This window comes from Schistocerca gregaria, unplaced genomic scaffold, assembly GCF_023897955.1.
Source record: "Schistocerca gregaria isolate iqSchGreg1 unplaced genomic scaffold, iqSchGreg1.2 ptg000008l, whole genome shotgun sequence".
In the NCBI taxonomy this organism is placed as follows: Eukaryota; Metazoa; Arthropoda; class Insecta; order Orthoptera; family Acrididae; genus Schistocerca; species Schistocerca gregaria.
In genome coordinates, this window is record NW_026061700.1 from 1233756 (window position 1) to 1305844 (window position 72089).

At 43.1% G+C, this 72089-nt stretch overlaps 1 long non-coding RNA gene across 1 annotated transcript; it reads right to left on the minus strand.

Annotated features, from left to right (window-relative positions):
* Positions 1-35005: 35005 nt before the first annotated feature.
* LOC126301109 (uncharacterized) lies at positions 35006-56669 on the minus strand. The gene is made up of 3 exons (XR_007552922.1): positions 56496-56669; positions 41616-41978; positions 35006-35442 (listed from the first exon to the last, which is right to left on the minus strand). It is a non-coding gene; the product is annotated as an uncharacterized LOC126301109 (long non-coding RNA).
* Between the last annotated feature and the right edge of the window lie 15420 nt (positions 56670-72089).

The window sequence follows — 72089 nt, forward strand, 5'->3', positions numbered from 1 at the left end:
TTATCCAGCGAAGAATTTCAGAAGTTCTGAAAATTTTATTTACTCATGCCTCAGATTCCTCACGAGTTCGGAGACAACTTTTGCCATGCTGAAAAGCAGATAGTCGTAATGCATCTATTCCGCTTCTGTTTCCGTAACCTTCTCGTTGTGTTTGAAAGTTCCAGTCGTGCTGCTAGTGAAAGGGCATGGTCAATTCTCACTGTGCTTAGCTGATTGTATTTAACAGTTGCTGTAACATATGAAATTGAACCTTGTTGCATTTTAGCATTCGAAATAAAATGTTGATGCCTCTTCGCCTAGTCCCCACTCACGCCATTAACCGTCAACCATTCCAAATAGCACACAGTAAGAACAGAGGTTGTTCCTTACAACGCTGCCACTTAACCACCGTTTTGAATTTTACTATTGTGTTTGAAAGCTTCTTACAAACTTTCCCTAAAATTCAATAGACAAACTGCGTCAGCTTTCTTTCTTACACTCTTGCAGAGAGACGAGTAAAGGACGCAGTGTTTTCACTTAGAAACATTTTGAGGGTCTTGTGATGCAATAAATGCCTCCATGGGAGTTTGACGTAGACGTCAATATCATGCTTTGCAACAATAATTTAAATACTAGACATCTTACAATTCCCTTTCGACAACGGTGTCAAGACATTGTCGATGACACCTGACAGAACACACCGAAACATACTTCACTAGTCAGATTTATCACTACCACTACTTACTACATTTTTGCTACTTAATTCATGTTACAGCTTTCACCATAAACATGCCAATGTTGATTTGTGAACCTACGAACACTCTGCATTACTACGAACGTGTGAATTAAGTAAGGCTACTAAATTTTAATCTGAGGAACAATGAAAACAAAAGCTATTCCCTGTCATATTGAAATGACATCCAATGATGGTTTCACATTTATTTAGAAAGAATTATGAATGTCTTCTTGTTCCATGTGTCTTAGCACAGTCTTGCGCGCCAGCAGCAAGCAGAGAAGAATAAGGCCCGTATTAGACTGTCATATTTCTTTGACAAAGAAATATCAAATCTTCGTCAAATTATTTTGACAAAGATCGTGGCGCTAAAAAGGGCATTACTCTGTCATTTTTCATCAAAATTTCAAGACGGCGGACGGAAACTTATTATGCGCTGCAGTTGCTAACACCACAATTGCATTGTGTGTGTATTTGGAAGAAAAGCGGTAGAGAAACGATAAACACTTGAATGAAGCACTGGGTATTACGTCTAGATAGTAAAAGAATTCAGCAAAATTTGTTACGAGAGCTGCAAGAGGAGGAATTCAAGTCTTAACATATAAATTACTTACGAATGGATGAGAGTATTTCAGTATTTGCTCAGTAAAGAGGTTCTCATGTTACAAAACAGAATATTCTTAGATATGCTGTATGTCCAGAAGACAAACTGTGTCACAGCGATTTCTTGATACATGAGAGCTAGTCTGGTGTACAACACAGCACATTAATATCACATTGTAATCAACCAAAATAATTTCAGAAAGGTGTGAAGCGATTTATAAACCGATGAAGGTGGAATATGTGAAGGTAAATAAACGTTTAGTACACTTTATGGACTATAAGAACAATTTTTAATTTTGAACAGTGTTCCCACAACAGCAAAGTTAATACAAAGTACGAAGCAGATGAAGCGCTTTTTAATTTGTCGCATCTAGAATCCAAAAACAAAGTAGAAAGGAAAGCTAAGAAAGAACTTTTGAGTGTTACCACATCCTCTATTCCGGCTGGCTGCATGTATGTTTCCAGATGTAGAGGTGGATGGCTGTAGCTGTGATTGTGGACATGAAGTCGATTGCAGTATATTCCATCTCCCATCAACACACAATTGATAGCATGCATTAATTATGCCCCTTGCTCCTGCCCCCCCCCCCCCCCCCCCACTCCCACTCCCATAACCCAAGCTAGTTTATTTTTAAAAAGTCGACGAAAATAACTTTGAAGCCATGTTTACAAACAGACTACAGATACGTCCAACAGCTGTAGTGACGCCAGCGCTAGATAGTGAAAAGAAAGCCTCACGCCACAACCCCGAAGTGCGGCACTCAATGCTACGAGAGTTAATGGGGTAACATCGTGTGACAGATACCACGTGTAATCTACTCTAGCGCCCTCCGTACCAGCAATCGACACGAATCACTTCTCGATATCAGACTGACACAATCTGCAAGTCGACAGAGAACTCTCAGGGCAGACTTTCCGGCAATTCGCTGGGCTAGGGAAAACAGTTTCAGTTAACCTATCAAGGAAATTTAATAAACGCGATATTCCACTTCAGCAAGAAAGATGGCAGACTAGCGTCCACTGTAACGTTTCTTTCCTTATGGGTGGTTAAAAGTGAGAGAAATATTCAAATAAATGAAAAAAAATGTTCTGCGCATTATTATGAGTTTTCCACAGGAAGGATACGTTACAAATGGGATGCCGTGGTGGGGTAGTATCCGTATGCACACACACACACACACACGCACATATATATATATATATATATATATATATATATATATATATATATATATATAAAACTAATCCTTTTAATCTACTATACCATTACTATTATTTACCCTTTATGCTAACGCAGTTACATTCTTTCAATGTATGAGATCCTGCTGTTACTGAACACCATCGTCAACCGCTGTTTGAAAGCTCGTTGACTGCAAGACACTGCTGTCAATAATCGACCGGTCTTCGTAAAAACAGGTCTACAGGTCCGACGTATGGAGATTAATATACTTAAACGGCACAACGCGACAAGCAGTCGTTTATCTTGCTTTCAAATAACGTGACCACAATTTCGTGATACATCTACCTAAAAAATATACACTCCTGGAAAATGAAATAAGAACACCGTGAATTCATAGTCCCAGGAAGGGGAAACTTTATTGACACATTCCTGGAGTCAGATACATCACATGATCACACTGACAGAACCACAGGCACATAGACACAGGCAACAGAGCATGCACAATGTCGGCACTAGTACAATGTATATCCACCTTTCGCAGCAATGCAGGCTGCTATTCTCCCATGGAGACGATCGTAGAGATGCTGGATGTAGTCCAGTGGAACGGCTTGCCATGCCATTTCCACCTGGCGCCTAAGTTGGACCAGCGTTAGTGCTGGACGTGCAGACCGCGTGAGACGACGCTTCATCCAGTCCCAAACATGCTCAATCGGGGACAGATCCGGAGATCTTGCTGGCCAGGGTAGTTGACTTACACCTTCTAGAGCACGTTGGGTGGCACGGGATACATGCGGACGTGCATTGACCTGTTGGAACAACAAGTTCCCTTGCCGGTCTAAGAATGGTAGAACGATGGGTTCGATGACGGTTTGGATGTACCGTGCACTATTCAGTGTCCCCTCGACGATCACCAGAGGTGTACGGCCAGTGTAGGAGATCGCTCCCCTCACCATTATGCCGGGTGTTGGCCTTGTGTGCCTCGGTCGTATGCAGTCCTGATTGTGGCGCTCACCTGCATGGCGCCAAACACGCATACGACCATTATTGGCACCAAGGCAGAAGCGACTCTCATCGCTGAAGACGACACGTCTCCATTCGTCCCTCCATTTACGCCTGTCGCGACACCACTGGAGGCGGGCTGCACGATGTTGGGGCGTGAGCGGAAGACGGCCTAACGGTGTGCGGGACCGTAGCCCAGCTTCATGGAGACGGTTGCGAATGGTCCTCGGCGATACCCCAGGAGCAACAGTGTCCATAATTTGCTGGGAAGTGGCGGTGCGGTCCCCTACGGCACTGCGTAGGATCCTACGGTCTTGGCGTGCATCCGTGCGTCGCTGCGGTCCGGTCCCAGGTCGACGGGCACGTGCACCTTCCGCCGACCACTAGCGACAACATCGATGTACTGTGGAGACCTCACGCCCCACGTGTTGAGCAATTCGGCGGTACGTCCACCCGGCCTCCCGCATGCCCACTATACGCCCTCGCTCAAAGTCCGTCAACTGCACATACGGATCACGTCCACGCTGTCGCGGCATGCTACCAGTGTTAAAGACTGCGATGGAGCTCCGTATGCCACGGCAACCTGGCTGACACTGACGGCGGCGGTGCACAAATGCTGCGCAGCTAGCGCCATTCGACGGCCAACACCGCGGTTCCTGGTTTGTCCTCTGTGCCGTGTGTGTGATCATTGCTTGTACAGTCCTCTCGCAGTGTCCGGAGCAAGTATGGTGGGTCTGACACACGAGTGTCAATGTGTTCTTTTTTCCATTTCCAGGAGTGTAAAATCATTTAAGCAGTTCAGTGTGGCAGTATTAAAAGGTTCACTACAATAACTGCAGAGACCGATATTTACGAATGATAATCTTATTATTCCAAAAAAATATAAGACATAGGAATTTCGGCAACCTACCTCTCAGTACATAGAATGTCAAAACAGAAGTGAATCATAAGAAGAGAAAGTCTGCGTTTCTTTACAAAATCACTTGGTTTTTTGGAAAACTTAATTTTGTTTTTCCTACAGAGGTCTCCTTTTACGTTTCATACATACAAGGTCTGAGTCCTCATCAAAATCTGTTACTTATTCATTGACATTTTATATATTATTCGTGACACAGGTGTTTTTAAGATTGGATAGTTTCTTTTTTTTTTTTTAAGATACACTTCAGTAACCTTCTGAATTCTGGAAGCTACTGTATAACAGTATCTCATTCTAGCATTCAGGTGAAATTTGAGTGGTTACTTGACTAGATTATACACCAATTCCTTCCTTCATACATACTTGCAAGTTAACAAAAAATGACTATTTTGGGCAAAACGTCTGTGCCTTTAGTGATTCGTTCCAGAAGTGTGGAAATATTTTTTCCTTGGCCTGGACTGATATTTTTGTTTGATCAGCAACTTGTTGAGAAAACTGGACCTAAAAAAACCAATCTGAACCTTTAGACTTACTTAATTTCAATGTTTCTGATTACATGACTTTCAGTAACTAGTACATTTTGCAGCTGAAAAACGCCATCGAATAGGTGCTCAGTAGTACTGGAACAAAGTATGTACCACCTACTCAGCATTGTTGCCAGATGTATATATGATTACGGTGATGACGTCATCCAAGATGGCGTCGTGTGGACTTGGCAACAGCACATTATGTCATCCAAGATGGCTGCCATGGCGTCATTAAAGATGGCGGATTTTTGAGGCAAGCTTTCATTTTGGAAGGAAAGTTCCATGCCCCCTTCCCCTCAGAAAAATAGTGGAAAGTTCAAATTCCAACAGGATAATGCATTACACCACAGTTATCCTTACTAAGCAAAGAAAATTGCGGGACGATAGCTCACTCAGGCCTCATCCACTAACGTAAGTCACACTACTGCCACTTCCTCCTATGAACTGGGGCCAAGACTGAATTTTGGCGGTAAACAAAGTCACTTGTGGTTTCTCTACTAAGGTAAGAAAATGAAGCCAAAGAAAGGACACTTGTACTAACCTCAGTTGCCCGACAGCCACCTCCTAAGAATTCATGGGAAAAGGACTTGGACATAAGACTTTATTTCAACGCTTACATGCAGTGCCATCCATCTGTTGTGTTCACCACGAGGTTCAGAGCCCAAATGACTTAATACACATCGCCACCACCAGAGGGCGCTCTCATCTGTGACCTAATCCAAGAAGACGGCCATCCAGTGTGTTGACAACGAGCTCCAGACTCCAACTGACTTAGTACATATTGCCACCTCCAGAGGGTGCTACCACGACGTCAGCTGATGACGCAAATACCGTTATCCAAAATGGCGGCGAAAAGTCAGTTCATCATGTAGCCTAGTACCCAGCACTGGCACGACTTCAGCCAGTTGGACGGAAGTATCTGGAGACGTCATTGTAGGAGATATAGGTGAGGCTAAGCAGCTCCAGGGCCTCAGTCTTGTTCAGTTAGTCAGCAGAAGAACAAGAACCATGAAGCGTCAACAGCAGTCACACTCCACCACAATCATGCAGAACAGGATTAAACAGAAAAGTAAGTATCCCATATCACATCTCTATCTCTGGTTCGCCTTATTACTATTATTATTTAAAGTTTTCACATCTTTGTCCATATCTAATGCTTCTTCATCTTCGTTCAACAGGGTCGAGCTCCAACATGCCTAGCTCTGCTAACACATCTGGACCTGTAGCAAACTGTCCTGCCATCTTGTCGCTACCTACTGATGCAGCCTCCAGCATGTCTGAACCAGTAGCAGCCACGTGGGACTTGGTAGCACACACAGATCATTTGCTGGAGCAGGACAAGGAGTTTCTGCTGTCCATCCCACTCATCGATTTGTGTGATGAGGACATGCGATTTGCCCCCGACACATCGAATGCTGTCGCTGGCGGTGTTAAACAACAAGATGGGTACTAGTTGCCAACATATGACCCATCCCAGCAGAACATCCCTGTGATAGCGCACCCACAGAGTGGAGATACTGTGGATAAGAAGGCATTGAGTGCACCTACGCTTTTCGCCTCCACATACAATTTAACTCCAAGTGGATCGAAACGTGTGAACATTGCTATAAAAGTGCATCATGTCTGGGGGCTGCATGCTAGAATGGAGATTGAAAATGTATCCAAATGTGTTAAGGTGCCAATTTCCAAGTTCGACTGGGATGAAATATGTCGTGCACAGCGCTAAATCAATCAGCAGATGACTACAGAATATTATCCAACTCATTCTCACCCAGACATTTGCCTTACTGATGTGACACTTTCTGTTACTACAGTACATGATGACTGTGCATTATGTGTGAAATCGGGTGACAACTGTGTTTATCTAAACATGCCTCAGTTATAAAGTTATACGATCTTTACATTGCCATACGTCTTGCGTTGGACAGACTGAATCGTTGGTTGCCTAGCACAGACTTTGCACGCAATGATGTTGTAAACTCCCTACGTGTGCATAGTATACATGTTGATGATCTTAAGCAACCCCTATGTTCGCACATGAACGGTAAAGCTAAAGAGAAACAGATGAAATGTGTGTGTGAAGAACCTGAGTACTGTGCGTAATCTATTGGCTTGAGTGAGCTATGGGCTGAATTTATTGCTTGCCAAAAAGCTTCATTGGTAAATACTGTATAAGTGCGAAGAAGAAGAAGATACATACAGATTGTAATGATAGTCCTGAAATGCTACATCCCATGAATGATTTTTAAATAGATAATTTATGTATAATCTCAAACAGTGTTTGTAATACTTTGTGTATTATTTCATACCTCTGTCATTATAATCAATTTTTTTCATTGCTATACAAGTAACTGAGATGATCATTGATCAAGTTACTCTTCATGTGTAAAATGTATAGCTGTTTTCTCTGTGTAGTCAATATAGCTCAGTCAGTTCAGTGATGGAACTATGGTAGCTACGCATACTATTATTACCCTTTCAAGTTTATTTTTCTATATATTTCAACTACACGTCTGTACCTGGTGCAATTAGTGTCATGGGAGGAGCTCGACTCCTTTTTACATAAATCAGCCAAGCTATGAACGCTAAAGTATTGTTCTAGAGTCTAGGATCCGCACCTGGATGTTATTTCTAAGAGAGAGAGAACATAAACACACGCACTCCTAAGACTACAGCGTTTTGCACTTAAAAACTGAATAATAAGTTAGATCGCATACTTTTCCGACACGTCAGACACTCATCCTTCTTTCCGGTTTCTCTACTCTTAACTATCTTATTGAATCGTAGAACATTTGCTTTGCATTACACGGGCACAATATGGCCTTGTGGAGACGTATAGTGTCTACTGTTCACATCCCATCACGGGTCATAAATTATACCTGCCCTGTATACAGTGTGTTACAAAAAGGTACGGCCAAACTTTCAGGAAACATTCCTCACACAAATAAAGAAAATATGTTATGTGGACATGTGTCCGGTAACGCTTAATTTCCATGTTAGAGCTCATTTTAGTTTCGTCAGTATGTACTGTACTTCCTCGATTCACCGCCAGTTGGCCCAATTGAAGGAAGGTAATGTTGTCTTCGGTGCTTGTGTTGACATGCGACTCATTGCTCTACAGTAATAGCATCAAGCACATCAGTATGTAGCATCAACAGGTTAGTGTTCCTCACGAACGTGGTTTTGCAGTCAGTGCAATGTTTACAAATGAGGAGTTAGGAGTTGGCAGATGCCCATTTTATGTATGGATTAGCAAGGGGCAATAGCCGTAGCGCGATATGTTTGTATCGAGATACATTTCCAGAACGAAGGTGTCCCGACAGGAAGACGTTCGAAGCAATTGATCGGGGTCTTACGGAGCACGGAACATTCTAGCCTATGACCCGCGACTGGGGAAGACCTAGAACGACGAGGACACCTGCAATGGACGAGACAATTCTTCATGCAGTTGACGATAACCCTAATGTCAGAGTCAGAGAAGTTGCTTCTGTACAAGGTTACGTTGACCACGTCACTGTATGGAGAGTGCTACGGGAGAACCAGTTGTTTCCGTACCATGTACAGCGTGTTCAGGCACTATCAGCAGTTGATTGGCCTCCACGGGTACACTTCTGCGAATGGTTCATCCAATAATGTGTCAATCTTCATTTCAGTGCAAATGTTCTCTTTACGGGTGAGGCTTCATTCCAACGTGATCAAATTGTAAATTTTCACAATCAACATGTGTGGGCTGACGAGTATCCGCACGCAATTGTGCAATCACGTCATCAACACAGATTTTCTGTGAACGTTTGGGCAGGCATTTTTGGCGATGTCTTGATTGGGCCCCATGTTCTTCCACCTACGCTCAATGGAGCACGTTATCATGATTTCATACTGGATACTCTACCTGTGCTGCTAGAACATGTGCCTTTACAAGTACGACACAACTTGTGGTTCATGCACGATGGAGCTTCTTCACATTTCAGTCGAAGTGTTCGTACGCTTCTCAACAACAGATTCGGTGACCGATGGATTGGTAGAGGCGGACCAATTCCATGGCCTCCACGCTCTCCTGACCTCAACCCTCTTGACTTTCATTTATGGGGGCATTTGAAAGCTCTTGTCTACGGGACCCCGGTACCAAATTTAGAGACTCTTCGTGCTCGTATTGTGGACGGCTGTGATACAATACACCATTCTCCAGGGCTGCATCAGCACCTTAGGAATTCCATGCGGCGGAGGGTGGATGCATGTATCCTCGCAAACGGAGGACATTTTGAACATTTCCTTTAACAAAGTGTTGGAGTCACGCTGGTACGTTCTGTTGCTGTGTGTTTCCATTCCATGATTAAAGTAATTTGAAGAGAAGTAATAAAATGAGCTCTTACATGGAAAGTAAGCATTGCCGGACACATGTCCACATAACATATTTTCTTTCTTTGTGTGTGAGTAATGTTTCCTGAAAGTTTGGCCGTACCTTTTTGTAACACCCAGTATAACGTGGTAGCTAGTAGCGGGAGAACATCCTACCAGGAAACAAATAAACGCATAGCAGCTGTGTCCGACACGTGAGAACTACAAGCCATTCCGTCATTAACTCTGTAAACAGCACATCAACCAAGCAAGTGTGTCCACAGGGATTGAAGCGCATCGCAATCTCGTACCGCTAAGTTAGTTATGACCCTGAAGTCTCGATTTTACACCCAAGATGCGACAGGAGGATCGCATAACATCAAAATCCGTTTAGAGAAGTTTCATCACACATGAGATGGAAGTCATCTGATGACCGAGGGGTTCACCGTTAACGATCGCAAGTAGAAATGCTTTAAACTACATACTGAACATGTAGCTGTATACGAGTAGAACGCAGGCTATGTCACGTGACTCATGCATCCGGATAGAACACTGAAAAAAAAAAATTGACCTGCACCAACTTCTCCTTCTCTAGAATGAATTAGTCAACCTTTAAATCGTACCTCGTTACAGCTCTTTCTCAATCGATCAGCCCCCCCCCCCCCAACCTCTGTTATCCTATAACGCAGATGCAAGTAAGTTTAAAGGTAAAATGATCTCTGTACTCCTCAAAAGCACCAAACACAGTAGTCAAGTTACGTGTGTCACTGGTAGCTCAGTAGACATACAGAATAATACTGACTCAATGGGAAAAAATTGACTACCTCCCTGATTCCTCTTCGTTTCGATGTCAATGTTTTCTAGCATTCTTCTTGTGGGAGCATACTTGATCCCATGTACAAACTCTTTTATCCTAAGACGACGAGAATGCTCTGTGATTCCCATACGCTGAGAGATAGATCGTAAATTAAACACTATACTCGAGGTGATAGAAATATGTAGAACACTCTTCGGTATAGATTGATGATTTGTGCATTCGAGATTTAAGAGTTAATGGGCGTACTGCTTAGTCATCTATCGATGTTCGCAACGATACTCGCAACGTGGAGAGGGCATTGTTTAGCTATGATACTCAAATTGGGGAACACGGTGTCACATCATTGGCTGGTGCTGAAATTAGTGTAAAATTTTTCGCGCTATCAAGTCCGTCGCTTAATATTACAGTACATCGGCGGTGTCTTTTCCATCACATCCGTACGTTGGTTACTACATGATGATTGAGTGAGATTGCTTGTTTGAGTTGGGAAAGAAGTTTTGTGGATGGGTGACAACTTCTGGTGGTTGCTAGCAGCTAAACAGCGATCGCGTACATGAGTGCAAAATTTTGAATAACTCGAAATGGAACACGGAGCCATCTGTTCCGTCACTGTGACATTCAGTTTATATGTAGATGTCTTCAGTCACTTTCGGACGGTAGTTTAGAAGAGTTTGGCAGCGTTGTGAATAGTTTCCAGTTTCCTTATGTTGTAAGTGTGTTTTATTTAAAAATGATCCAGTGTTATGCTACCCGACATAAGAATATGATTTACACCGTGTGATGTAAAGTTTTCTGTGAGAGGTCGTGGACCTGAGCATTTTAATGTCAGTTTAGAATCTGAAACAGACCTCAAAGTCGTGGCAGAAAACGAAATGTTTGGCAATGTGCAAAAGCATGTTAGAAAACAGTGTTTGAATCAGGACCAGAGGGAGGGTCTCATACGATAATTCGTTTAGGGTATAGGTGATGTAAGTTTAAAGTGGTCTCTGAGGTGTTTGTATATTTAATATGATCGTGTACACATAAGCAGCTGCAGTTTGAGGTGTCGGACTTGGTGAGACGTTTGGAATGCCTGGGTGGCTGCACTCTACGCTATTCTGGGGAAGTACTGTGAAATCTCTTTCTTCACGCTGGAGGCACACCTTAGCTGTACATCATTGCACCAGCATCGACGCCTAGATTACTTGTAAATAGGACTAGCTTTTATAGTTCGTAATTTTTCTATGTTGGTATTTTATAGAATAACGAAAATAGCATGTTGGGGAACTGTAGTACTTGTATCTAGTTCGGGTGCATGCCACATTGCGCACATTTCCTCCAAATGCTCAAAACACGGTCCTGTAGCAGTAACTCAGCTCGATCTGTCTCTACACGGGTTGCAGAAGGTGTTGGATATGCCTCTCTCCAACCAAAATTTAAACTAGCACTTGTGGAAAGCTATAGAAATGGGTGGGAGTGCAAGATGTGTAGGGTGTGATTAAGATGGTTTTTAATTTTACTGTAGCAGACAGCTTCGAGGAAGGTGACTCGTTTAGAGATATGAGAGTGCGTGAAATATGATTGACTTGTGGATGTAAGAATAAGCAGTTATGTGTTTGAATGGACGTAATTTCTAATATGTAGTGTAAGGCCAGAGATCTGAGAGGTTAGTGTATATTTTCCTTCCTAGGACCTCAATCAGCACCTCATTTACTACTACTGTCTGTTATCCCCTATAACTCAGCATATATATTGCGGAACGTCTGATATGGTCTCTGGACAGAACGCGTTGCAAAAACTAATGAATTATGTAGTTGAGTGCGGTGTGATGGAGTCGCAAATAGCGCTTACATACCTCGTTCCTTAGCCGAATGGATTTCAGAGTTCATTGAGTCTATTGTGAGATTGCATAGATGGGTGTTAATAGCCAGATTTCTACGATCACGGTCACGGTATCAGTCCAGAAAACACCACCTCATTCAGGGGTAATTTCGTACCTCGACTCGTAAAGCAGTTACAGATTTTAACATGAATACTTGCGTGCAACTGTAGAACAAAGAGCGCTTGTGAGAGAAACATGAATTATTTTTTGGGATCGGGATTTGTTCTTCAACATCTGCTCGATTGCGTCTATGACACGGTGGCATGACTCGCAAGAAGAACGTAAGAGACGCGCACACCCATTGATGATTTTCGGTCAGTATTATTTGATGTCGTATGCATCCAGTTATTGACGAGGTCATATTATACTTAATATTAGTGCTGGCTGTGTGATATGTTCGCATTTGAGCATCAGGTTTATAAAGTATTTGTGCTTGTGTAAAGCAAATGTCTATGTGCTGTTGTAGGAAGGGTATTGATTTGATTTGGAGTACTCTGATAGCGAATGGAAGAGTGTGTCTGGTCGTAAAGAAGGTACAGGTATTTCCAGAGCCACAGCGGTCAACAGAGTGTATTTCCGATATTTCGGTCATTGCCGAATGCCGTTCTGTTAAAACCGCGATCGTATGATTTAATTGTAAGTATTATGATAGAAGATACATGTGAGTGGTTTTCTAGAATGTGTCCATGTATGCAAAGTCTGTGGTGGTATTAAATCGCGTTCCCATGTTAATGGTAGCAGTCTTCCGAATGCTGAGGTACGTTGGAGTGTAGGAATGTATCAGAGCGAATTTTACGATTTTCCAGACGACCGAATAGCGAACTAATACTAAGTATGTGCTGGGCGGCTTTCGTGATCAAGTGTAACTTCGAGAAGCTGGTGCGTTTGCGGTGGAGCGTTATTTCCTCCCATGTAAATTGTTCAGTCCACTGCTTCTGCACATTCGGTGCCTTTATTTAGTTGAGAGAAGAACCATAGTGGTGTGTTTGGACACATGTTTGCCTGTTCTGTAGACGTGGGGAACACCCTAGTTAGTTTGTAAATAATATAGATCATCATCAGGGAAACAACCTAGTTGGTTTGTAAATAATATTGATCATCTGGAATCTGCTACATCTCCAACTTCGGTATTCGAGAGTGCAAGTATCAGTTTACTCCACTTGTTGCTAGTCATTCGATGGTTTACAGCAACTTGCACGTCGTTAAAATTTGTTGTTTGTGGAGAAATAATTTACAGTCTATCTCTTGTGCATTATGTCGCGTTAGCGATTGGGAGGCTACTGCTGTGTGCTTGATATCGGGAAGTAGTGCCAAAATTGTATAATATTATGGCGAAAATAAAGGTGTTCTTGTAATCGATGAATCTGAAGATATCTGTAGAAATGCGAGCAAGAAAGCGGAAACAGTAAGGAGTTTGTGCCGAGGGGAAACGAGCCTGCCTTTGCACATCATTTCTGAGAGTGACTTCGGTTCGCTGATGTAAAGGGGGTGATTTGGTATGGTGGGGGATTTGAATTGCATGTTTAATAGATCGAGACGGTACTCGGTGGTTTATTCGCTGGTTGGAGATCGGTTTGACGCTCCAATATTCTTGCAAGTATAGTAGATATTTGATGACCTGTAGATCACTTTGCGCTGTTTAGTTGTCGGTGCAAATTGGTATAATAATAATGGCGTGTGACGAGGGCCTCCCGTCGGGTAGACCGCTCGCCGGGTGCAAGTCTGTCGATTTGACGCCACTTCGGCCACTTGTGCGTCGATGGGGATGAAATGATGATGATTAGGACAACACAACACCAAGTCCCTGAGTGGAGAAAATCTCCGACCCAGCCGCGAATCGAACCCGAGCCCTTACTATTGACACTCCGTCGTGCTGACCACTCAGCTTCCGGGGGCGGACGGTGCAGATTGGTGATCAGTGAAAAATAGTTTATTACCACTGAGTGTAGCGTCTGTAGAAATAATGGACAGGTTGGGGGTGTATAGATTGGAGGAACCGTCGGTGCAATTTAGCAATCTTTGCAAAATGACTTCAGAAAGCTCCAGAAAGAAAAGGTGGATGGTGCTTCGATACCGACGACGTTAGTAATTCGACTGGTAAATTCGATATGATTCAATGAGAGTTCATGATTGATTGTGGTGGGATATAGGAACAGTGAGAACAATTGCATATGTTGAGATAGGATGACTATCACGTTATGTCCAGGAGGAAGACTGGATTCATCGATCTTTTGGTAAACAGTACATGGATTTTGGCGCATACTAGCTGAGACAACAAGAAAGCGAGCGTTAACTATTTCTGGTGGACTATAAAATTACGGAGAGCTGGACCAGAAAGAGATGTGACGTAAGATTAAGACTGACAATGTTTTAGCTAGCAACGTGTCAGTCACGCCGGGGTGGATACGTGCGGTTGAACACGTGTGTCAACACGCTCTGTGCTATTCTTCCTTCGATGGCAAAGACAAGTGGCGCCAAGAGATGCTTTGAATATGAGACTGGCGTGAACGCGCTTTGGAATGCTATGACAGTATAACCGTGGCTGAATAGAGGCATGCAACTTTCACCAGTGTTCGACGACGACGGCTCGGGGACTGTGACGGAGCACGCGGGACCCTAGCTGCGGCTGCCTCACCTCGCAGCGGCTGTGGCACGTGCGGCCCTAACGGGAGGCCTGAGAGTGCTTTTCAGCTGACGTACGTGCGATCGTGTCAGCATCGGTGTCTAGCGGACAGGAATTTCTCAGGTGTTACGTATAAATGGGGGTGCCACCACCTCATGCTTTCAGAAACCGAGCATGGGCTTGTGTACCGTTTGACATCTGACTGATGCGTCACTTATCGCTACCTCCGGTGTACTCTTCGGGACAGGGGACAGTGGACTGTACTTGCACGCGTTCATTGCATTATTTCGTGAGCGGCTCTGTAGGTCGTGCTATGCGCTATTTGGCCAGTTTACGAGTACTGAGAGTGTGTACACATCAGTGTTAAGAGTTATTTAGGAGCAGTTTGCTATTGTGTGCTGAAAAAAATCAGTGTGATAGACATACTCTATATATAAGTTGTTTCAAAATAGAGTGCAGTCAATTCATACTCTCCCCAGAGCAGGCTGAGTCGTCTTGCCACCATTTTCCCTAGCCACCTTGGTTTACGTCTGGAAACGGGTAACAGCTTCCTCTGCTGTGACAGTGGCGTCCTCTGGCGGCGACGAAATGTACCAAGACAGTTGGGATATGCAGCTCGTTATGAACACACTAGGTGGCGCCATCTTAGATTACGGTACTTGCGCCATCACCTGACATAACTACAGCGTCATCTAGTGGCACCAATGTGAACTAAGTCAGTGCGGCTGTGAACTCAGTGGCGAATACGCTTGGTGGTGGTGCTGCCTGTAATTTTTTGAATAAAGACTGGTGTATGCTTTCGACAGTTGATACCAGGCACATTCTTTTAGATGGACTATTATTTTGACAATTTACGAGTTGTTTGTCTGTCTAGAGGTAATTGTGTTATATTACTTATGAGTGGTTCGCATGTCTAGGCTGTGCAATGCGTTACTTTTGATGGTTTACATTTGTCAAGAGTTTATGTAGAGCCTTATACATGAGTTATGTAGGAGTAGTTTGCAGGTCTGTATGCTGTGGGGCATGTCAGAGCGTGTGTCCTGTGATACATGTACTCCATCCTTAAATAAACTGCTCCCAAATAAATAAAGTACACTCCTTCCTCTCTCCATCAGCCTAGTGCGGACTGAGTCCTTTTACCAGCAACCCCTAGGAATAGGTTGCGCCCTGGAGGCTTAGGTTAGTGGGGGGGCGGGGGGTGAGCTTTGTTTGCAACGATTTTCTTCGGTTGGCAGCGAAAGCCCAAGTGACCTTTCTTTACTGCCAGAATTCCATTGGTGAGAAAAGAACTCAGCCTGCACTGGGCTGCTGAAGAGAGGAAGAGTGTACTTTATTTATTTTGGAACAATTTATTTTGCGATGGAGTATATTTAACACAGCGATACAGAACACACGCTCTGACATGCCACACAGCATACAGACCTTCAAAGTACTCCTAAATAGCTCATGTATAATGCTTTACACACACACACCTGCTAATTTTAAACTGTCAAAATAACGCATTGCACAGACTGCAGACATGCAAACCACTCATAAGTAGTGCAATACACTTACACCCGGAGAGCCAAGAAACTCGTAATTTTCAAAATAGTAATCCATCTAAGAGACTCTGCAAACGTGCTTGCTAATTGTCAACTGTCGAAGTCATGCACCAATTTATTTAAACAATTAGAGACAGCACCACCATTCACGGTGTCAGCCAGGAGGTCTGCACTCCAACTGCCCTACTACACACAACCACCAGCAGAGGGCACTGTTGTCAAAGGTAGCAGCCTTGACATAAGCTATTGACAGAAGTACTGTTATCCAAGAAAGCGGTAAACAGCGTGTTCACCGTGAGGTCTAGACCTAGTACACAGTACAACCACCAGAGAGGTCTGTTGTCCGTTTCGTGACATATTCCAAGATGCAGGGGGGAGGGGGGATGGCGTATAAACGACTCAGCCTGTGACGGACATAAGTTTTTATTTTGCAGGCAATGTCTCCACCACAAGATCTAGACTCCAACTGGCCAAGCACACATTACTGCCACCAGAGGGTGCTGTCATCCCTCCTTTGACATAATCCAAGATGGTGGTCTGGAGGGGGAAAATGGCGTGAAAATGACTCACCCAGCGCTGGGCGTTTGGGGACAGCAATTAAGGAGTGTACTTTTTTTTCGGAACAAATTATTTTGGGATGAAGTATATTTATCACACTGGTACAAAATAAATGCCTGGGGTTCACGCCACACTGCCCACAGACTCATAAACTACTCCTAAACAACGCTCTGCAGAAACCCAAACAGCTCCTAATTTGCCGAAATAATTTCAGGACAGACCTGCAAAGCGCTCCTAAATAACGCAGTACAGTGGTGTGTAGACACGCTCAGTACTCGTAAACTGTCCAAATAGCACAGAACACAGCCCACAGACCTGCTTGCAAAATAATGCAATCAAAACGCACAAGCACTGTCGTCCGACACGCCCTGTCCCCCAGAGCACACAGGAGGCTACCAGCAGCCCCACGAAATGGCACGGCTGTCAGCTGTCAAACCACACACAGATGACCTCACACATGAGGCAGGCACATCCCTTTCATACTTGATACCTGAAAAAATCATCTTGAAATATGTGTTCACCTAGGCACTGATGCTGACACGACTGACCATTGATGTGCGCTCTGTCACAGCCGTGAGCCACCTTCAGATGCACGTGAAAGTTACATCTATTTTTCAGGTGTATAGCCAGTGTTATACTGACGTCACAGAACTCCAAGGTGCGCTCGTGCAGCCCCAATATGCGAGACACCTCCAGGCAGCACTTGTCTTTACCATTGATGTCAGAGTAGCACAGGGCACATTATTCCTAGCGCGACATGAGGGACACAGCTAACTGTGCTTAACAGCAAATTCCATAGAACAACATCGAATGCACTCTTCCCAGCGATCCTAACGTGATATCTCAGTCCATCACGTGTTACTCTTCCGACTCTCAACACACACGAACGTTCCCATTGCTATGTAGAGGCTCCTAAACATACATATACATACATACATATATATATTTCTGTAGACAGGACTTTCAGTGGTAAAATTATCTTGCACAGATCGCTAAGGTGCATTGACAGTTAAACCCATAAAGTTGTCTATAGATCATCAAATACGTATGAGACTCACAAGAATATTGGATGCCAGGAACATATCTACGAGTGTAACTACAATTAAATATTACAATTTCTGCTACAGTCTGGCACTGATCGATGTACAGGTAATGTCTCCTCTCGATGGCTGTGCTTCTGGAACAAATATTAGTATCTATAGCACACACAATTTTCCACATAAAAAAATCTCTCTCATACCCTCGCGGTTACTGATGTACTAAATCTGTACGTTACTCATGCTAGGACACACAGTCATCCTCTAATCTTGCCACAACATAAACCACACTAACTTTACAATGCCAGATATACAAATTTTTCACAACATAAGCCATAGTAACTTTACAATGCAATATATACACATTTTCCACAAACAGTGCAGTTATCTTTTATCTCTGTACAGCACCTGAAAAAACTATGTTATACCTACACTCACACTGGCTATATGTCCCAATGCTTCTAACATTCTGTGTGGTGTCTGTTTGTTCTATATCGTGTCTCCATACCAATTTCGCGCAACGACGCTCTGAGCATGTTTTTTAGGGAATTGACTAGTTTGAACCTGGGACCTGTTGCTGGTAAGGAGACGCCAGACCACACATGACATGTAGAGTTCAGAAATGTTCATTGAGACTAGCGATGATATAACCAAACACTTATTGATTTCAGCGTCAGCTCCAATGCACTCCCTGTAAAAGAATCTTAATACTAAATTTAGTGGAAGGGGTTCAATGCTTTCCTATTTTTAGTTAGCTGGTAAAATAACGTCGAAAAAGCAGTTATGTTTACCATTGGAAATTTTATTCTACTCACAAAACATTGTTTATAAATTGCACTATTGATAAAAGGAAATGTTTTAATACAGGATGATAAAAATCAACTGCGTTCAACAAAAATGTTAACGAATATTCCCTGAGTGGGTTTCCAAGTTCTACAATGGATCGAAGGATGACCTATGCCATATCACATCTATAATCTACTTTTACATTAAGTTTCACAAGAGAGAAAACTATCAAAATGGTCTACAGTTACTCTCAATTATCTTTAACTACTTATCTAACTTGTCGTAAATTACAGTGGCTGATGTGGCATCTCAATAACTATGTAACAGAAAAATCATCCCGTTTCAGATTTTTACGTCAAGTGGCAAATGTGAGCACCATGAGCTTTAATTGACGATCGACACCAGTATTACGCAAAAAGGGGGTGTAACAGATGAGACTACTGCAGTTCTGAGTGAAGCTTTATGCGATCTCATGTGGCATCACGTGCGTTCAATACCTTATCGGTGTTCATCAGGGGGCGGCGTGCAGCACAGCTCCGCTCACCTCGCTGTCTCGGAAGCAACTCTCTCCTAACGTCTCCTTACTACCATTTACCGAAGTTGGTTTAAAAAGAACTATCTGGCTGTGTTTTCATCTGACCAATCAGGGTCTCAATGTTTAACTTGAGCTCCGCCTACAAAAATTCCGTCTATCCAAGGAGTAATATTATACATTTCGTGGTGGGGCAATGTTTTTAAAATTTGGAACATAACACAGGCGCTAAAACTTGCAGCTGTTGTGGACCTTTTAGTCTCATCGTAAGATCTATACTGTTCGTCTGGAGAGCTCTATCTTTTAACATGGGCTGGGGGGTGGTCCTAGCGGTTAGCTTACGACGTGGGTGTCCGTCCCTTACCGTAGGGCCTTCTAGCTTAACACGGTTCTGCTCTCAGCTTCTGTTCTCATTTCTCCCATCAGAACTGCGTCTGTCTCATGGTGGGAAGGTATGCCATGCATTTAGGCATTCTTGTGTTAGTCTGTGGTATTCCATTTGATCACTTCTTACTCGTATTACTTTGGTTAATTTAATGTCACGATTTATTCGGAGCTATGTGACATACTAATGGATTTGCTTATCATGTCAGGGTTTTCATGGAAGGTGTTGCATTTGCCTGACACCTTACATGCTCCTCAGTCCTAAGGAAGCACCGCCCACCTTTTCTTTCTTTCTATAGACGTGGCATTCAGCTGCAATAAACTATTTTACACAGATCGTCATACTGCAGCTACAACTAAACCTCGCAAAGTGCCATGTATATCGTCAAATGCGGTAACACTCTCACTCAATTACAATGCTCTCCCACTGGAGATAGGAGCTTGAATATTGGAGTGTGAGACTGATCTCCAACCCAGCAATACATCACCATGCATCATGTCGATGTAGTAAACATACAACTCATATCCTCCACCATACTAAATCACTCCTTTTACATCAGAAAGCCGTCAGTGGATTGAAGTCACTGTCGACGGTACAAATACGTTACTATCTCTAGTCCAAACCTGCCTGCTTGCTTTCTCGCATTTCTACAACCAACTCCAGACTCTAGGGTTACAAGAACAAAGTATTTTCGCATGGTTCACCATAATATTATTTCATTTTCGTGGTACTTGTCGATATCGAGCACACAGCAGTAGCCTCCCGATCACTCACACAACGTAATAATTCTGAAGATATAGCCTGGAAATTATTTCTCTACAAACCCGAAACTGTAGCTACGTGGAGCGTGCTCTAGACCACTAAGTAACTAGAAACAAACAGACGAAAAATGATATTTTCACCTGCGAATATCGACCTCGCTGATGTAACAGATTCGAAATCATCCATATAATTTACAAAGTCAACTGAGGTGTTTCTCATGTCTAGAGAACAAGCAAACGTCTCTTTCACCTGCCAGATGCACGCCCCACCATTGGTCTTCTCTCAACTAAGGAAATGCGCGAAATGTGCAGAAGCAGTCAACCAAACAACTTACATGGGAGCGGATAATGGTCAAACGTAAACACACCTCCATATTCATTCTCAAATTTCCACGTATTGACGAAAGCTATCCAACACATACTATGTATTAGTTCGCTATTCGGTAGTCTAGAGGACAACATCGTAATGCATGTACATTCCTATACTCCTACAGGCCTTTGAATTTGGACGGCTGCTGCTATTAACAGGAAACGTGAATCATTCCCGCACAGGTCACCTTCGCTGCAGGCCAAGCACTTACAGGTAGAATCAATCATCCTACAAATTCGTTCACATACTTTATCCATGTGCTTCCAATCAAATGTTATGATTGCGGTCTTAATTGAAAGGCATTGAACAATGAGTGAAGTATCGGAAATACACTATTGACGGCTGTGGCTATGGAAATAGAAATATCTGCACCTTCCTTACGACTGGAAATAGTCATTTCCTTTACACAAACACACACATTATCAGCCTGATGCTCAAATGCATCACTACTGCTAAGTACGAGGGTAATCCCAAAAGTAAGGTCTCCTATTTTTTATAAGTACATAGACCTGTTTATTTCTACAATGGCTTACATCAGTTTACAGCTTGAACATTTAGCTGTTTTTCGACGTAATCACCATTTCTGTCGATGTATTTTTGTAGACGGTTTGGCAGTTTATGTATTCCCATGTCATACCAGCACGCCACCATGCTGTTCAGAAAGTTATAAACCTCTTCTTTCATCTTGTCATCGGAGCTGAGTCGCTGGGACCACAATTACCGCTGATAGGTACTGTGAGACTCTGAAAAAACTCAAACAGGCAATTCAGAACCGGAGAAGAGGAGCGTTGAGCAAGGGCGTACACATTCTCCATGACAACGCTGGCCCACGCATCGCTCGACAAACTGTTGCTCTCGTGCAACAGTTTCAGTGGAACATTATCATCCACCCACTCATAGGTTAAAAGAACATTGGGCTGGAAAGCGATTCAGCCCCAACGACGAGGTGAAAGAAGAGGTTCATAACTTTCTGAACAGCATGGCGGCGAGCTGCTATGACATGGGCATACAGAAACTGCCACAGCGTCTACAAAAATGAAATGATATTTAAGCATAAAAATAGCTAAATGTTCAAGCTGTAAACTGATGTAAACCATTATAACAATAAACAAGTCTATGTACTTGTAAGACTCATGCCCACCTATCATTATTTTGCATCGTGTGGAATCACTTATTGGTCAAGTAATATACGAGGGTAAACCCAAAAGTAGGGCCTATTTTTGACGTTTTTCCTTGTGAGCGATACCTCTGTGTCTTAGAAGAAGAGACGTAATCGGCCAGATGTCAAAAAAAAAAAAAAAACATCTCAACAATTACTTCATGTTACTGTCACAAGCGATCTTGGTTCTACAGGTGCACATAAGTATCCATGTTACAAGCTACACCAGCTTTACTAATCGAGGTATGACATTGTTTCGTAAAAAACCGTCTCATGTAGGGACAAATACCGTGAAGATGATCGTAGGAATGTGTATTATCAAACCTACACGTAGTCCACGATGCAAACTCATGATGAAATTACCTCATTTTGAAAGTGATTCAGCTAAGGAACGTAGTATGTAAGCAGTATTTGCGACTCCCGCACACCACCCCAGCTAGATAATTCTATAGTATTTGTGGGGGATTCTGTCTCGATATCGTGTCAGAGGTTCTGTGTTGTATCCACTGAGTTATAGGCGATGACTGACTGAAAAGGAACAAAAACAGCAGTAGTAGATGATCTGCTGATTAAAGATGTAAGAAGCTAGTGTAGATTTTCTTACGACCTCAGTGTTACGCTATCTGCTAGAAATGATGCCCATGATTTTGAATCGGGTCTTTCCATTCGAGCACATACCTGCGTTGGATCCTATTAACAATTCCTTTAATGATTACAACCACTACTCAATCATATTTGTGGCACTCTCATATCTCGAAACGAGTCACCTTTCCCGAAACTGAAACCACGTTAGAATTTTACTGTAGCAGCCAGTCACCCCCTACGCACCTTTCAACTGCTCCCATTTCTACAGCTCTCGGCTTGTGATCGTTCCAATTAAAGTCGGAACTGAGCAGAAGTCGGAGAGAGACGTATCCACCTCATTCTGTAATCCATGTAAAAACAGAACGACCTGAGTTACAGCAGCAGGACCATGTTTTGACCATTCGGTGGAAATGTGCGCAATGTGGTACATCTCCAAACGATACAGAGAAACTATAGCCTGAAGCATATTCGCGTCCATTCAAATCAGTCAGCCCAACATGCTTCACCGTCATTCTCTAACCCCCCCCCCCCCCAAGCAGAGAAGAATTAACTATAAAAGCTCAACTAACTTCATCTCATTTAGAAGTCACCTAGGCACTGATGCTGGCGCAGTGACGCATCGCTGCAGTGCGGTCCAGTGCGCAGAAAGAGATTTCGCAATGCTCTCGAGAATAGCGCAGTGTGTAGCCATCCAAGCACCCCTAACGGTATACCACGCTCCTCACCGAATTTACACTTCAAACTGCTGCTGCTATTGCTGCCTGTAAGGCACGATCCTATTAAATGTGCAGGCACTGCAGAGGCGACTTTTAAGTTTGATCACTTATACTATAGGCGAATGATCGTATCCCACAGACTATGCTGAATCACATGAGACGCTCCCTCTGGTCCTGTTTAGTTGTTTGAAACACTTTTGTACAATGCCAAACATTTCGTTTTTCTGCAACGACCTCGAGGCCTGTGCCAGGTTCTAAACTGACGTTAAGAAGTTCTGATCCATGGCCTCTCGCAGGAAACTAGACGTTGCACGGTGTAAATTATATTCTTACGGCGGATAGCATAACACGCCACACATCGGTTGATTTTAAAAAAAGACAGTTACAACATAAGCAAACTGGGGAGCTGTCAATGGTTTCCAAACTACAGTCCACATTTAGACTCGTCTCTCACACAGACGGAATAGCTGGTGGCTCTGGCTTCCCTTTCGAATGATTCCTCATATTGCACTCATGCACGCGATCAGTGTTTCGGTGCTATTCACCGCAGAAGTTGCTGTCCATCACCAAAACTCTTTCCTCAAACCAAACAAGCGATATCAGTCAATCTTCATGTGTTAACCAACAGCGTGCCACGGCACAGGTGGGATGGAAAAGACATCATCGAAGTACTCTAACAATAAGCATTACAGTTGATAGCGCGAACTATTTTAGCAATTTTACAGTAACTTCAACACCGTCCAATTATGTGACTGCATGTTTCCCCAATTTCAGTGTCATAGCTAAACACCCCTTTCTCCACTTTGCGAGTATCATTGCGAACATGGATAGATGACTGTGCGGTACGTCAATTCAGCTTTAATTCTCGAACACATAAATCATCGAAGTATACCAAAGAGCGCTCCACATATTTCTATCACCTTGAGCATAGTGTTTAATTTACGATCTCTCTCTCTCTGCGTATGGGAGTCACAGAGCATTCTCGCTGTCTTGAAGTAAAATTAGAGAGTGAAATGCCCTCCTCACAATGAAATCATCGAATAGATTTATCCCTTTATCACCGCGTGCCAATCGTTTTTGAAGTTCTGTTGCAGGTTTACAGTTACTATATCCAGGAGTGTGTAATTAGACTGGCAGCTTGCCGAGAATACCGCCTCCTCCTCTAATGCGTCTTTTATCACGCACGTTATGCTACTGCACGTTATGCTTGTGGTCTGCGATCCCTGTTACATAACAAATCATCAGTGTAGATCCAGCCAAACCATTTAACCAATTCTATAATCCCTCGAAGCCGTGTGGCCCTCTCTACGAGATACGAGAGTTACAGAAGTGTTCGGAACCAGATGTATATGTAAAAGCATCCTACAATTTCAACACTACTGCTGTCCTTCAAGACGTAGGTTCTAGGATTCGTTCTCCGCACTTCGGAAACTGTATCTCGGTTGACCAGTTTGGCATGTATTTCGAAATACGTAGCAAACCACCTATATTAAATTGCTGTTTTCTCGGATGTCACATTTTAATACCGTTGTATACTGTATCTAGAAGTCTATTATTACGAACATCCATTGGTCTCATTTTTATTCTACCATCTTTGGTTCGATTACACTGTGCAATTATTTGTGGTACGATATCGATCCATTTGTGTAAGCCACGATGATTGAATTGCATCCACATTTGGGTTTTCACTGTTCTATTCAGACATTCGACGATACTCACCTTCAGGTGGGTGAATGTCTAATAGTTGTGTGTTCCATACAGCTCCATCACAGTCTTGAAATACGAGGGCTATTCAGAAAGTGGGGAACGTTTTGGAATTAAAAAAACTAGATATAAGAAACACTTTTTATTATATGCATCTGAAAGAGCGACTGACACACTACTTCTCCATATAGTCACCAAACACATTGAGGAACTTATCATAGCGGCAGACAAGCTGTGAGAGACCTTCGTCCTAAAATTCTGCCACCTGAGACTTCAGTCAGTGAGTCACGCCAGAATGGAGTTCCGCGTCGTCAACAAAGCGCTGCGTTGCAAGCCAGTTCATCTTGGGAAACAAGTGGAAGCCGCTTGGTGCTAGATCGGGGCTGTAGGGCGGATGAAGGAAAATCTCCCATATGAATAAATTAAGGGGTTCTTTAGTGAAGTTTGCTGTGTGAGGTCGGGCATTGTGGTGGAAAAACATAATTTTGGACGTTAGCTTTCCTCGGCGTTTGTTTTGAACTGCTCTAAGGCTGTGCAAAGTTTGACAGTAGCAGGAACAATTTATGGTTGCTACACGTTCGATAAAATGAATAGGAGGCACACCTTGCCTATGCCATAAGACTGTCGCCATCAACTTTCCAGATGACAAGGTTTGCAAACATTTCTTGGGTTTTGGGAGCACGTTGTAGGTCCCCTATATATGGACTGTAATTTTGTCTCGCAATTGACGTGTTTCACCCAAGTCTCGTCACCGGTACGATTCGATCGAGTAATGAATCACCATGTTTGTGGTAGGCCTCCAGAAATGTCAACGTTGCCCCCATTCGCTGTTTTTTTATTGTGCTCTGTAAGCATTTTTGGTTGCCTATCTTTTTAGTGAAAATTTTAAACAACTAACTCTGTGAAACTTGTGGAAAAGAAATCGAAAGCTCCGTTATTGTGAACCGATGGTTTACACGAATCGTTTTATCAGCTTTAGCAACAAAATCGTCAGTCGCAATGCTCAGGCGTCTCCTCTTCTCTTCACCATGAACGTTGGTTCGGCCATTTTTAAACCGGATTCACCATTTCCGGACGTAACATTCACTTATTACGTTGTTTCCGTACACTTCGATCAGTTCACGATAAATTTCTATATGTTTTTTGCCAAAAAACCGTATCAGATCGCACCTCACAACTGGCGGGATTTTAGATTGCAGAGCACATTTCAAATTCGAATATCGAAAAAATCTGACGTCCAGAGATGTTCCTGCTGCTATGGATGGATGCCGACTGAGCTGCCGAGCACGCACATGCCAAATATACGCGATCCGAGCGCACCTAGCGGCGTCAGACAGATAAGTTCCCTACTTTCTTAGCCTTCGAATCTATTGTAAAACTCGCCACTGTGACATGTCTGAAGGTTGTCTCGGCTTCGATTCGTTCCCGTCTTCAACAATCCATCAAACACATGCCAACTTCCATCCCTGTTTTCCCTTTCACTGGTAATGCTGAGGCATATTTAGAATAACTAACAATGACCATTAAAATGTATTTGAATCATTTATTCACACGTGAATATTCCCTCATGACAAGCTTGGCCGGCCACAGGTCGTCCCAACATTTAATCATTGCTTCGAGGGTATTTTTTGTTTGCTGGTTTCTGCAGTTCTTGAACTATAGTCTCTGTACTTCTTCGATGATGGCTCTCTCTCTGCTCAGAAATTATTGAAACAATTTCATTCAAATGAGCTATATTACCAGAGGCAGCTGATGGCATGAGCAGTCATAGCCGGTCGTAGTACTGTGGGAGTCGATTGCTCTCTCTTTTATGCTGAATCTCAATACCATCACCACTGCTATTTTTCCCACCATCCAAAAAAGGTCTTACAGTTTGCATTTCTTTTGGAGTGACCCTCATACAAATACAATCCATCTTTTTCAAACATGTAGAATAAGAGATTAAAAAGTCTTACAGCGTGCAACTACATCCTTTACGAACAATATTTTTGTTTCTCCACAATTTCCATCCCTCTGAACTGCCTTATGCCATCTTGGCACCAGTGTCTGTATACCCAGATGGTAAAATTCTGGACCAACCTCTTTGAGCCACTGTTTGGGAGCGTGCACAATGGAGTCGTCATCTTCTAACATTGTTTCACGAACAGAGTCTTTCAGTTTCCCAAGGAGATAATAGTCGCATGGAGACAGGTCAGGACTGTAAGGCGGTTGTTTCAGTTTTGTCCAACCGAGTTTTGTTATCCCTTCCATGGTATTTTGACTGACATGTGGCCATGCATTGTCGTGCAACAGCAAAACGTCCTGCTTTTGCCGATGTGGTCGAACACGACTCAGTCGAGCTTGAAATTTCTTCACTGTCGTCACATATGCATCAGAATTTACGGTGGTTCCAGTTGGCATGATGTCCACTCCCAAGAGTCCTTTGGAATCAAGAAATACCGTAGCCATGACTTTTCCAGCAGAAGGTGTGGTTTTGAATTTTTATTTCTTGGGTGAATATGCATGATGCTACTCCATTGATTGCCTCTTCGTCTCTGGTGAAAAATAATGGAGTCACGTTTCATGACCTGTCACAATTCTTCCAAGAAATTATTGTCCAACATTCTCGAACTGTACCGAAAGTTCACTGCATACCGTTTTCCTTCTTTCTTTGTGAGCCACTGTCAACATCCTGGGAACCCACCTGGCACAAATCTTTTTTTTAACGGCAACACTTTCAGTATTCTGCAAACACTTCCTTCCCCCATCCCAACGTAGCGTGACAATTCGTTCACTGTGATGCGTCTGGCAGCAGTCACCAGTTCGTTAACTCTCTGCACATTGTCTGGAGTGTGTGCAGTACAAGGAGTACCGGGGCGACGACAATCTTCAATATTGCCGTGCCCGCTTTCATCACGTAACATGCTTGCCCACCGACTAACTGTACTGAGATCGACAGCAGCATCTCCATGCACCTTTTTCAACCTCTTGTGGATGTTTCCCACTGTCTCATTTTCACAGCACAGGAATTCTATGCAGTGTGCGATTTGTGCTTTTACCAGTGTTGGGGAGGGGGGGGGGGTTTAGTGGGTTTGTATAATTATATATGTTAGTAGCTTGGACCGTGGCGTTACCCATGGTTAAACAGTTATTTATAAATAGATGTTAATGCCGAAACTCACTATTCACGCGTGTGCACTATCAGAAAAAAGCCATCTTTAAAAGTACATTATAGGTAAAGCTTATTTAGAAAATCATGTACATACAGGTATACGAGGGGAATTCAAAAAGTAAGTATAGATTTTCACAAATGTGCCTTTATTCTGATGATGTAAAACGTCGTGAAAGCTGCATTGAAGTCCAGGGAGGTTACGTAGAAAAAGAACGCAGGTTTCAGTTTTTCTAATTTTTTTTTTTTAATTCATCAGAGAATAGGTTTTTCGGCTGCATCTGTAACCAATTTTGCACCGCTGCAATGACGTCATCACTTTCAAATCATCTTTCCTGTAGTGCTTCCGTTAAGGGTCCAAACATGTGAAAATTGCTTAGAGCCAGGTCTGGTGAATGTTCCAGCACCTCGAATCTCAACTCCTTTATTGCGTCGGCTGTCCGTTTGGTACAAGGTGGGCGAGCTTTATCTTGCTGCAGTGTGAGATCTCTTCACAGTTAGGATCTGATTGCAGGTTTTAGTTTCGTATGCAACACATCACATCCACCATACAATACAGACCTGTCTCTAAAGCCTCGTTTACGCTGGGGCGACGTCTTGCCACACTGTGGTATGCTACGGAAATGTGGCGTGCGTCGCCTTGTAGAATGCTACAACAGGCAACATATTACGGCGTATGTTGAATGCGGCAGGTTAATTTATACCAAAGCAACAGAATTTGTGCCACACGTGTGTCGGTCTTGCACTATAATGGATGTTAAAGTGATCGCAGCGGCGGCCTAATTGGTACTTGCACATGCAGCTAACAACGGAAATGGAATTTTTTTAAAGAAGGTCCACGAAATAGTATCCTAGGAACTAGAAGCAGACGATGGTGCGATATTTAGTAATTTTACGAGAATGTCGACTGAAGATTTTAATAACTTACTATAGTTAACTACACCTCTTATTGTAAAGAAATATAACAACTGCCAAGACAGTATTTCACCAAGAATTCGATGGGCCACCACATTACGATTTTTAGCCACTGGCGATTCATGCAAGTCACTGATGTACTTATTTAAATTATCATATTCTGCTATTTCCCTCATAGTGCCAGAAGTATGTGAAGCTTTTTCATTGTTTTTGAATTGCATAAAGGTAAGCACGCAACATTCAGTACTGATTTCATTTAAGTAATGTTTTATTGGCATTTTTAAGCAAATTAAAATGGATATTAAAGAACTGTTAAAAATACTTATTTCCAAAATCGAATTAATTCGAGCTCTCCTGTTTCTGTTTTAACAAATTCGTCGCAATTATTATCGTCCACAAATACAATTTCACAGCTAGGTTATGCAACCAATGTTTCGATGCTCGGAGTTTGTTTTTCATACTCCCCCAAGGCCGCTTTAAAAAGAACATTTGTTAACATGTGCTTGACATATGTGGGAGGTACATGTTCTTCAAGAGCTACATCGCCGTCATCTTTCGATACTGTGTCCTCTGTGTCATCAGTCTGGAAAACAGGAAAAGAATTGAGTATCATTTACTTTTCAGATTCCAAAAGATACTGAAGAATGGCAGAAGGTGGCAAGAAACTTCGAAATGAAGTGGAATTTCCCTCGATACATAGGAGCCATATATGGCAAACATGTGCAAATTGTGTGTCCTCCGAATACTGGAAGTGAACACAACTACAAAAAAACATTCAGCATTGTCCTTATGACAATTGTAGACTCAAATTACTGCTTTCAATATGTAAATGTAGGATGTCAGGGACAGAGAGGGGAGGGGGGGGGGGTGTAGGAGACTGACAGAGAAAGAGATAAATTTGCTTAGAGGAGAAAGGCAGATGGAAACTCTCCTCTTTTTCTATCACCTCCTATCCCCTCCGTCAGCGATAAGGGCAGGAGAAGATGGGTAGTGGGAATAGGAGAGGGACATAAGGGGAATGTAGAGACATCTGGGCAATGCCGAGTTTATTTAGCTCATTTATAAAATTAATAAATCTTCATATGTTGTTAATTAACAACTTTGTAAATGATTGAGGTAATATACGATACTCAAACTATACTAAAATATGAGATGAATTAATTGTAAAATTAAAATTTTTGTGTTTTGTGTTTAATGTTAACACACTGAAATTATAAGTGAATGTTAATTTGTTAAATCATCGAATTATGACAAAGCCACAGCAAAGTGTGGTCGGTTCAGCTAGTAATACAGAACATAATTGTCATTTTAACTTTAGTTTAGTTGAAGAGACGAGATGAATCAGAGTGCTCCTGAAGATTCGAGGGTTTGACTGTTGGTTTGTCAAGGGCACTATGGTGCTGAGACTTGATCCACCTTGCAGCAATTTTTTCTGTATCGAAGGTCCATTTATTGAAATGAGAAGTAAATTTGAAAGTGTCGGAATTTGTAAGTGATTTCTCTGATCAGTCAGTGTTATTAAATTCATGGCATTAAATCCGCGTTGACATTCAGCCGTAGATACAGGTATAACTTCAACTGCTTTCACAAGTTCCTCCACAGAATTGGTCATGTGTTGAGGATTTTCTTTATAGATTCGAAAATCGTTAACTAGTGATGCACACATGCTTTCACGTAATTTAAAATCCACCTTATTACACAACGAGAAATTGACATGTCACCATAAAACACATGTTCATAATCATCTGAAGACCATGTATCTGAATTTAATATGGCTACAGCCGAAAAGAAATCCAGGTCCTCAAAGCGGTTTTTTATATTGTCTACCAAAAACTGAAAAAATTTCTTCCGAAATGTCTGTAATCTGTTATATTCATCACAAGATGGTTCCTTAATTAATACCCCTTTGAATGCACGCTTTTCCTCCAACTCCTGTACTATCATCCTAGTCCATGGCGAGTCATTTGACGTGGCTCTAAGAACTCTTAAAACACTCAGTTTCCTGTTTTGCTTTAAAGACTGAGGATTTCTGTTCTGCGTGAAGAATGGTAATACTTGCAGAACTTCCAGGGCCTCATAAAGCATAACTAATTCCATTACAAACAACCACTTTGTGAGACGTTTTAGTGTACCTTCAAATTTAGATCCCTCCTGAGTTGATCGGGAACCATCATGTTTCAGAAAGATGGACAAGAGAACTGTGACTTTCAAGAAGAGCTCGAACAGCATTAAATGAGGAAGCAATCCAACGTACGCGAAAAATACGGCCTAATTTTAATAGATGCGAGGATAATGCTTGTGGAACACTTTGTAGTATTATCAGATTTTTGGGACTTCGAGAAAACGCAGAATATAAGGAATCTAAAAAAACTGTATATGGTATACATATGCTACATCATTCATAACATCGTGGACAGCTAATTCCCTTTTGTTGTTCCTACAATGAACGACAGTTAAATCCTTATGTAAATGACTAAGTAGTAGAGCGGCTACGCCTTTGTAAGGTGCAAGCATTGTTGAGGCACCATCTGTTGCGATACCTACTAGGTGGTTTTTTTAGTACATCATTTGTAATGCCATACTTTTCAAGAGCTGCTAATAGTGTGCTGAAAATGCACTCTTCTGACCCACTATCTAATTCAACAATGACAAAAAAATAATTGCAAACAACTCCCTCGAAGGACAAACGTAAATATATCATTAAACAAGTTTTATTGGAAACCGTTGTACTTTCGTCCATCATGATACTAAAGTTTGTACCCGATTCCACAAGGAAGTGAGCAAGATTGTTTTTCATTTTTTTCTCTTACAAACAAAGATATTTCGGCATGCATGGTCAGAATGAAGCATATTACCAACTGATTAACCATTAAGCTTTTGCAGTTCGGTTACTGCAGGATACGATTTGAATAATAATTTCTGGTTAGCTATTACATATGCAGACCTGAACGACAAAGCAGTTGCGATTACTTTTTCTTGATGCTGCTTCCCCCACAACTTTTCACTTTCACTCACGCATTTTTCTGCACTTTTCTTTTATACTCTTGATTTCTACGCACTTCACGTGTGATTTTCACTTTGCATGATCCCCGATTTTATCATATAGTTTTTTGGCGTTATTAGCAGAAACACCAGCTAAAAAAGCGTTATCGATTCGCACACGTTCACTGCTTTCCACCTGAACTTCACGACCTTGTGAACACACTGTGCATATTACTAAGTTTGTTATTTACAGACAGCCTCGGCTTCGTCTTTTGCCAGATTTGAAAACGTGATTAGGCAACACAATTTCCTACTATTATCTCAAGAGTACCGTTACTCCCATTCCTACCTTGAGACGTGTCACAGTTTTCAGGCACCGGAGATTCAGTCCCTTCCCTGCATTAGCACCATCATTACCATTTTCTTTTTTACATTCACTATCTATTTTAACTCTTTCAGCACCACTGTTAGAATCCTGACTGTCAGAGTTTGTACACGTACCAGGTAATGCAGTGCTCTTAAGGACAGCAGAAATTTAGCTTTGTTTGAATGACGTCCTGAAATTCCGCAGTTCTTAGAGGCATTCAACTCACTAATGAAGCTACTGAAGCTGGAACGTGTGAAGATCACCGTGTGTTTGGCGGACGCGCGGCAACGAACGAACAGCACTAAGCGCCTAGCATCCAGCACACGTTGGTCTATGGATTACTCTCATGATTTTGAAACGTATCCCTGTTGGTTTTTGAACACATTCTAAGCTGATTTCTGAACAAATCATAAGTTGATTTTTGAATGTGTGCATAGTGTACGTGATGTGTATGTCAGGGGAATCCTCGTCGTATCTAAAAACAAACTTTCCTGCAGGCAAAAGAAGACAGGGCAATACGAGCTGAGCGGATTAAAGCCGAACGGGTGAATGCGAATCGCGGCCTGATTATGTCGTAGATTATGTTTGCAAATGACCAGCGTTGTTTTAAGTAATAGCGAAATCCATAGATTCAGACTACCAGAGTGGAAATGAACGAGTATCAGGAGTAACAGCTAAGACAGATTACGTATTATCTCCTCGGTGTATCCTAGAAAATGAAACTGACAGAAAATGTTTGGTCAGATCACTACACTGGTTAGGGCCAGTTGCACAGTTCTCAGTAAGAAGTTCTGGTCTGGAAGTAGCGCAGAGGACGCGATGTACGAACATGTAAAAACGCCAAACCGGAGGATAATCGGGCTATTACTAAACAGGATGTTCTGACAGGGTTAGAGAAATTAACCGGCGAATAAGTTTTGACAGTGGAAGGAATAGTCCCGGAATTAGTGATGACAAGATTGATTGTTAGAATGAGAAAGGAGAAGAAACAGGGGCATCACACAAATTATGGAAGAATACGACAATTTCAAATTTATATAAAAATTTCGTATACTACGTTTCGATGTCATGCTAGAGAAACTGGAGCGTTTGAATGAAGTGTGACGCTAACTAAGCTTTTTGCTTGTAGTAGGACTAACAGACCAGAATTGTATCTTGCATTGTTATAAAAATGACCATTCGTGCCAATAACAGACTGGTTTATTTGATATGTGTTGCAATTACTGCAACATTGGAAAGCCTATTTTGTTTTATCCAGCAGAGAGACAAAATACACGTAATCTGTTCGAAAACCACACCGTTCTTTGGTACTATATGTATTAACAGCTTTTGCAGTGTTACACACCTACATTTCTATTTTTCATGTAGCAAAACGTTTGACAAACTTTGTTGAGGTAACATTCTTTCGCAGAAAGGAAAGCACACCATGTAAGGCCGTAACAAGATCGGAGAGAAAAAATGCTAGGCGCTAAGGATTGAAGAAAAGTGTACTGTCGTGCTTGTGTCTTCTCTTTACTGGTTACACGTACCCTATACTCAGTCTTATGTCAAGCTAGAGCAAACGTTATTGCCTAATGGTCAATAAAGAGTGTAAATTTTCTGAGCTCTAGGTATCTCGATTGCAAATAATCCCATCAACTATTAATTGCGAGTGTTTTTTTGAGGCGCAGGGTGTCAAACCGGCCGACTGGGAGCAGGAGAGGCATCACCGGACATTTTAATTTCCACTGTCCTAATATACTTTGATGGCATCCATTACAAGATATACGCGTTTCAATTTCACAGAGCGATATACAGTGACGTGCGACAGAAGAATGCTGTGTGAAGATGCGAGACACTGCACTTTGGCACACTTAAGACCACATATCGAGCACATATGTTTTATATATCAGACTCATCAGAAAGATGGGCGCTAGATATGAACATTTTTTTTAATGTAATTTTTAAAATTTTTGTCGTCCTATCTCAAACACTCGATGTAGGAGGGCTCCACTATGTAGTATTGCCAAAGTGCGGAAATATCGTAGATCCTGAGCTGATGCGCAGACCAGTCTGAACTATAGTGGGGAAGTGTGTAGTCTCCACGTGACTCGTGTTTACATTTAGTGATTTTGCTGTTTCCTCTTCGTTTACTGCTCTCTCGTGAATTAAAATACATTCACATAATTGCGGAAGTCTAATATATGTTATTAGTTTCAGATTTTTATTTCCAACTTTCTGACAGTCAAGCATTAATCACCTTGCAGAACAATGAAATTATTTTTGTCCGTCTGCTAAAGTAATTTGTCTTTTACTAATCTTTCCCCCTGAGGCAGTCAATGTATTTTAAACTAAGTGCTTAACTCCACACTATTGGCTGGTTTTAAATGCTCGCTGCATTTCAAGTGCATGTTTTCGTCTTCTAGCACGTATGGCATGATGCCATAATAAAGAACCAAACATGAGAATACAGTACCGGTACTCCAAGAAAATCACATCCCGAAAACCACTCTGAAAAGCTTAATATCAGGTCGAGGCCTACTCCATTGGCAATCTAACTAGTACACAAGTTTTCGTTGAAATATTTCACAATATAAATTAACTCTTTTCTTTGAATTATTAGCTTTGATTTTCTAATAAAAAATATTTTCGGAAGCATTCTCATTTGCTTTAGTCATGTAATAAACTTTTAGTTATTAGGGCGCTGATCGATAAATTACCTGTCATTATTACAATGTTTTGTTTGCTCCTGGATTGGGTGACACCTTTTTACAATATTTACATTTGAGTTTATGAGTCGCAACTGAATAGTTGTGTCTACGTGGTATTACACTTTGATTAAAGTTCTCCCCACTTAGGCGCAGCCGACAGGAAGCCCCCCGCCAAAAATAAAAAAATACCCGCAGCGAGGGACGAAATTCCCATCCAGTTTAATTTGTTTAACTTAAACAGTTTTGCTGAATATTTACAATTTTATCCAAAGGAACAGTTACATGAAACAATTTCATATGTAATTGTTTTGCTTTGTGGTATCTAAATTATTGTACTGATTGTTTACAAGTCCAAGGTGTTTTTGGCTCAACCGTTCACAAATTGCAGTAAAGTTCTTGAACTTTCGACACACCTCAACATTCTTCCACTTGTAAATTTCATTTGCTACAGCTCTTATTTCACTGGTAAGGAGCGCACATCATACGGTCGGCGAGTCCTGGCATCTGTTCTGTTGCAGCTCCTCCGCCACACCAGCTGGTTGCTTGATACAAACAAATGCCTGTTGCTCGCGCCAGGGATCGCACCATATCCCGAGGGCTGCACTTCGGCTTCTCAGCTCATCAGCATCGTTTCTATGAAACAAATTAAGGGCAGCATCAGAGACAAAACATTTGTTACGCGCTATGCAGCCCTGAAAAAGAGTTAGGTTTCACATATTCGCCTGATCTCTTTTTCTTAGGAGCTGCTATGTACGGTGACAATCAAATAGATGATGTGCAAGTAATTTGTTCTCACAGAACGTGAAACAATACAACACCAGAATTACTTAAATATTTAGTAACCCTCTTTTGGTTTTACCAATGGAGTTATATAAGCAAGATTTTTCTATTTTCTTCAAGTTCGGTCATGTACCTAGTTCCAACGCTAAATGGCCTGATGTTTAAGACGTCAGAGCAAAAAGTGGGTACATAAGTTGTCCACGACGTGCGCGAATCAAACACGAGCATCCAGACACACACACACACACACACACACACACACACACACACACACACACACACACGAGAAATTTTTCGTACACACACACAGACACAGACAGACACACACGAGAAATTTTTCGTACACACACACACAGACACACACGAGAAATTTTTCGTAAGATATTAACCAGACTTCTGATATTCAACATAGCTAACGCTTTTTTATTTCTCCGTGCTTGCTAGTATATCATACCCAAAGTGGCTGTGCTTGCACCAAGAGTCAGTTACGTGATATGTGAATGAATATTTAAAATGTGCACCATGAAACGACAAAGTAGTGATTTATCTAATTATTTTTGATTAACTATTGTACTTTTGAAGACATATTTACAGTTCATAGCTTTAGACGCCACTATGTCGTTAGTCCAAGAAACAAAACTTACTTCAGCTGCTTCGAAGCTGTGTCCAAATCTTAAGCAGCAGTTGTTATCAGTCCTTAAGTTTCTTATTGCCTAATCAAATTCCTCAGCATCACCTGATGTAATTCGATTACATTCCATTAGCCTCTGAAACGCCCTGTTGAATCCACAGGACTGGACAAGTAGTAGGAATTGTGGAAGGGGGCCCAGAATGAGCGGCTGTCAGTTACACTCCAAGCATAACACTATATTTAGTCGTCCAAACGTTACAGCGCAACTTCTAAGCTTGACTGACGACAGAAAACGACTTTATTTCTGAAACGGCTGAAGGCCCATAAATTAAATAGAACTGCTATAAATATTTGTTTTATTTTTTTAAGACAGAAGGCTCTAGGCTTTAACCTGAAATAGTATTTAAGGCCAACTAATGTAAGATTTGACTAGGCAGATTAATTTTTTAACAAGCGGCTGAAGGCCGATAATTTTAAAACATAACTACGTTAACCTTTCAACAGGCAAATTGCCTGAGCTTTATGTTCAGGAAATTTAAGACTTGCCCAATTTATAAAAACGTACTTTTAAAACGGATGAAGGTCTTTGATATTGGGAACACAACTAAAAGCATACAAATTAAGATATTAAAAACACACAACAAAGGCAGTACAGGACAATGGCGCTCAGAAATTTCTAGGGGGCTTGGTCTGCCCTTGAAATCTTAACGTTCGCTTAGTCGGGACAAGAAGTCAGCCCAACTATACTTGATCCGCCGGCAACAACCAATAGACAGTCAGAGACCCAGCTACAAGACGACTTGCTAACCACTGACCAGTATAAGATAATTCCAAAGCCAAAACGTTACAGACATAGCCGCCCACAACCAAAAATACATTAAGCTGTGAAAAACTACACACCATGTTGGACAGCAACAACAGGTGAGGAAAGCACACTGCCTCAATTTACGTCAGCGACCGGAACACTAACAGCCACAAGGCATAAAATTCTGCTAGTACACTGTAATTTCAAACCGACAAATATAGTTATTTCCACCACACGGAAGCTAAACCTTAACCAACTCTAGCACTCGCTGTTGTTCCCAGGAATACCTCCAACAGCGGACCACCAAGCGAGGGGACAAGGTGAACAGACGTGGCTTCCGTAACTAAATCACCACTGAACTTCATGTGATGGGTAGGTGAACCACGAACCTCGTAGCACTCTGAACAGCCCCCACATGCTCCGACACTGCACAGAGACCACCAACGGGCCAGGCCAACTGCACCGTCCAGAAACTTGCTTGTTGATCCACTCCAACCGACTGACTGGCTGCACGCCACCAAGCTGGAACTATTATCACCAGACCAAAGATGGTATACGGTAGGTGTAAAAAGAGGAAGAACTATGGCATAACCTCAATAACCTCGGGAAACCAAACGCAGAGTAACAGCCAAGTTTCAAGACAACGCATAAGCCATGGTAGCACGGCTCAAACACCCCCCACAACCCTAACCCAGGGAGGAGGTAAACCAAACACTGAGCTACTTGAACTTAACCTGACTAAGGGGAACCCGATATTACTTACCTGAGCTGTTCTCTTTGGCAAACAGATTTACTGGGACTAATACACGCATGATGTTGTACAGCCGATAAACACGAGGAGTAAAATTACTGCGGTTCCCAGCACGCACCTGCCTCCCTTGGAAATTGCGGACATAAACCTAGTCCCACGGCCTGCCCTTAAAGGTTTCCCGATTACGATTATAACGTCCCACTTGCTTATTATGAGCTCTGAGTATATTAAGCCTGGCCCAGTTCCAGACTTCTTTGATAACATGCCGATTATCGTCGACTGGAATAAGATCTTGAATTCCCCCACAGCTTCGAAAGAGGGGAATTAACTGGGTAGGAAAAGATGAAGGATACAGGCATATCTAGCAAGGCTTGATGACTGGGGGTATTAAAGGCAAAACCAAGTCAGGGAAGACTCTAGTCCCATTTACTGGGGGTTTTCTGATAAATAATCAAAGGACTCAAGATTCCGATTAACTCTCTCCGCAAAGGACCCCTGGGAATAACATGTGGTGGTGGTGGCATGCTTGACACAGCTCTGAAAACAGAATGCCTTGAAAGGACCTGAAAGAAAGGCTGGAGCGTTATCGCCAACTAACTGCTTGGGTGGCCCAAAAACACTGAAGATACTAGTTAATTGATTAATGGTGTTCGTAGCAGTAACGTTACGTCTCGGAAGGAGCCAAGTAAATCTAGAGAATGCATCGATAATAACTAGTACATATCGATGACCTCTTTTAGTACGAGGTAAAGACCACAATCTATATTGAGCTTGTGCATGGTAGAGAACACTCGTTCAGAACTGAACCAACCTTGTTGAAGAGCATTGCTGGGTTTAGCTAAATTACACAAGCAGCATTAGGATGCCATTTGTCTCACATCCTGGTCCATGGAGGGCCAAGGTAAATGCTCCGTGATTTTTTGGGAGACTGAAGTCCCTAAACGGCCACCCACCATCGAATCATGAAAATAACGAAAGACCGGACATACCAAGGTTACAGGCAAACAGACATTATACTGCTTAGCATTGCCGACCTCCCTGCAAGGAATACCCCTCTTGACCTCATACTCGTCCGACAGCTCTCCTGCCAACACACGTTGCTTAAAACTGGCCCAAACAGGGTCCTGATCCTGATGCTGAGCAACGTCTTCGAAGAAAAGGGGACTTTCACCCAACACCATGCAATTAAGATTGTCAAGTTCCACTTGCTCCCTTGTCTCACTAATCGTAGCTTCGGAAAACATCTGGCTGAGAACATCCGCAAGGACATTTTCAGAGCCCTTCACATGCTTGACTTCAAACGGAAATGCTGAAATACGTACTGTCCACCTGGCAATATGGCCAGTTTTACGTGGCTTAGCCAATACCCAGCTGAACTGTTGAGTGTCGGTTTCCAACTGGAAAACCCGATGTTCAGGGTAGAAACGGGTCTTCTGTAAGGCAAATAAAACAACCAAGGAATCGCACTCGTAGACAGAGTACTTAACTTCGGCATCAGTTAACCGACGAGACGGGTAAGCTAATGGCTGTCTCTGCCCCTCAAACTCCTGGAGGCGAACAGCAGAAATCCCCGCATTACAAGCCTCACTCTGCACAATACTTTTTATTGAAATCGGCTACACCAAGAATTGGCGGATGAACTGTCACTGTGTTGATGTGCTCAAAGGCAGCCTCCTGGGTGGGACCCCATTCAAAACGCACACACTTCCGGCGTAACTGATTTAAGGGCGCCGCCAACTGAGCAAAATTAGGAACGAAGCGCTAAAGTAATTTGCCATGCCTATAAATTTAGCAATTCCCACTTATCAGTAGGAGGAGGCAATACCCGCAGGATTTTCGTTTGCTCTTGGTCAATGCAAATACTCTGACCCGACACTATATGACCTAGAAAAGTCACCTGCTTAGCAAGCGTGATTTTACTAGGCTTAACAGACTGGCTCCCTGTTACCTTAAGAGAATTGAACTGATATGATCCAAATGATCCTCAAAAGAACGACTGTAGATAACCAAGCCATCCAAATAATTACAGACACGCACTAACTTCAAGTCACCAAGGATATTATCCAACAAACGAGTAAGCTCCACCGCTCCGGTAGCTAGTCCAAAAGGAAATCATATTCGACAAAGTTCCAAGCAGTACAAGAGTCAGTAACATGTTTACATTTCTCAGCCAAAGGAATTTGATGATAGGCCTGATTCAAATCAAGGACGTAAACCAGTTAGCGCCGGCAAAGTAAAAGAATTGTGCAGATCCGGTAGAGGTACTGATTCAAGTGCAACCAATGGCAGTAGTCGGTCACAGGTCTGTAATCGCGCCCCTGGTCTTTAGGTACCAAAAATATTGGAGAAGCATAAGCCAAGGCAGAGGACCTAATCATGAGTTTCTGAGAGATCTTAGCCCTGAGTATCTTTACCTTCTGGGGTGAGAGGCGATATGGAGATTGCCTAATTGGAATATCATCGAGGAGACATATGATATTCGAGAACGCTAGTGACACCGAGGTTATCACTAAGGAGTTGGGGAAAACCGCGCAACAGCTGGCTCAACTGAGAGACCTGATTGGGCAAGAGATGGGCCAAATCAAATTCATTAGCTGCAAACTCCACGGCGAAGATCCTGGCAATCTGCCGTACCCTAGATTTAGCGCTTTCTCCAAGACCAAACTTCTCGCTAGGAGAAAACAAAGGACAAGCTGTATCCGGAATAATCCAAGATCAACCCGGATTTATGGATGAAATCACACCTTAATATTAGGTTAACAGTTCTTTAACCAAGGCTGAAGATATAGGCCAGGAAACATCGGTGACGGATATACTCCCCAGACCCATCCCTCCAGAGGTAACGCCCGGCCATTGTCCACTCAACATCTCTGCACTGACGAAGCGACCGAACCAAGTTTCCTAAGATGCCCTAATTCCAAAAACCACTCAAAACTTGATAATGAAAAGGAACTGCCAGAATCCAAGAGAGCACAGACGGGCTCGCCACCTACCAGAGAAGAAACGTAAGGTCAAAGGTGTGATGAGGGAGCGACAACCCGGGTACACTAAGGCCTGAAGGTACGAACCCGAGTTTGAGGACGAACCTGGCGTCATCTACTTGCTCTAGGAGCATGAGGATGAACACAAGATAGTAGCAAATGAGCTGTACTGGTGCACCTGAAACACTGGGGTCACCTTTTGATAACTTAAATGGATACAGATCGGCGCCTACGTCACCCTCCTTGTTCTCCTGACGTACGTGGTTCTGAAGAGGTATAGCAGATGCTGCTCTAACGCCATCACAGAGCTCTCCCCATGCTTCAGGCTGCTTATGGATAACAAAATGCGACGTATCTGCATTAATAACGATAGAGACTAATTATTGTTCAGGAAAATCAATAAGCTCCTCACCCTGCTGCACTTCCCAAATATAACGACACTCGAGTTGTTTTCGAACCCCGGTGGTTAACCTTTGGCTAATTACGAGCTACCTTATTTGCGGCGAGGAAAGCTATTCCCCCATGGCACGTGAGAGGAGATTCTGCAACTCGCCTCTAGCTAGCGGGTAAAACAATGACAAAATTACTTGGTGCGGAATGCGAAAGGCGGGCGCGTGTTGGTCTAGACGGACCAACAACCACAACTTCACACGATCAAGTCGCTCTACAAGCAATTCAGTAATATCCCGAAAGAAATAGGCCAGATGATTAGGCAACTTGGCGAACACAGTACCTAAATTAACAGAAAATGGAACAGTGCCATCGTCGGGCTGACTGATGCTCTCGCTGATAGCACACCATCTCCAAACTTCCTCCCATCCAACACCAAACACGTGAGCTTAAAGTGTAATACCTTACCTGGTTCCCCAATTCAAGGGTCAAATTTTCTTGTGATGGTCCCCAAATTTAACAATTACATCGGCTACCCGATTAGTTAAATGCATCAACTGTGCTCGCACCCGATCCAGCTGAATGTCACTAGGTTGGGTTCCCTCTAGTAGACAAATAGTGTCCTCAAGGCCCGTAACAGCCTCATACAGATATTTCATCGCCGCTCCTGTCTCACCGCCCACCGCCGACGTGACGTCAACCGGCGGCAGCACGGCAGTCCGCAAATGGACCACCAGTTCCGGAACACTTCCCTCAATCTGTTGGCGCCTTATTGCCAACTCATAGACAATGTGGTCTTTCCTGGGGAGACTGATCCCCGGACACACGCACCTGAAACAAGCCACACAGGGAGCAGTACGGTGCCATAAAATACAAACAGAAAAAAAGAGTGAAACTGACAGCAACTAGAATGGCAAGCACAAGCGTAACCACGATCTGCTACCAGTGAAACGCCCTGCTGAACCCGCAGAACAGGACAAGTAGTAGGAATTGTGGAAGGTGGCTGTCAGTTACACTCCTAACATAACACTTTATTTAGTTGTCCAAACATTACAGCGCAACTTCTAAGCTTGACTATCGACAGGAAACGACTTTAATACTAAAACAGCTGAAGGCCCAAGCATTAAATACTACTGCTATAAATATTTGTTTTATTTTTTTAAGACAGAAGGCTCTAGGCTTTAACCTGAAACAGTAGTTAAGGCCAACTAATGTAAGATTTTGTTAATTCCACCACACGGAAGCTAAACCTTCACGAACCCCAACACTCGCTGTTGCTCCCAGGAATATCGCCAACAGCGAACCACCAAGCGAGGGGACAAGGTGAAAAGACGTGGCATCGGTAATTATATCACCACTCAACTTTCATGTCCTGGGTCGGTGAGCCCCGAACCTCTAAGCACTCTGAACAGCCCCCACATGCTCAGACACAGCATAGAGACCGCCAGTGGTCCCGGTCGACTGCACCGTTCAGAGACTTGCTAGCTGTTCCGCTCCAACCGACTCACTGGCTGTACGCCATCAAGTCGGAACTATAAACACCAGAACTAAGATGGTATACGATGCAAATATCGATACACACCGCTGTTGCCATGCTAGAAAGAGGAAGAAACACTGCATAACCGCAATAACCGCGGGGAACCAAACGCAGAGTAACAGCCAAGTTTTAAAACAATGCATAAGCCTGGGGCAGCAAGGCTCATCCTGGTTTTGCTTTTTTTGATGTTCATCTTGTATCCTCCTTTCAAGACGCTCTACATTCCATTCAGCTGTCTTCCACGTCCTTTGCTGTGACAGAATTACAATGTTGTCAGCAAACTTCAAAGTATTTATTTCTTCTCCATGGATTTTATTTCCTACAAAAAATTTTTTTGGTTGCTTTTTTGCTTTGTCAATATACAGACTGAATAACATTGGGTATAGGCTACAACCCCGCCTCACTCCGTTCTCAACCATTGCTTCACTTTCAGGAGCTTGGACTTTTGTGACTGCCATCTGGTTTCTGTACGAATTGTAAATAGGGTTTCGCTCCCTATTGTTGACCCCTGTTGCCTGCAGAATTTGAAAGAGAGTACTCCAGTCAACATTGTCGAAAACTTTCTCTTAGTCTACAAATGCTAGAAACATTGCTTTGTCTTTCCTTAAGATAAGTAGTTGGGTCTGTATTGCCTCACGTGTTCCAACAGTTCTACGGAATCCACGCTGATCTTCCTCAATGTCGTCTTCTACCAATTTTAGCATTAATCTGTAAAGAATATGTGTTAGTATTTTGCAACCAGGACTTATTAAACTGGTCGATCGGTAACTTTCACATCTGTCAACAAAATCTTTCTTTGGGATTGGAATAATTATGTTCTTCTTTAAGTGTGACGGTATTTCGCCTGTCTCATACATCTTGCTTACGAGACGGTACAGTTTTGTCATGGGTAGTCCACTAAAGGCTATCAGTAGTTGTAATGGAATGTTGTCTACTCCCAAGGCCTTGTTTCGACTTTAGTCTTTCAGTGCTGCATCAAATTCTTCATGCAATACGATAGCTCCTATTTGAACATCTACACTCCTGGAAATTGAAATAAGAACACCGTGAATTCATTGTCCCAGGAACGGGCAACTTTATTGACACATTCCTGGAGTCAGATACATCACATCATCACACTGACAGAGCGACAGGTACATAGACACAGGCAACAGAGCATGCACAATGTCAGCACTAGTACAGTGTATATCCACCTTTCGCAGCAATGCAGGCTGCTATTCTCCCATGGAGACGATCGTAGAGATGCTGGATGTAGTCCTGTGGAATGGCTTGCCATCCCATTTCCACCTGGCGCCTTAGTTGGACCAGCGTTCGTGCTGGACGTGCAGACCGCGTGAGACGACGCTTCATCCAGTCCCAAACATCCTTAATGGGGGACAGATCGGGAGATCTTGCTGGCCAGGGTAGTTGACTTACACCTTCTAGAGCACGTTGGGTGGCACGGGATACATGCGGACGTGCATTGTCCTGTTGGAACAGCAAGTTCCCTTGCCGGTCTAGGAATGGTAGAAAGATGGGTTCGATGACGGTTTGGATGTACCGTGCACTATTCAGTGTCCCCTCGACGATCACCAGAGGTGTACGGCCAGTTTAGGAGATCGCTCCCCACACCATGATGCCGGGTGTTGGCCCTGTGTGCCTCGGTCGTATGCAGTCCTGATTGTGGCGCTCACCTGCACGGCGCCAAACACGCATACGACCATCATTGGCACCAAGGCAGAAGCGACTCTCATCGCTGAAGACGACACGTCTCCATTCGTCCCTCCATTCACGCCTGTCGCGACACCACTGGAGGCGGGCTGCACGATGTTGGGGCGTGAGCGGAAGACGGCCTCACGGTGTGCGGGACCGTAGCCCAGCTTCATGGAGACGGTTGCGAATAGTCCTCGCCGATACCCCAGGAGCAACAGTGTCCACAATTTGCTGGGAAGTGGCGGTGCGGTCCCCTACGGCACTGCGTAGGATCCTACGGTCTTGGCGTGCATCCGTGCGTCGCTGCGGTCCGGTCCCAGGTCGACGGGCACGTGCACCTTCCGCCGACCACTGGCGACAACATCGATGTACTGTGGAGACCTCACGCCCCACGTGTTGAGCAATTCGGCGGTACGTCCACCCGGCCTCCCGCATGCCCACTATACGCCCTCGCTCAAAGTCCGTCAACTGCACATACGGTTCACGTCCACGATGTCGCGGCATGCTACCAGTGTTAAAGACTGCGATGCTGCTCCCTATGCCACGGCAAACTGGCTCACACTGACGGCGGCGGTGCACAAATGCTGCGCAGCTATCGCCATTCGACTGCCAACACCGCGGTTCCTGGTGTGTCCGCTGTGCCGTGCGTGTGATCATTGGTTGTACAGCCCTCTCGCACTGTCCGGAGCAAGTATGGTGGGTCTGAGACACCGGTGTCAATGTGTTCTTTTTTCCATTTCCAGGAGTGTATATACAGTGATATGGAAGGATTTATGATTGCAATACAGGATCAAACAATAAACACAAGATATTACAGCAAGCGTATTATTAAAGATCCCAATACCCCAACAGATAAATGCAGACTTTGCAAACAACATATAGAAACAGTAGATCACATCACAAGCGGATGTACAATACTAGCAAATAAAGAATACACTAGAAGACATGACAATGTAGAAAAAGTAATAATAAACAACTGGTCATACTACATAAACTAGTAAAACAACACATTCCCACATAGCAGTATGCACCACAAAATGTACTGGAGAATGATGAATACAAATTATACTGGGACAGAGCCATTACAACATAAAACACCACCACATAACAAACTTGACATCATACTCATCAATAAAAAGAAGAAATTAACACAACTAATCAAAATATCCATACCCAATACAACAAATATACAGAAGAAAACAGGAGAAAAAATTAAAAAATACATCTAAGTGGCTGAGGAAGTCAAGGAAATGTGGCATCAGGATAAAGTTGACATCATACCAATTATACTATTAACTACAGGAATCATACCACACAATATGCACCAGTGCATCAACGCAATACATCTACATCCAAACGTATCTATACAGCTACAGAAATCTGTTATTATTGATAGTTGTTCAATTACCTGAAAGTTTCTAAATGCAATGTAACATATGCCATACAGTTAAAAAAGAAGTCACGCTTGAGCAAGGTCCGCGTCACTTTCCATTTTTAACCTGACATAACGTCTCAGAAAGAATAGATGATGATGATGATGATGATGATAATAATAATATGCACAACTTGTCTGAAAAACGAATTTTTCATTGTTTCAGCTTTCAGTTAAATTTTTGTAATTTTGACTGGTAAGAATTGAGTCTCTAGCAAAAGATGTTACTATATCCTGCTACTGGATAATGATACTGCAGCAATAAAATATAAACGCGAGAAAAAAATAAATCTTTAATGGCAAAGGAAAAGGCAATTTACAACAACAAAACACTGTGCATTCACAAGCGTCTGCAAATAGCAAAACTATGCCAAAGGCCGTAGGGCGAGGACCATGTAATTCTCCGTAAACAATAAACTGCTTGCTATGACCATGACGTCGCAACTGTTCACATTAGGTTCGCTTGACCAGTCGCCAGCGGGCTGATGCCCATGCGCAGTTGACCCGCGTTTGAGCAGTAACTTCTCCGCTTGCCGCTAGTTGAAGTGGGTGTGTCAACTGTATATGCATTAGCAGCAAGCAGCCAGATGCTACCGAAAAAAATTTTTCTTGCGCGCCCTAGCTGCCAGATTTGCTCATACGCAGAGTCGTCTGAGTTGTTGTGTGGAGGGGATTAGTCTCCACGTGACCCGTGATTAAGTTAAGTGATTTCGCTGCTTTCTTCGTTTACAGCTCCCACGTCAAATGAAAACAAAACTTATTTCTATCAAGTTCCATGCACATAATTACGGAGGGCAAAAATATGTTTTTTAACTTGTTTTCTGATTTTAGTTTCGTGGTGTGCGTACTGTAAGACCTTCGGTACACACATTATCAGATTAGTTGACTTGTCGCTCTAACGAAGTAGGCGAGTGTCAGCAATATGTCTCGTGGTCTTAACGCAGCGTGTTTGTCTTCTGCCATTAGGTCAGACGATAGGAACGCCACTTGCAAGGCTAGAGTAGCAGATTGACGGTGACCAGCTTTAAACAGAACCTGATTAATTTTCGCACACATTTATTAAAATAATAAAAATCATAGTCATTACATAACTTGATTCTGGATGCTGTTTACAATTGACAATCTGAAGTTCCTTTGGTCTTGGTACATGAATCTTATTCTCACATATCTCTGATACTTGAAGAGTGTATACATTTCTCTTCATGGCTATGTACAGGAATATGATTATCTTATTAGGCGCAGACTGAATTTGTCTGTACCTGTCTATAGTGAAATTTCAGACTGGTGCAGACTGACTAATCGAAGGTCGGTACACTCGTTATAATACCTCCCCCGTTCAGGTATCACTGCCGAGTATGATCAGAAAGGAGAAAAGGTTCTCCGTTAGCAGCAATCTCGTACGTTGCGCGTTACATATTAATACGTGGATCAGCAGAACCAGAATTTGGTCCGTCTCTAAGACAGTGCCATCTCATATTGCGGAGATGGACGAGAGCTGTGACTGAGGTGTTGTGCTTAGCGTTGCGCGCACTAGTGCGAAAGTTGTGTACGCTCAAATAACGCGGAACTTAATCGCCTTGCAGAACAATGAGGTTATTTTTGCAAGTTTGCTAAAGAAATTTGGCTTTATTAATCTTTCACCTGAGGCAATCATTTTGTTTGAAACGGAAGTGTTTCATTGTACAGTATTGGTTAGTTCCAACTGTTCGCTGAATTTCAAGTCCACGTTATCTTCTGCCATGCATGGCATTATGCTATAATAAAGAAACAAAAATGAGATCGTGGAGTACTGATACTTGAAGAAAATTTACATCCCAAAAATCACTCTCAAAAACTTAATATCAGATGGGACCTACTTCATTGACAATCTGGAAAAAACCAATGTGCACTTCAAGCCGAATTATGCTGTTTAGTGGGGTTTACGAAATTCCGGTGATCTTGAGAGTATGCTCTTATGCCCTGTTTCTTTTATATTGTAATGTAAGCTCTCTTAGTGCTTTGTACATATTTACATGTGAGCTTCCTACACCACTGCAGCTCCTCACGCGCAGTAATGCCTCTTTTCTGGCGCTCTGTGGCAACTGGTAAATCGAACCTATTTCTAACAGTCTCCAGATAGTATTGCGAACAGTGGTTCGAAAAGCGTTACTTTCAAAGTAAATTTCTTTTTACGCAAGATGAATTATGTTACGTGTGAGCGAGTGGTATGGATTTCTAAATCACAGAGCGTTTAAAATTGAGCAGTTTGAGGGCCAGCCACTTACAAGAATTCCGAGCCCAGGCATTTATCTCAATTTTAAATTTACTGGCACGTTTGTGTGATGTATATTTAAGTACAACACACCTCAAGAAAGAGAAATATTACGTGTAAAAGCTCAGCTTTTCTTGTAGCTATCCTATGTGCATTAATATAAACCGTTAACTTTTTCTCTGTGTGTTCGCGCTACGTAACCACTGATCTTGCTATTGGCTGACTATAACACGTGTCTTACGCTCTGAATATCTGCTGACATCGGCTGACTAGATCACGTGGCATCAGATACTGTATGATTGCCTCACGAAAAGACATCGCAACCTCTGTTTCAAAGCTCCGGAAACTAACGCGCTGTGCTTTCTTCTAGACGAACCAAGATATATGCAACGTACTCCATTCACCTACCAGATCTTGACAATAAAATAAAGTCTTCAGTTTCATAAATACGGTGATTCTAAGTTACCGACAGGTGTTTGTGAGGCACTGATTCCTCATGTATACATCTGCTTTACAGATGTCCTATTTATGGAGTTAGTGACGGCAAGACGTGTAATTTCACACGTCAAACACGGCTGATATGCGTTTGTTTCCTTGTAAGAAGCGTTCTCCGTTACTATAGAATATTTTATATGAGTGATGCAAGAATAGTACAATTTCTGAACCGTGATCGGATGTGAACAGTGGACGCCATACACCTCTGCAGGTTTATAAGTGGACGTATCACGAAGAATCAATGTTTTAAGGAAGTAGTTCTTTTTCGTTTTAAAGTTTGTTACCTCAGTTTATCGTAGGGAAACCTGCAAGAAGAAAGTATGTCATGTGCTTGAAATATATTTCATACATTGGAATATTAACAGTGTTGCATTCCACACGACTTTTAGAAATGTGCACCGCTCTAACATTATAGAGTGTTAAGTGCAGAACAGTGTAGCCTTAGGATCGCATGTGTTTATGATATCTCTTACCAATACGTTCTTAGTACTGTCCCCAAACACTAGTACGATGCGTTACAATTGAGAGCGCAGTTGATATACATAAAATGATTCAAACTCCGTACATCTGGAGTTTAATCATGCGTAAAAACCACACGTTTCTTGTTCTTCTTGACTGCTATTGCAACACAACACTTTCGTCTCTACTACTATACACCGATAAGGGGTGCTAACCTCCTGGACATGCGCGCATGTGGAGAAATCTTGTGCACTTGGATGGGTACAGCAAAAAAGATTGGTGCGGAACAGTGCTCAGGGATTCGGCTCGCTCTATTACCTCACGAGATGCGAAATGTAGCGGTCTACTTCTGGACAGCTGCATATTAACTCAGTGACAGTGCTGCAGACAATGAGATCTTTCAATCTCTAACTTTATCCTAAGAATGCGAGAATTCTCTGTGACCATTGCGTAGGGAATGATCTTAAATTACACACTACGAGCAATGTGCTAGAAATGTGTAGATCGCTGTCTGGTATACTTTGGTGTATATGTTCGAGAACTGACAGTGAATAGATTTACTGCATAGTCATCTATCTACATTCGTAATCAAGGATTGGTTCCCTTAAAGTAGTGTTCGTCATGATACAGAGACGGGGAAGCATGCTGCCGCGTCATTGGTCGGTGTTGAAATCACGAGAAAATTGCATTATCTTCTCAATGACTCTGGTGCTCATACTGAAAAAGTATAGGCGGCGGTTAGTAAGAAAATGAAGATGCACCTTTCCACTTGTTTGACCTTGCCGACGAAGTCCTATTCATAATCCGTTTCCTAAGGAAACATTTCCATACGTCTACCCTGCATTCATAGCACCAGAAGTGCACCTGGTGGCAATTTCTAGAACTAACTTTTTCCAGCGTAAAACGGTTGCGTATTATCTCATGAGAATATTCGCTGCCATACTATACGGCCCACACAGGACCTATACATCTACATGGATACTCTGCCAATCACATTTAAGTGCCTTGCAGAGAGTTCATCGTACCACCTTCACAATTGTGTATTCTTCCAATCTGATATAGCGTGAGAAAATAACGAACACCTATATCTTTCCGTACGAGCTCTGATTTCCTTTATTTTATCGTATTGATAATTTCCCCCTATGTAGGTCTGTGTCAACAAAATGTTTTCGCATCCGGAGGAGAAAGTTGGTGAATGGAATTTCGTGAGAATATTCTGTCGCAACGAGAAACGTCTTCTTTTAATGAAGTCTAGCCCGAATCCTGTATCATTTCTGTGAGACTCTTTCCCATATTTCACGATAACACGAAATGCGCTGCCTTTCTTTCAACTTTTTCGATGTACTCCGTTAGTCCTATCTGGTAAGGATCCACATTGCGCAGCAGTATTCTAAAAGATAACGGGCAAGCGTAGTGTAGGCAGTCTCCTTAGTAGGTCTGTTACATTTCACTAGAGAAGCACGCGATTTCACTAGAGAAGCACGCGATTTCACTAGAAGCCTCTTGTACGTCACAGTGTCAAAAGGCTTCTGGAAATCCAAAAATACAGAATCGATCTGAAATCCCTTGTCAGTAGCACTCAACACTTCATGCGTATAAAGAGCTAGCTGTGTTTCACAAGAACGATATTTCCTTAACCCATGTTGACTGTGTCGATAGACCATTTTCTTTGAGGTAGTTCGTAATATTCGAACACAATATATGTTCTAAAATCGTGCAGCATGTCTACATTAACGATATGGGCCTGTAATTTAGTGGATTACTCCTACTACCTTTCTTGAATATTGGAGTGACCTGTGCAACGTTGCCAACCCCAGAGGCCGAACGGTTCTAGGCGCTTCAGTCCGGAACCACGGGACTACTACGGTCGCAGGTTCGAATCCTGCCTCGCGCATGGCTGTGTGTAATGCCCTTAGGTGTGTTAGGCTTAAGTAGTTCTAAGTTTTAGGGGACTGATAACCACAGATAATAAGTCCTTTGGTAGAGCTCAGAGGCACTTGTGCAACATTCCAGTCTCTGGGTACGGATCTTTCGTCGACCGAACTGTTGTATATGAGTAAGAAGTATGAAGCTAATGCATGAGCATACTCCAAAAGGAACGTAATTGGTATACAGTCTGATTTAAGTTGCTTCACTACTCCGAGCATATTTACTTCTAGGTTACTCACGTTGGCAACTGTTCTCGATTCGAATTCTGGAATATTTACTTAGTCTTCTTTTGTGAAGGCATTTCGGAAGGCTGTGTTTTGTAACTACTTTGGTAGCACTGTCTTCGATAGTATCTCCGTTGCTATCGCGCAGAGGAGGCATCAGTTGTTTCTTGCCGCGAACATACTTCACATACAACCAGAATCCCTTTGGATGTTCTGCCATGTTTCGAGACGAAGTTTCGTTGTGGAAACTGATATAAGGATCTCGTATTGAGGTCCGCGCTATATTTCTAGCTTCTGTAAAAGATCGCAAATCGTGGGGATTTTGCGTCTGTTTAAAACTGTCATGTTAGTTTCGTTGCTTCTGCAACAGTATTCTGACCTGTTCAGTGCACCAAGGAGGATCAGCTCCGTCGTTTGTTAATTTATTTGGTATAAATCTCTCAATTGCTGCCTATACTATTACTTTGAATCTAAGCCACATCTGGTCTACACTTGTATTATTAATTTGGAAGGAGTGGAGATTATCCCTCAAAGGCGTCAAGTGAATTTTTATCTGTTTCCTGAATAGGTATATTTTTCGTTTATTTTTGGAGGATTTGGGTTTACAGCATTCAATCTCGCTACGACAACCCAGTGTTCACTAATCCGTGGATTCGTTTTGATACTCATTATTAACTCAGGATTATTTGTTGGTAACAGGTCAAGTATGTTCTCACAACCGTTTACTATTCCCGTGGGCTCATGATCTAACTGCTCGAAATAATTATCAGAGAATGCATTTACCACAATTTCGGATGATGTTTTACGCGTTCCTCCGGAATTAAACATGTATTGTTGCCGACATATCGAGGGTAAATTAAAGTCACCACCAACTATAATCTTATGAGTGAAGTACATGTTTGAAATCAAATTCAGGTTTTCTTTGAACCTTTCAGCAACTGTATCACCTGAATTGGAAGGTCGGCAAAAGGATCCAATTATTTTATTCCAGTTGCCATCGGTGATCTCTGCCCATACTAACTCACAGGAGGGATCTACTTCAATTTCGCTGCAAATTGACCTACGTCTGACAGCAACGAACCCGCCACCGCCAACCGTGTTTAGCCTATCCTTTCGGAACACCGTTAGGTTCTTCGCAAAAATTTCGGCCGAGCTTGTATCTGTCTTCTGCCAGCTTCCAGTCCCTATAACGATTTGAGCATCAGCGCTTTCTATTAGCGCTTGGAGCTCCAGTACTTTCCCAACGCAGATACGACAATTTACAACTGTTGTACCGATGGTTCCTGTATGTACTCCACGTTCTTCCTGTGTTCGGCCTGCACCCTTTGTGACTGAAGCCGTTTTGTGTTTTCCCGAGACCTGAAAACCCGCCCAGCCCCTGCTACCCGTGTAGCCGCCTTGTGCGTACAGTGGACACCTGACCTATCCAGCGGAACCCGAAACCCAACCACCCTTTGGCCCAAGTCGAGGAATCTGCAGCCTACACGGTCGCAGAACCGTCTGAGCCTCTGATTCACACCCTCCACTCGGCTCTGTTCGAGAGGTCCGCAATCGGTCCTGTCAACTATGCTGTAAATGGTCAGATCTGCTTTCATCTTGCAAGCAAGACTGGCAGCCTTTACCACTTCTGTTAGCCGCTTGAAACCAGATAGAATCTCTTCTGATCCAAAGTGACACACATCATTGGTACCGTCGTGAGCCACCACCTGCAGTTGGCTGCATCCTGTGCTCTTCATGGCATCCAGGAGGACCTGTTCCACATCTGGAATGACTCCACCCGGTATGCACACTGAGTGCACACTGGTTTTCTTTCCCTTCTCGGCAGCCATGTCCCTAAGGGATCCCATAAGAAGCCTAGCGTTGGCGCTCCCAACTATCAATCCCAATAATCCCACCCTCTGTAATTGTCTGCATTTGTAGGTTGAAACAGGAGAGGTGACAGCGTCTGGCTCTGCGACAGCGTCAGCCACAGACAGCGCTTGGAACCTGTTTGTCAGACAAACCGGGGAGGCCTTACGATCGGCCGCCTGGGACCTCTTTCGCCACCTGCTACATGGTGGGGCGACGTCCCACTCGATCACAGGTGAGGGATCATCATCAGTGCCAGCTGTAACTGGGCTGTCCAGCGGTGAGGACCGATCGGAGGATTCGGACGCGCTGGACGTCAATTGAATCCCCACGGCCAGTCCACAACAGTGGTGTCCGTCCACTGCACCCTCAAGCTGTGTAACCGAAGCTGTCACAGCCTGAAGCTGAGAGCGAAGCGTCGCCAACTCGGCTCGCATCCGCACACAACAATGGCAGTTATTGTCCACACTAAAGACCGTTTTTCCTACATAGTTTAGTTTTCCACGGACTATCGGCACGTGCAGCGCAACTCTACTGTAGACCCTGACGAAAACGCAGGAACTGTGTCTAACACGCAGAGATTCAAAAAGCTAACTACTGAAGCACTCAGAGGAAACTAAATAATTTGCCCACGATTAGGAACTTTTAATATGTCACAAAATCGATTTACTTTCCGACTCAAACGAAAACGCGAGAACTGTGGCTATTATTTAAACACGCAGAAACACAAGAAACTAAACTATTAAAGCAGAGATGATATTACAAAATTCGCACCTGGTTAGGAACCCGTAAAAGTCACAATATCGGTTATTTTCCTGTTAATGCTTGTGTCGCTGTCGGCTACTGCTGCCTGAATGAGTACCTGTACTTTAATTATCACCAGAACTTCGTTTGGCTATGGAAGACACTACACTAACTGCACAAAAACGACTAAGTTTATTGTTACATGTTGTACCTGAACTGCTTCCACACATTTGTCACACAGTGCCAAGAAGTTCGTATTTTTCATTTGTCAAACATACTGGGATAACGGACACACAGCAAAACTAACGTGGCAATTTTATGATTGGAACTGAAAAGTCAGCACCTTATTTTTAATCCCTTGTTCCTGTTAAGAAATATGTATCTGCCAAATAATCAGCTACACTGTCCGCCCCTATTAGCTGAGTGGTCGGTGCGTCGGGATGTCATACCTAACGGCCCCGGTTCGATTACTGGCTGGGTCGGAGATTTTCTCGGCCCAGGGACTGGGTGTTATTTCATCCGCATCGACACGCAATTCGCGCGTAGTGGAGTCAACTCTAAAGACTTGCACCAGGCGAACGGTCTCCCCCACGGGAGGCCCTAGCCACACGTCATTTCCATTTCCATCAGCTACACTAGTTGATTACGAATCTAGTTTTTCCTCGTATCTTGATGAAACAGAACTTGGAACTGCAATAATTCAGCTTTCTCACAATGTTTGACTCTGCAGATTTTCTGCAGTTTGTAAAACCAAGTAAAAACTAACTGGATCGTAGGTTCTTTTTGCCTTCTAATTCATATGTACCTCCTCCGGTAAATCTACAATTCTTCCTGTAAGCTCATTATCATAGCCCTGCAATCTGTAAGCGGAATTGTTATCCTTCACTAAAGCGACAAATTCGTTACACAGTGTGTGTACGGACCCTAGCATAGTGAACAAACTGTTGCAGCGCGTGCGAAACTTTGGCTCGAAGCATGAGCAGAAGCCACTTCATATAATTTAACATCGTAAATGTGGCTGAATGCACTTATACAGTTAGCACCATACAGAAGGCTTTTGCGAATTTCCAAAGCTGCTGTTGTATTGGAACCCTGGTCGGAGACAAAAACAAAACTATGCAACATGTCCGGCGAAATTTTCGTATCAGTCCCTCTCTTGTGCGTCTTCTCGTAATATTTACTTCCGTGAGCTTAACGGCCGGGAATTCGCCTATGAATAAAACGTTATTCAAACTAGATCAATCTGTGTTTATGTAATGTGCCGTAAGTGTCAATGCACGTTTTATACGAATCAGTCGGAATATCAACTATCGTAGTCAATTTTTTATTAATAACTTACTTAATAACAAAATGTCTTATCCGGTTTTGGACTGCAAGAAGCCTCTTTTCTGATATGTCTACTTACAGCAGATATAATTGACATGACGTCTAAAACGCTGACTTCTCGATAATGTGCACCCATATAAATTTATTCTTGGCCTATTTGGTTTAAACCTTCATCAGACACCCCTCTCACTTCTAAAAGGTGTCATGTCCTTAGCACACATTGCAGCAAATTTCGCTGCTACGTTTTACTACTACCTACATTCCTGAAGGTGTCAATGTGCGAATTTTTACAAATGAATTTCCTTAAATCAGTTGCTCTCGAATAGAAAAACAGTAACGTTGATTAGTTACATATCCACACACACTTTGTCGACCGACCGACAAATTTTAAGGCAGTCTACATGACGCACTTTCCGACCGACTACACTGAGTAACTTCAGCGCCGCCCGGCTCCTAGCTCTGGTTGTGACGTTCTTTTCTGTGATGTACCGCTTAGTATTCCACAGGAAAAGAATTCGGATTTGGCTTGGTTGTTTTCGAATTAACAAGAGCAGAAAAAGCTATGACAAAGCCGTGGGTAATGGAATGGACCATGGAATGTATCAAGTGCTCCTACTCTGTATTACTTACTGAGCTGGGACCCGAAAATTTTTGGAATTATTTAAGAGTGGATGAGTAATGTTCTTCGGAGCGCGTGAACGTCGTGAAACGATAGCTGCTCTTCGAAGCGCGTGAACGTCGTCAAACGATAGCTACATCACGATTTCTGGCCACTGGCGGAAGTTACGAGCAACTCAGATTCACCGCAATTCATCCCGACTATTATTATCTAAAATGATCCTAGAAACCTGCAAAGTGACTCGTAATGACATGAGGAAATATTCGTGATAAAGCAAAAGCGAAACGAAAATGAAATTATATTCATGTAAACGTTATGAATTTATGTTTGTGTGTAACATTCATAATACCCCTCGTAAGTTGGAGAAATTCATTACAAATTAGACGAAGACTGAAAATGGCAACGGCGCATATTACGTAACAAATTCAGCAACATATTCATAAAACATGAAGCACTTAACAGTTGTTAGAACTTATAAAAAGTCCTTCACTTTCCTGTTCATAGCAGAAGGGAGTGACGATAGGTAGCATTTTTGTAACACTTCTAATGATCAACCAGACGTATTTCATGAAGAAAAGTTCATAGACTGTCCGTAATTCGGTTTTTAGTTTATGTTCTCGATACGTATCGAAAATGAAAATCCAGTCTGTCTATTTAAGGGTATCAGGCTTCATTTCCGAAGAGTATCGGTAATAAAACCAACAGACCGACGACTAACAGTTATTCACAACAGGGTCTACGTTTAATTTTTCACTGTTTGCTACATGAAAATGCTACGGATTCGTTGCTTACCTCTGTATTGCTATTCTTCTCGCACGACATGTCCGACAGATACATGAAGACTCGAAAACTTTGTAGTAAAAATTTCGTCTGTCTCGCACACTGTCACGTTAGCCACATTTGGACTTAATTGAACCTCGCGCGTGGTGACTGAAAAGGAACTGTTGTCACGCGGTTTGCACGGCAAACTACACAATTTGTAGGTCGAATGGAGAGGAGGGGTGCGACTGTTTGCTGGTCTTACCTAACCAACCGACCGCAACGAAAATTCGGTCGGTCTTTCGATCAACAAGCAACACTCGTACAATTAGTAGGTCGGTCGGGCAACAAGCTACGCACGCACAATTTATCGGTCGGTCGATAAACCGGAACATTTGTAGGGTCCTTTACTGACAATAAGACTCTGACAATAATTGAATGAGAGGAAGAGCTCGAAAAACCAGATTTCGCAGCAGTATATTCCGATATCTCATAACAGGCTTCTGACTGCAGCGTTGAAGGTTTTGAATTCTGTACCTCGCCAACTATGTAGTATACCGATGCAAACATTACGACAGCTCACTGGCCACACCACTGGAGAGTTACTGGCAATGCTTGAGACAAGCTCGGCTGGGTAGCTGAGCACGATTTCTCGCAGTTTGCTTGTAGCCTCAGAGCCGTTCCTCGAAACTACTACGAAATTAACGAGCGAGGTTACGCAGTGGTTAGCACATTGGACTCGCATTCGGGAGATTAATAGTTCAAATCTGCGTGTGGCCATTCAGGTACAGGTTTTCCTAAATTGTCTGGTGCAAATGCCGGGATGGTTCCTTTGAAAGGACACTGCCGACTTCCTACTCCATCTTTACATATTCCGAGCCTGTGCTCCGCCTCGTTGTCGACACGATGTTAAACTTGAACCTTCTACTCCTCCAGCTACGAAATAGAGTTAATATTTGCCCAGATCTGAGGGAATTAGATTAGGAAATGAGACGCTATTTGGGGAGCAAAAAAACTGACGATGCTCGAAGTAGGGAGGATATGAAATGTAGACTGGCAATTGCAAGGAATGCGTTGCTGAAGAAGAGGAATTTGTTAACATCAAGTGGAGATTTAAGTGTCAGGAAGTCGTTTCTGAAAGTACTTGTATCGAGTGCAGCCATGTATGGAAGTGAATCATGGAAGTGAAACAGGAAGAGAATAGAAGCTTTCGAAATGTGGTGCTACAGAAGAATGCTGAAGATTAGGTGGGTAGATCACGTAACTAATGAGGAGGTACTGAATAGAATTGGGAAGAAGAGGAGTTTGTGGCACAACTTGACAAGAAGAAGGGACCGGTTGGTAGGACATGTTCTGAGGCATCAAGGGATCCCAAATTTAGCATTGGAGGGCAGCGTGGAGGGTAAAAATCATAGAGGGTGACCAAGAGATGAATACACCAAGCAGATTCAAAAGGATGTAGGTTGCAGTGAGTACTGGGTGATGAAGTTTGCACAGGATAGAGTAGCTTGGAGAGCTGCATCAAAGAAGTCTCAGGACTGAAGACCACAACACCAACAACAACAACAACATGGTTATCACAATTTTCCCACGGAACGTGGAGTCACTAAAAACCTTTGCGCGATAGTTTGTGAACGATTCTCCGCTGTTCATCAGGAAGTAATTAAAATTTGTGCCAGAACGGAAACATTTATCCGGTTGTGTTGGCTGTCATCAGAGACCAAGTAAAGTAAACAGAGGCTGCTCAGCCTCGGAAATCAGGGAAGTCGCATTTGTCATTGGTTTAAGTATCAGCGAACTTTATTTGCGTAAATTAAGGCGTATATAACACCCCTCCACACGCACCATTTATCGGCTGACAGATGATCAATTCCGTTGCTCCATACACACGTCCCGACAGACTGAACTCAGCGATTATAGTGCGGACCTGCTGTAATTCGTTTATTTTATCTTTAGTTCGTTGTGTTTGCCCTACGGGATCCCGCTTAGTTTTTCACAGAAGCAAAAACGGGGTTTGCTTTTCCTGTTTTACAGGCAACAAGGAAAAATAGCCGAGAGATACCTGTGGGCAAAGAAGTGGCAATCGCAGAACGGGTGAATCGTGCATTTCGGAACTGCTGAACATTATAAAATCATTCTTAAGGGAAAATACTGCAGTCCTGACAGACGTTGTAAACTCCGAGGAGAGAGTGTTAGCTACGTATATTACAATTTCACGCCAATGGCAGCTGGCGTAAGATTGAGTGCTCTTCTGCCGCCACAATTATAAACTAAAATTGTTCCTGAAATGTGCAACGTGATTTATAGTTGACTGAGAAAATGCATCGTGGTAAAGCAAAATAAATACAACAAAAGACGTTCGTGAAAACATTATTAATTTATTTATGGACGTAGCACAACAAGGTGACCTGTAAATTCCAGAGACTCATATTCGAAGAAGAAAGACTACACATGGTGTCGGCGCACGTCATCTAATAAATACAACAGATGCGTAAGAAATGAAGCATTTAGCGACTGTTAGAATTGAAAAAAAGAAAAAAAACGTAGCAGATGGCATGGATATAGACTGGAATTTTTCACTACTTACAAAAATGAAGCAAGTACATTTTATGAATGAACGTCCATGGAATGTCGATTCTTCGGTTTTTAGATTTCATTTCCGTTAAGTATCAGAAATAAAACCTAAAAACAGAAATAAAGAAGGGCGACAGACTTAACCTCGTGTTGCACATAGAGAAACCATTATGTATTCGGTAAAAATGAAACAGGTGCTTCATTTCTTGCATCGTCGCGAATACATCAGCAGCCTTTAAATTTCTTTAAATACTCTGTTCTTAAAGTTTCATCCTCCTCGGACGTCCACATGTACATTAGAATAGCATTTAATTCCGTGTGCTGTGACAAAACATGAATTTTAGTCGGGCGGCTGGCACGATCGCGCTGCACTCGACGCAATCTGTTGGGTCGGCTATCGAGTGGTGCGACGCGCCCGACAGAGAAAGTTCGTCGGTCGGTCAAAACACCGACACGCAGCCAATTTGTTGCACGGTCGGTGGTTGAGGCGCCACGAGAGGCGCTGCTGGTGAGTCACGTGATCAGGCTGACGGCTGTGACAGACGAAAGGAAGAGTTGCAAATCATTCTTCCTGCTTTGGTGGTTGCTGAAGTTGTGAAGTGCTATTTCGAGTTGTTTGGAGGAGTTGGTGTTGTTGGAGTAGTGTTCGCTGTTGTTGGAGTTGTTGTATTTTTTGTTGTCGTTGGAGTTTTTATCGTTGTAGTTTTCGTTGTTGACAGTGAAGGTGTTTTTGTTATCGTCGGTGGAGGTGTTTTTGTTGTCATCGGTGGAGGTGTTTTTGTTGTCATCGGTGGAGGTGTTTTTGTTGTCATCGGTGGAGGTGTTTTTGTTGTCGTCGGTGGAGGTGTTTTTGTTGTCGTCGGTGGAGGTGTTTTTGTTGTTGTCGGTGGAGGTGTTTTTGTTGTTGTCGGTGGAGGTGTTTTTGTTGTTGTCGGTGGAGGTGTTTTTGTTGTTGTTGTTGGTGGTGGTGGTGGTGGTGGTGGTGGTGGTGGTGGTGGTGGTGGTCGTCGTCGTCGTGGTATTGCTGGTCTTGGAGCAAGCAGTCACGGTAAGTGAACTCATATTTCTGCACTGTTGATTTTTGGATTAGAGATTTGCTTTCTTTCATTGACTTCCAAATTCTTAACCATTTAACTCAAAAGGTCTGTGGTGAAGGCTGTCAGAAGGAAAGTTTGCAAACCGAGCAAACGTGGCATAGTGTTTTCAGCATTTTCGGGAAGACAGTGAACGGATATAAATTTCATTGTTTGTGATAAACAATCTCGAAAGCTAAATCGTATTTCCTTTTTGTAAATGTTTTATTAAACTCACGTATATTGTCGGGCAGTATTACTCATTGAAAAGTAGAGGTGGATCAAACGCGGCGGTGGGAGAGGCAGGGGGAGTTGTATCATAGGAGGCAGTATGCGCCGGGTAGTGGGGACGTGAAAAACGAAGTCATTTTTCACAGCGCAAACGTGGAAATAAATTTAAACTGTTCTTACGACTTTCTGTTGAAATGCCATAGCGCTCTGAACAATCTTCTTTCATTCATTCACTTTTTTTCTAGCGGATGTATGCAACAGCGCTGGAATAGATCTTCTGGAAGGAAGGAAGGAATGAAGATAGGAAGATTAGGTTTAAAGTCCCGCCGACATGGACATGATTAGAGATGGAGCACAGGCTCGGACTGTGTCAAGGATGGGGAAAGAAATCAGCCGTGCCCTTTCAAAGGAATCGTCCCGGAATTTGCGTGGAGCAATTTAGAGAAACCACGGAAAACCTAAAACTGGATGGCAGAACGCGGGTTTGAACCGTTGTTCTCCTGACTGAGGGTCCAGCGTGTAACAACTGCGCCACTTCGCTCGTTAGTGTTTTCATAAACTTCGATTACATATCGTAACTCTTTTCGACAACTGTGAACATTGCTTGCATAACGCAACTTATTTGGACATGAGAGAGGCGCCGTAATATTATACTGCTGTTAATTATCGCCCTCCTGTCCGCCCAAATAATAAGCTACACTGTCCGCCCCTGGTAGCTGAGTGGTCAGCGCGATGGCATGTCATACCTAAAGGCCCGCGTTCTATTCCCGGGTGGGTCGGAGATTTTCTCCGCTCAGGGACTGGGTGGTGTTGTCTTATCATTTCTTCCTCTCCTACGCGCAAGTCGCCGAAGTGGCAAAAGACTTGCACCAGGCGAACCGTCTACCCGACCGGTGGTCCTAGCCGCACGGAATTTCCATTTACCGCCCTCTCAACTCGAATGATCCAATATAGGAACTGAATTTAAAATAACTACCAGCATGATATCACTTATAAATGCTAGTATTTGAAAAATATGTTGGAACTATTCAGTATTAGAAGCTTTCTGTATTTACGATAGTAATAATCTCCTAGAAATATTTACGTAATTTAGATACGTTAGGAGCTTTTTATGTTCAATCCATCAAAAACGTTCATCTTACGCGTGAGCGGATGATCAGTCAGCTTATAACACTACAGTCTGCTACCTCTGCACCATGATCTTAAAGCTGGGCTGGAAGCAGGTTGTAAAATAAAACTCGTTCAAAAAATAGTTATTATTAACTTTATTGGATAAACATAACCTATACTTTGTCACACGCGAGTGCAGTGAACTCGCGACACATGCATATGTTTACGATAAGATTGAAACTAACAGTTGTAGCAGCACAAACTATTTTCAAAATTGTAACTGATGCCGAAATACACTCTTACTTTCAGGGCTTACACAAACTGGATGGTCTTCATAACGTTATTATTACTATTCACTGCAGAATCATTAATTGGATATAGGTTAAGTCTCTCTCAGTTAAATACTTCACTATTTAAATTAAAGTTAATTGGAATGCACTAACAGATTGCTCCTCACTATCATTTCAATTAAGAAATTACGGATTTCATAATTAATGGTCTTTCCGTTACTTGCTACCGACCATTAACATAATAGACAAACTGTGGATCCTGGTATACTACTCATATGCACTTCTAATAGACAAGAGAGACAAACACTTAGCAAACACGAGTATATAACGTTTCATACTGCAGTTTTCTACTCTCAATGTAGTAAGAGACGAAATTAACATATATGTAAGATACTGACTCACCTGTGATTTACAACAGGCAGTAATGAGATCATTTACGAAGCAAAACTTTATAAGCATCCGTCTTAAGAACTTCTAATTTGAAGTTGGCAACCATTCATTAATAAGCAGTTTTACTAGGAAAATTACTTTCATCAAGCATTATTAACTTTAACCTTTTTTTTACTATGTTCAACAGGCATCAATTAGCAAAACACTGGGCTTTAATGTTGTTTCAGTAAGGACACCGGAAATCAGTTCAGTTCAAAAGGAGGGGAACCTGAGAGGTGTTTTGATAAGGAGAAAAATCAAGGCAGGTACATAAATTCAGTTGTTAATTACCTTATATTTGAGCACACTAACGTCAATTTAGCTGATCCTTCACTGTACATCATTATAGTATTCCGTTACAGTGATTGCGCAATGTTGGGGCAACTGCATATTGGTAGGAGGATTCGCAGGCGGAATTGCTGGACTCTGGCCCTTCTTGGTGGCGATGATGAATACCAATTCCAGAATCGTCCTATCTATTTATCCATCCATCCGAGGCATTGGAAAGTAGCAGAAAAAGCCTCTCCCGGAACCAGCACAATTTGCATCTTTTACATGGCAATGCACAGTTTGGTAGCTCGTCCCCGACCGATGGCTCGCCCCCGACTGACTCTTGTTCCACCTTTTCTACCTATGCCAACCGCAATTTGCGCGCTACACAGTTCCGTTCCCGAGGGCAACCACTACACCTTTTATATACTAGAGAGCTAAGAACGCTAAGTGAGGATCAGCAGTTTACATAATAATCAAATACATTATATAAAACAGAACATTTGCACATATTGACATTTCTGTCAAAAATTATCCACACAGAAATTACAATTACATACAGTAAGTTTTGTTCCCTCCAAATGGGACAAAGAATTTAAATGACAGATACATAACATTGCACAGAATCATATCATGACATCAAAGTTCTTACAAAAAAAAAAAATAGAATTTTGTGTTCTTGATTCAAACAAACACGTTTCCATAAGCTCAGCAATGTAACATTAAATGAAGCGAAAGCAAAATAAATCATTAGAGTATTAGAGCTATGGTGTTACAAGCTTAATAACGTCTTTACTACAACGTAGTTGCAGCATTGTCGTCCGTGATGGCAAATATTATGGCTTAAACAGTGGCTAAATAATTCGGATTTTCTTAAGCCTCTCAAGCGTCAGTGAGAATTCTGTAATGCCTCAACCGTAACCGCTCCTCCCTTTCACGGACGCCTACCATATTGCGCAGTACGGAGGGTGTAAGCGGTACCTTTCACAACGTACCACTGTGGTGTAGGGAAAGTCGAGAAGAGCAATTCGATGTACTTCCTATGCACCAAGCACGGGAACTGACTCATTGTCGGCAAATGTTACGTATTTCAACCTGTTAAATTTATCAGTATGGAGCAGATATAAACATTGGCTTCACTGCCTGTCAATTCGTTACCACAAACTCTATTTGCTTTTGGAACTTCCTGGTAGATTAAAACTGTGTGCCGGACCGGGACTCGAACTCGGGACTTTAGCCTTTCGCGGGCAAGTGCTCTACCAACTGAGCTACCCAAGCACGACTCTCGCCCTGTCCTCACAGCTTTACTTCCGCCAGTACCTCGTGTCCTACCTTCCAAACTTTACAGAAGCTCTCCTGCGAATCTTGCAGAACTAGCACTCCTGAAAGAAAGGATATTGCGGAGACATGGCTTAGCCAAAGCCTGGGGGATGTTGCCTTTCACATTCGTTGATTGCCGCCAGCTATCAATCAAATTGTGACGTTCCAACGTAACATAATAATTCTCAGGTTGTGCGACGGAGCAGTCTGTTACCACACACAACCAAGATTCGTGGGTGGGGGATAGCGTGGCGGGAATACCACGCTTTAACTTCAGATTGGCCTACGTGGAAAACCTAAGCTTTAGGGTCTGCGTTTCATTCGATATTTTTCAATATTCTCTCGCTCTTTTCGCTAAAATAAAAACAAAAAGAGAATAGAACATTTTCGTAGCATATATAATGATGTTTAATTTTTTAATGGTATGCATTTTTGCTAGTCGTCTGTCCTCGAGTTGTTACAGAACGGCGTAAAAAAGAAATGATCTCCAACTACACGCCCCTCCAGCCTCCCTCCCTGTCAGAATGTTTAGTACGTTGCTCATGACACTCCCTTCTGCCACTGTGTAAAACCTGAGATACATGAATTATTTCCATATTCTGCCGATTTCATCGGCTATATCATTATTATTCTTCATTGAACCACTCCCATTAAATTTACAAAGGTTTATAGAATTTGTTGGTGGTGTTCTGCAATGCAATTGTTCAGTAATAATTCAGTAAGGCAATTAACAAAACAGTAGTTGTTCAAGGAGTGTTATAATTTGTTACACAAAGGGTATTTTAGTTTCCCGTCCGGTCAATACTTCTCTATTCTTTCGGCTATTTTTTTTATTCTTATGGGATGAATCATGTTGTAGTTGTTCTCCTGATCGTCTGTAGACTGATTTTCCTGTCTCATAGTATTTTTTTTATTCTATAATTGTATCTTCCTTAATTTCTGTGAGCTATTTAAAATTACTCTTACTATTCCACAACTTTCCTATTACTTTTGTACTAATTCTGCTCTCTGGTGTTCTCGCGAGATGTCCAGACGATGATATGCAGTTTTTCCTGATTGTGCTCGTTATTTGTTCTATTTTTTTGTGTAGGGTTTCATTTGAAGCTTTTCTTCAGTTACTCTATTTTGCCATTTTCTGTTCTCATTTAGATTGACTGTTACGGTTTCATCTAAATACTCACATTTATCAAAATTTTTGCCTAAAAGTTGCGTATTGGACCCCCATCCATTTTTTTCAATGTGGGACAGATGCAGACATTACTCTTCACTACTTGTCTGTTTGTGACCACATCCATATTTTCTACTTTCACATTACTTGGCTGTGACATCTCAACCAGATTTCCACCATAGACTAGCGGCTGTGCTACAAATCCTTGTCACCATGGCTACGGTTTCAGGGGGAGGGGAGGTACCCAATAAGTAACTTTAACCCAGTTTTGATTCCCTGTTATATTGTAATACTATTTGCGGGTCAGATAAGTCAGTCTAATCTTGTGATTCTTCAGTTTCTCCCGGCATTTATCCACTTAAGGACTTAGTAATCCTGTCAGGTATTTGGCCAGCTAATATGTAGGTGCACTAAAGTTGCGGCCAAGGGGGACCGTTACGCCGAGTTGTCAGCAACATTAGGGCACCTGCATATTAGGTGGCCAAAAGAAGCCGTTATGTGGGTGAATGCCCTCACCACGTTCGTAATTCTGTGATTTCGTAAAAAGTATCGACAGCTTGAAGCTGAAAGACTCAGATATCCTGGTGAGTTTCGACGTTGTTTCATTATGTGGTAGTGTTCCTCTTCGAGAATCAGTTTAGTTTATTGCACAGAAATTTGACGAGAAGGCGAACGACCTTTTCAAGCACGTTCCGACCTCCACGTATTTTCTCTTTAATGGAGAATACTATGGACAACGAAGAGGAGTCGTAATGGGGAGCCACTCCCACCTGTGATCGCGAATTCCTATATGGAGTACTTCCAGGAGGAAGCTTTGGCGTCATCCAAATGGAAACTTACTTGCTTTCTACGTTATGTGTATGACATGTTCGTGATCTGGCTCCATGAAAGAGACAAGCTCCTAGACTTCCTTATACACCTGAACTCCGTACATCCGAGCATCAAATTCACTGCAAAGACCGAAGTAGAATGAAGATTACCATTTGTGGATGTAATGGTCAAAAGAAGAGCGGATGGCACCCTGGACCGAGGGGTATACAGGAAGAAAACGTACACTGACCTGTATTTGCCAGTGGATAGCTGCCACCACCCAGCGCAGAGGAATAGGGTGTTAAAAACACTGGTGTACAGGGCGCGTACTATCTTTGTCACAGCCCTTCAGGGAACTCACGGTCCTTTTGCAGGTACACGTGTGGCGCGCACAGGGTCCCGAGCTGTTGCAGTTTCCTTATCTTTCCTTTGGAGGCTGCAGTACCATCCCTGTTCCTCTCCCTCCCTATCCTTGGTCCTTTGTCCCTGCCCCCTCTTTTCCCTCTTAGTGGACTTCGTTATGTCGACTTGGCTATCCTCCTAGCTTTGTTTTGGTCTGTGCTATTGTTTAGTTTAATGTCTCGATGTCCTTTCTGGCGTTTTTGGTCCCCTTGAGGATTGACCTCCATTTAAAAAATTTTCCTTTCATTGTGAGGCATTTGGGGATGAACTCCCTACTTAGCTTCCATGGTACAGGTTCCTCTCCCCCCTCCCCTTTCCCTTTGCCCCCTGGCTCCCCTCCTGCTAGGTCACCAGCACAGTAGCCAGTCCGGGTGGTGGGGCTGTTAAGTACCCATTTGGCTGAGGCCCCTGAAACTCTAAGGATCACACTACTACTACCTGAGCTGTGAACGCCTCGTGTATGCCCAGGAGTCAATGCTCATCGTTTTGGAGCACCAGAACTCCCAGTAATGGCTGCCGTGCTAGGCAGCTTTTGCTGTTTCTGGGTGGCGCCCATGGGGTGAGCCACTAATTAGAGTGGGTGGTACTAGGACGGACACCTTGTGTATGGAGCGACGAAAGCTTCACTATGCTGACCATTCTGTGGCCATCACTAAGAGTGGTAGCAGACGTTGCACTTCCCCTGATCCTTAGGCCTTCCCCTCCGTGACCACCCTCTGGGAAGAGGGCCAAGCTCGCCAGCTTGGGTTGAATCATTTCCCTCAGTACCTGGTTTGTACCAGTACGGATGGCGGTAGTTGTGACACGACCAAGCCTTCGTTTTTCGTATAGACAATTGGAGATAAGTATGGCGAAGTTGAGCCGATGAGTAAAGTGCAGTCCAGTGGTTTGCTCATCAACACATCTTCAGCTGCCCAATCTGACGCTCTGCGTGTTTGTGACTGTCTCGGTGACGTCCCAGTCCCCATCACACCCCACCAAACTTTGAACTCAGTACAGGGCATTATTTTCCACTGAGGTCTTCTTCTGCAAACTGACAGGAGCTCCGTACCAATCTCGAGAGGCGAGGGGCTCCCTCCAAACAATTGCCTTGCTAAGGGCGCCTTTATCCTGGCCTTCGAGAGGGATTTACTCCCACACGTGGTCAAGGTAATGGTGTATTGGTGTCATGTAAAACCTTACATTCCACCACAGATGATTTAAATGCTTAAGGTTTGGTCACATATATTCCTGCTGCACCACTGATCCCTCTCTGCAGTGACTGTGGGTGCCCCCTCCATGAGAGGAGTGGCTGTGCTCCCCCACCAATGTGTGTAAATTGTAATGGACAGCATGCTTGGAGTTCGTGAAACAAAGAAAGGAGGATTCAAAAGTACAAAACTTTACATGGGCTCATCTACACAACTATACATGGGCCCACCTAAACTTAAACTCGTCAGAAATATGACTGGCTCCACCCCTTGTCTATGACCTCGACTTTTGCTTCAATTGCGTCCATTCCCCCTCGTACCCCCTCCTCACCCCAGCCCCACCCTATTCACCACATGCCTTAGTCCTCCTCCTCCTCCCCCCACTCCCCCTCCCCCCTCCCTCTCAGTATCCATACCCACCCCTTTTGGTGCTGCTCCCCCTCCCCCATTGGAGAAGTGCTCCCTTCTTTTGCCAGCTGCCGTACTGGAGCTCCCTCTCGGGACTCCTCTTCCCGGCACCCCTGTGAAAGGTGATCTACTGCTCCACATGAGCAGTGTGATCCTCAGCCGGTGGGTGCCAAGATTGGCAAGTGTAGTTCTGTGCCTGCTGAAGTCTGCCCTTCTCTTCCTTCCCAAGAGAAAAGCAGAAACTCAGGAACAAAGACAAGGCCCCTGTGGTACCCCCCTGAGGTGCAGCCTTCCACTCCTACAGTCAATGAACCAGCAGAGTCTGACCCCACCTATATGGATATTACCCCATCCTTATTGGGAACGGTTAGTGACTCGGTGGCGTGACCGTCTCTGGTACGTTCGCTTCCACTTTGGACTCTTGCTTGAGAATCCTCCAGTGGAATTGTAATGGATATTTGCATCACCTCCCAGAATTGCCGCCCCTTCTTTCTTTCTACACTGCCACTTGTATTGCGCTCCAGCAGACCCATTTTGTCAATTTTTACTCACCCACCCTTTGTGGGTTCCATGCTTCTGTTGGAACTGAAGTGGCCCATTGCAAGCTTCTGGTGGTGTGTGCACCTTGGTCCGCAAGGACATTGTTAGTAAATGGGTTACCCTCCATATCACTGTGGAAGCCGTTGCTGTCAGGGTCCATCTGGCCACTCCAACCACAATCTATAATCTCTACTTCCCACCTGACAGGTCGCCCACATCCAGTGCCCTCAGCACCCTTTTTCAACAAATCCCTTCTCCCTTCCTGTTATTAGGGGACTTTAACCCAAAGAGGGTTGTGCGCAGGACAATTGAAGCTGTTCTGTTTACTAAACATAGACGCTCCCACACACTTTAGTGTGGCACATGGCACTTTCTCAACCATTGACCTCTCCATCTGCAGTCCTGGCCTTCTTCCCTCCATTCAGTGGGGCGTCCATGATGACTTACTTGACAGCGACTATTAGCCAATTGTTTTGACGTTCCTTCAGTGTGTCTCGCTCTGACACCCTCCCAGGTGGGCCGTATCTAAGGCTGATTGGGGCCTTCTCCTATGCCCCCCCCCCCCCCAATATTGCCAAACGACAGTGTTGATGAATCTACTCAGACTTGGGCTGCAGATTCCTCGACTTGCTCCATAGGGTGGTGGGGTTTCAGGTTCTGCTGGATAGGTCAGGAGTCCACTACATGCAGCAAGCGCGGCTACACGGGTAGCAGGGGTTGTGTGGCGTAGACTTGGCGGTTTTTTAGGTTAGATGGCCTCGTGCAAGTACAGAAAGGGCAGCAGCCTCAAAGGGTGAGGGGAAAAGTCAGGACATGCGGGGGCCAAACAGCAATCGGTATTGTAATTGTAAACTGTCGAAGCTGCCTTGGTAAAGTACAGGAACTTCAAGCGCTGATAGAATGCACCGAAGCTGAAATCGTTATAGGTACAGAAAGCTGGCTCGAGCCAGAGATAAAATCTGCCGAAATTTTTACAAAGGCACAGATGGAGTTTAGAAAGGATAGATTGTATGCAACCGGCGGTGGCGTGTTTGTCGCTGTTCGTAGTCGTTTATCCTGTAGTGAAGTAGAAGTGAACAGTTCCTATGAATTATTATGGGTGGAGGTTGCACTCAACAAACGAACTAGGTTAATAATTGGCTCCTTTTACCGACCTCCCGAGTCAGCAGCATCAGGGGCAGAAAAACTGAGAGAAAATTTGGAATACATTTAACATAAATTTTCTCAGCATGTTATAGTATTAGGAGGAGATTTCAAATTACCTTATATAGACTGGGACACTCAGATGTTTAGGCAGGTGGTAGGAACAGAGCATCGTGTGACATACTGAGTGCACTGTCCGAAAATTACTTCTAGCAATTAAACAGAGAACCGACCCGTGGAGATAACATCTTGGACCTACTGATAACAAAGAGACCCGACATTTTCGACTCTGTAAGTGCAGAACAGGGAATCAGTGATCATAAGGCCGTTGCAGCATCCCTGAATACGGAAATTAATAGGAATATAAGAAAGGGAGGAATCTTTATTTGTTTAGAAAGAGTAATAGAAGGCACATTTCAGACTACCTAACAGATCAAAACGACAATCTCTGTTCCGGCACAGACAATGTTGAGAGTTTGTGGAAAGAGTTCAAGGCAATCGTAAAATGCGTTTTAGACAGGAACGTGCCGAGTAAAACTGTGAGGGACGGAAAAAATCCGCCGTGGTTCAACAACAAAGTTAGGGAACTACTGCGAAAGCAAAGAGAGCTTTACTCCAAGTGTAAACGCAGCCAAAACCTCTTGGACAAACAGAAGCTAAACGATGTCAAAGTTAGTGTAAGGAGGGCTACGTGTGAAGCGTTCAGTGAATTAGAAAGTAAAATTCTATGTACCGACTTGACAGGAAATCCTAGGAAGTTCTGGTCTTACAGGGTGTTTCAAAAATGACCGGTGTATTTGAAACGGCAATAAAAACTAAACGAGCAGCGATAGAAATACACAGTTTGTTGCAATATGCTTGGGACAACAGTACATTTTCAGGCAGACAAACTTTCCAAATTACAGTAGTTACAATTTTCAACAACAGATGGCGCTGCAAGTGATATGAAAGATATAGAAGACAACGCAGTCTGTGGGTGCGCCATTCTGTACGTCGTCTTTCTGCTGTAAGCGTGTGCTGTTCACAACGTGCAAGTGTGCTGTGGACAACATGGTTTATTCCTTAGAACAGAGGATTTTTCTAGTGTTGGAATTCCACCGCCCAGAACACACTGTTGTTGCAACAAGATGAAGTTTTCAACGAAGGTTTAATGTAACCAAAGGACCGAAAAGGAATACAATAAAGGATCTGTTTGAAAAATTTCAACGGACTGAGAACGTGACGGATGAACGTGTTGGAAAGGAAGGGCGACGGCGTACGGCAACCACAGAGGGCAACGCGCAGCTAGTGCAGCAAGTGATCCAACAGCGGCCTCGGGTTACCGTTCGCCATGTTGCAGCTGCAGTCCAAATGACGTCAACGTCCACGTATCGTCTCATGCGGCAGAGTTTACACCTCTATCCATACAAAATTCAAACGCGGCAACCCCTAAGTGCCACTGCCATTGCTGCACGAGACACATTCACGAACGATATAGTGCACAGGATTGATGACTGCGATATGCATGTGGGCAGCATTTGGTTTACTGACGAAGCTTATTTTTACCTGGACAGCTTCATCAATAAACAGAACTGGCGCATATGGGGAACCGAAAAGCCCCATGTTGTAGTCCCATCGTCCCTGCATCTTCAAAAAGTACTGGTCTGGGCCGCAATTTCTTCCAAAGGAATCATTGGCCCATTTTTCAGATCCGAAACAATTACTGCATTACGCTATCTGGACATTCTTCGCAAATTTGTGGCGGTACAAACAGCCTTAGACGACACTGCGAACACCGCGTGGTTTATGCAAGATGGTGCCCGGCCACATCGCACGGCCGACGTATTTAATTTCCGGGATGAATATTTCGATGATCGTGTGATTGCTTTGGGCTATCCGAAACATGCAGGAGGCGGCGTGGATTGGCCTCCCTATTCGTTAGACGTGAACCCCTGTGGCTTCTTTCTGTGGGGACACTTGAAAGACCAGGTGTACCGCCAGAATCCAGAAACAATTGAACAGCTGAAGCAGTACATCTCATCTGCATGTGAAGCCATTCCGCCAGACACGTTGTCAAAGGTTTCGGGTAATTTCATTTAGAGACTAGGCCATATTATTGCTACGCATGGTGGATATGTGGAAAATATCGTACTATAGAGTTTCCCAGATCACAGCGCTTAGCCTTGTTGACAATTGTGACTACTGTAATTTCGAAAGTTTGTCTGCCTCAAAATGTACTGTTGTCCCAATCATATTGCAACAAACGGTGTATTTCTATCGCTGCGTGTTTAGTTTGTATTGCCGTTTCAAATATACCGGTCATTTTTGAAACACCCTGTATGTTAAAACAGTAATTGGCTCGAAAGAGCATGTCCAGACTCTCCTGGATAATGATGCCATTGAAACAGAGGATGACACGCGTAAAGCTGAAATACTAAACACCTTTTTCCAAAACTGTTTCACAGAGGAAGACCGCACTGCAGTTTCTTCTCTAAATACTCGAACAAACGAAAGAATGGCTGACATCGAAATACGTGTCCAAAGAATAGAAAAAGCAACTGGAATCACTCAACAGCAGAAAGTCCACTGGACTTGACGGGAGACCAGTTCGATTCTACACAGAGTACGCGAAAGAACTTGCCCCCTTCTAACAGCCATGTTCCCTAAGTCTCTAGAGGAATGGAAAGTTC